At 45.8% G+C, this 72,089-nt stretch overlaps 2 protein-coding genes and 2 pseudogenes across 2 annotated transcripts; all 4 read right to left on the bottom strand.

Moving 5' to 3' along the window:
- Positions 1-24,182: 24,182 nt before the first annotated feature.
- Positions 24,183-25,050, bottom strand: LOC123416769 (citrate-binding protein-like). The gene is made up of 2 exons (XM_045106816.1): positions 24,708-25,050; positions 24,183-24,601 (listed from the first exon to the last, which is right to left on the bottom strand). Exons 1-2 carry the CDS (start codon positions 24,996-24,998, stop codon positions 24,218-24,220), a joined length of 675 nt encoding a protein of 224 aa, XP_044962751.1. The 5' UTR covers positions 24,999-25,050; the 3' UTR covers positions 24,183-24,217.
- A 9,676-nt stretch (positions 25,051-34,726) lies between these two features.
- LOC123416753 (root-specific lectin) lies at positions 34,727-35,710 on the bottom strand. Its single transcript, XM_045106815.1, has one exon. The coding sequence runs from the start codon at positions 35,658-35,660 to the stop codon at positions 35,022-35,024; it is 639 nt and encodes a 212-aa protein (XP_044962750.1). The 5' UTR covers positions 35,661-35,710; the 3' UTR covers positions 34,727-35,021.
- A 2,931-nt stretch (positions 35,711-38,641) lies between these two features.
- Positions 38,642-40,477, bottom strand: LOC123416737 (annotated as a pseudogene).
- A 1,976-nt stretch (positions 40,478-42,453) lies between these two features.
- LOC123401335 lies at positions 42,454-67,614 on the bottom strand (annotated as a pseudogene).
- Positions 67,615-72,089: the final 4,475 nt, after the last annotated feature.

Below are 72,089 nucleotides of genomic sequence, written 5' to 3'. Positions count from 1 at the left end.
TAACTGGATCACGTCATTGGGAGAATCACGTGATGGACTAGACCCAAACTAATAGACGTAGCATGTTGATCGTGTCATTTTGTTGCTACTGTTTTCTGCGTGTCAAGTATTTATTCCTATGACCATGAGATCATATAACTCACTGACACCGGAGGAATACTTTGTGTGTATCAAACGTCGCAACGTAACTGGGTGACTATAAAGATGCTCTACAGGTATCTCCGAAGGTGTTAGTTGAGTTAGTATGGATCAAGACTGGGATTTGTCACTCCGTGTGACGGAGAGGTATCTCGGGGCCCACTCGGTAATACAACATCACACACAAGCCTTGCAAGCAATGTAACTTAGTGTAAGTTGCGGGATCTTGTATTACGGAACGAGTAAATAGACTTGCCGGTAAACGAGATTGAAATAAGTATGCGGATACTGACGATCGAATCTCGGGCAAGTAACATACCGAAGGACAAAGGGAATGACATACGGGATTATACGAATCCTTGGCACTGAGGTTCAAACGATAAGATCTTCGTAGAATATGTAGGATCCAATATGGGCATCCAGGTCCCGCTATTGGATATTGACCGAGGAGTCTCTCGGGCCCGCAGGGTCTGCACACTTAAGGTTCGACGTTGTTTTATGCGTATTTGAGTTATATGGTTGGTTACCGAATGTTGTTCGGAGTCCCGGATGAGATCACGGACGTCACGAGGGTTTTCGGAATGGTCCAGAAACGAAGATTGATATATAGGATGACCTCATTTGATTACCGGAAGGTTTTCGGAGTTACCGGGAATGTACCGGGAATGACGAATGGGTTCCGGGAGTTCACCGGGGGGGCAACCCACCCCGGGGAAGCCCATAGGCTTTGGGGAGACACACCAGCCCTTAGTGGGCTGGTGGGACAGCCCCAAGGGGGCCTATGCGCCAAGAATAAAGAATCAAAGGAAAAGAAAAAAAAAGGAGGGAGGAAGTGGGAAGGGAGGGGGACTCCTCCCACCAAACCAAGTCCAACTCGGTTTGGGGGGGGAGTCCTCCCCCCTTGGCTCGGCCGACCCCTTGAGGGTCCCTTGGACCCCAAGGCAAGGTCCCCCTCCCTCTTCCTATATATATGGAGAAATTAGGGCTGATTTGAGACGACTTTCTCAAGGCTGCCCGACCACATACCTCCATAGTTTTTCCTCTAGATCGCGTTTCTGCGGAGCTCGGGCGGAGCCCTGCTGAGACAAGATCATCACCAACCTCCGGAGCGCCGTCACGCTGCCGGAGAACTCTTATAACTCTCCGTCTCTCTTTCTGGATCAAGAAGGCCGAGATCATCGTCAAGTTGTACGTGTGCTGAACGCGGAGGTGCCGTCCGTTCGGTACTAGATCGTGGGACTGATCGCGGGATTGTTCGCGGGGCGGATCGAGGGACGTGAGGACGTTCCACTACATCAACCGCGTTCTCTAACGCTTCTGCTGTACGATCTACAAGGGTACGTAGATCACTCATCCCCTCTCGTAGATGGACATCATCATGATAGGTCTTCGTGCGCGTAGGAAAATTTTTGTTTCCCATGCGACGTTCCCCGACAACAATGCATGCACGCACTGTTTGGATCAGACAGAAAGTATATATCTGGACAAATGTAGGAAGATGTGTACCCGTACAATCGTCGTTTTCTACCGCCCAAGCATCCCTTCAAGAAAAAAGGCAAGCACTTCAATGGCAAGGAAGAACACGGGGGGAAGCCTGTCATCCGTACTGGTGCTGAAGTATTTGATATGGTCAAAAATTTAAAAGTAATCTTTGGAAAGGGTCCCGGCAGCCAACCTGTTCCTAACGGCCCAGATAAGCGCGTACCCATGTGGAAGAAGAAATCTATATTTTGGGAGCTACCCTACTGGGAAGTCCATGAGGTTCGCTCGGCAATCAACGTGATGCACCTGACGAAGAATCTCTGTGTGAATATTTTAGGCTTCCTGGGCTTGTATGGGAAGTCAAAAGATACACCCGAAGCATGGGAGGACCAGGAACGTCATAAAGGAAGAGATGGCATGCATCCAGGGCAGTTTCAAGGGCGTGCCAGCTGCGCTCTTACTAAGGAAGAGAAGGAAATCTTCTTTGAAGTTCTTTTCAGTATCAAGGTCCCGACTGGCTTCTCGTCGAATATAAAGGGAATCGTAAATATGAAAGACAAAAAATTCCAAAACCTAAAGTCTCATGACTGCCACGTGCTTATGACGCAATTGCTTCCGGTTGCATTGAGGGGAATACTACCGGAAAATGTTCGCCTGGCAATTGTGAAGGTACGTGCATTCCTCAATGCAATTTCTCAGAAGGTAATCGATCGAGAAAGTCTATCAGGGTTACCGATTGATGTGGTCCAATGTCTGGTCAGCTTTGAGTTGTTTTTCCCGCCATCCTTCTTCAATATAATGACACACCTCCTAGTTCACCTAGTCGAAGAGATTAGAATTCTCGGTCCTGTGTTTCTACACAATATGTTCCCCTTCAAGAGGTTCATGGGAGTCTTAAAGAAATATGTTCGTAACCGTGCTAGGCCAGAAGAAAGCATCTCCAAGGGCTATGGAACAGAGTAGGTCATTGAGTTTTGTGTGGAATTTCTTCCTGACCTTAAGCCGATTGGTGTTCCTGAATCTCAGTATGAGGGTAGGCTGACAGGAAAAGGCACACTAGGAAGGAAAGCAAAAGTATGTATGGACGGGCATTCTTTCTCTCAAGCACACTACACAGTCCTACACAATTCCACGGTGGTGGCTCCGTATACCGTGAGACACAAGAATATTCTACGCTCCGAAAACCCGGGGAAGGTTGACTCTTGGATTAAAGGGGAACACGAGAAGACTTTCGGCAGTTGGTTGCAGACACATCTCATGAATGACGACACCGTTGGAGATCAGCTGTACTGTTTGGCCAGGCCACCATCTTCGACTATATGTACTTTCCAGGGGTATGAGATAAATGGGAATACATTTTACACGGTTGCCCAAGATAAAAAGAGCACCAACCAAAATAGTGGTGTCCGCTTTGATGCAATAGACGAGAGTGGGCACTGTTTGGAAACATATTACGGGTACATAGAGGAGATATGGGAACTTGACTATGGACCTACTTTTAAGATCCCTTTGTTTCGGTGCAAATGGGTGAAGCTGACAGGAGGCGGGGTAGTTGTAGACCAAAAGTACGGCATGACAACAGTGGATCTCAACAATCTTGCGTACATGGACGAACCATTTGTCCTAGCCAATGATGTCGCTCGGGTTTTCTATGTGAAGGACATGTCTACAAAAACGAGAAAAGAAATCAGCAAAAGAAGGTATCGTCCGATGAGCCAAAACGCCACATAGTTCTTTCAGGGAAAAGAAACATCGTGGGAGTAGATGACAAGACAGACATGTTAGTAGATTATAATAAGTTTCATGAAATTCCGCCCTTCAAAGTGAAAACTGACCCAAGCATCATACTGAATGATGAAGATTCTCCATGGCTACGACCCAGAAGAAAACAGAAATAATAGATAGGAATATTGGTGCAATAATGTAATAATGTATTAAACCTTTTATGTAATGCATGTATGGAATGTACTAAACCTTTTAGTTTTGAATTATTTATTCAATTTCAAACACTTTTCATTTTCATAGTTTTGTCAAATTCTCAAATATGCAAAAAGAATTTTAATAAACCTTTGTAAGAGATGAGTTCTCGTTCGAAACCCTCATACTTCGAGAGAGATTGTCCGTTTTGTACACGAAGTGCATCCAGTTTTTGTCGTAGCCCTCTCAACTTAATAACACATGATATGTGGGTGAAATTATGATAGCATGCCAACTTTCAACATTTTCAGAGTTCATTTGTAGTGCTTTTGAATTTTAGGGTCAACTAGCCCAAAAAAACAAAAGTAAATGCATGAAAAATACCAAATTAAGTCAGAAATTGTTGAAAATTTGTGATGTGCCTTTGAATGGTGCATTTTAAACACACAAAAATTATGGAGTTCAAATAAGTTCAAAAAATGAAATCCCTTTGTAACAGATGAGTTCTCGTTCGAAACCCTGATACTTCGAGAGAGATTATCTGTTTGGTACACGAAGTGCATCCAATTTGTGTCGTAACCCTCTCCACTTTTTAGCACATGCTATGTGGGTGAAATGATGATACCATGCCAACTTTCAACATTTTCAGAGTTCATTTGTAGTGCTTTTCAATTTTAGGGTCAACTAGCTCAAAAAAAATAAGTAAATGCACGAAAAATACCAAATGAAGTCAGAAATTGTTGAAATTTTGTGATGTGCCTTTGTATGGTGCATTTTGAACACACAAAAAGGATGGAGTTCAAATAAGTTCAAAAAAATGAAATCCCTTTGTAAGAGATGAGTCTCGTTCGAAACCCTCAAACTTCGAGAGAGATTGTCCGTTTTGTACACGAAGTGCATCCAGTTTTTGTCGTAGCCCTCTCAACTTTTTAACACATGCTATGTGGGTGAAATTGTTGGAATTATGCCCTAGAGGAAATAATAAATATAGTTATTATTATAATTCCTGTATCAAGATAATCGTTTATTATCCATGCTATAATTGTATTTAATGAAGACTTATATACATGTGTGGATACATAGACAAAACACTGTCCCTAGCAAGCCTCTAGTTGGCTAGCCAGTTGATCAAAGATAGTCAGGGTCTTCTGATTATGAACAAGGTGTTGTTGCTTGATAACTGGATCACGTCATTAGGAGAATCACGTGATGGACTAGACCCAAACTAATAGACGTAGCATATTGATCGTGTCATTTTGTTGCTACTCTTTTCTGCGTGTCAAGTATTTGTTCCTATGACCATGAGATCATATAACTCACTGACACCGGAGGAATGCTTTGTGTGTATCAAACGTCGCAACGTAACTGGGTGACTATAAAGATGCTCTACAGGTATCTCCGAAGGTGTTCGTTGAGTTAGTATGGATCGAGACTGGGATTTGTCACTCCGTGTGACGGAGAGGTATCTCGGGGCCCACTCGGTAATACAACATCACACACAAGCCTTGCAAGCAATGTGACTTAGTGTAAGTTGCGGGATCTTGTATTACGGAACGAGTAAAGAGACTTGCCGGTAAACGAGATTGAAATAGGTATGCGGATACTGACGATCGAATCTCGGGCAAGTAACATACCGAAGGACAAAGGGAATGACATACGGGATTATATGAATCCTTGGCACTGAGGTTCAAACGATAAGATCTTCGTAGAATATGTAGGATCCAATATGGGCATCTAGGTCCGCTATTGGATATTGACCGAGGAGTCTCTCGGGTCATGTCTACATAGTTCTCGAACCCGCAGGGTCTGCACACTTAAGGTTCGACGTTGTTTTATGCGTATTTGAATTATATGGTTGGTTACCGAATGTTGTTCGGAGTCCGTATGAGATCACGGACGTCACGAGGGTTTCCGGAATGGTCCGGAAACGAAGATTGATATATAGGATGACCTCATTTGATTACCGGAAGGTTTTCGGAGTTACCGGGAATGAAGAATGGGTTTCGGGTGTTCACCGGGGGGGGCAACCCACCCCGGGGAAGCCCATAGGCCTTGGGGGTGGCGCACCAGCCCTTAGTGGGCTGGTGGGACAGCCCAAGAAGGCCCTATGCGCCATAGGAAGAAAATCGAAGAGAAAAGGAAAAAAAGAGGAGGTGGGAAAAGGGGGAAGGACTCCTCCTTCCAAACCTAGTTGGATTCAGTTTGGAAGGGGAGGACTCCCCCCCTTGGCTCGGCCGACCCCCTTGAGGGTCCTTGGACCCCAAGGCAATACTCCATCTCTTCCCCCTATATATACGGAGGTTTGAGGGCTGATTTGAAAAAAACTTTGCCACGGCAGCCCGACCACATATCTCCACGATTTTTCCTCTAGATCGCGTTTCTGCGGAGCTCGGGCGGAGCCCTGCTGAGATTAGATCACAACCAACCTCCGGAGCGTCGTCACGCTGCCGGAGAACTCATCTAACTCTCCGTCTCTCTTGCTGGATCAAGAAGGCCGAGATCATCGTCGACCTGTACGTGTGCTGAACGCGGAGGTGCCGTCCGTTCGGCACTAGATCGTGGGACTGATCGCGGGGCGGTTTGCGGGGCGGATCGAGGGACGTGAGGATGTTCCACTACATCAACCGCTTTCACTAACGCTTCTGCTGTGCGGTCTACAAGGGTACGTAGATCGAATACACCCTCTCGTAGATGGACATCACCATGATAGGTCTTCGTGCGCGTTGGAATTTTTTTGTTTCCCATGCGACGTTCCCCAACAGTGGCATCATGAGCTAGGTTCATGCGTAGATGTCTTCTCGAGTAGAACACAAAAGTTTTTGTGGGCGGTGATGTGCGTTTTGCTGCCCTCCTTAGTCTTTCTTGATTCCGCGGTATTGTTGGATTGAAGCGGCTTGGACCGATATTACTCGTACGCTTACGAGAGACTGGTTTCATCGCTACGAGTAACCCCGTTGCTCAAATATTACTGGCAAGTGTCAGTTTCTCCAACTTTAGTTGAATCGGATTTGACCGAGGAGGTCCTTGTATAAGGTTAAATAGAAATTCATATATCTCCGTTGTGGTGTTTGCGTAAGTAAGATGCGATCCTACTAGATACCCATGGTCACCACGTAAAACATGCAACAACAAAATTAGAGGACGTCTAACTTGTTTTTGCAGGGTATGCTTGTGATGTGATATGGCCAATGATGTGATGTGATATATTGGATGTATGAGATGATCATGTTGTAATAGATAATATCGATTTGCACGTCGATGGTATGACAACCGGCAGGAGCCCTAGGGTTGTCTTTAAACTAATGTTTGTGCTTGCAGATGCGTTTATTATTTTGCTAGGATGTAGCTTTAGTAGTAATAGCATGAGTAGCACGACAACCCCGATGGCGACACGTTGATGGAGATCATGGTGTGGCGCCGGTGACAAGAAGATCGTGCCGGTGCTTTGGTGATGGAGATCAAGGAGCACGTGAAGATGGCCATATCATGTCACTTATGAATTGCATGTGATGTTAATCCTTTTATGCACCTTATTTTTCTTAGAACGACGGTAGCATTATAAGGTGATCTCTCACTAAAATTTCAAGACGAAATTGTGTTCTCCCCGACTGTGCACCGTTGCTACAGTTCGTCATTTCGTGACACCACGTGATGATCGGGTGTGATAGACTCAACGTTCACATACAACGGGTGCAAAACAGTTGCACACGCGGAACACTCGGGTTAAGCTTGACGAGCCTAGCATGTGCAGACATGGCCTCGGAACACATGAGACCGAAAGGTCGATCATGAATCATATAGATGATATGATTAGCATAGGGATGCTTACCACTGAAACTATACTCAACTCACGTGATGATCGGACTTGAGCTAGTGTAAGTGGATCATGAACCACTCAAATGACCAGAGAGATGTACTTTTTGAGTGGGAGTTTAGCGAGTAATTTTATTAAGTTAAACTCTAATTATCTTGAACATAGTCTAAGTCCACTTTGAATATATTTGTGTTGTAGATCATGGCTCACGCGACAGTCACCCTGAATTTTAATACGTTCCTAGAGAAAGCTAAGTTGAAAGATGATGGAAGCAACTTTGTAGACTGGGCTCGTAATCTTAAGCTAATCTTATAAGCTGGGAAGAAGGATTATGTCCTTAATGTTGCGCTAGGAGATGAACCACCCGCTACGGCTGACCAGGATGTTAAGAACGCTTGGTTAACACGTAAGGAGGACTACTCAGTAGTTCAATGTGTAGTCTTCTATGGCTTAGAACTGGGACTTCAACGTCGCTTTGAGCGTCATGGAGCATTTGAGATGTTCAAGGAGTTGAAGTTCATCTTTCAGAAGAACGCCCGGATCGAGAGGTATGAGACCTCCGATAAATTCTATGCTTGCAAGATGGAGGAGAACTCGTCTGTCAGTGAACATGTGGTCAAAATGTCTGGGTACTCAAACCGTCTAGCTGAGCTGGGGATTGAACTCCCGCAAGAGGCTATCACTGAAAGAATCCTTCAATCACTGCCGCCAAGCTATAAAGGCTTTGTGTTGAACTACAACATGCAAGGGATGAACAAGTCACCCGGCGAGTTGTTTGCGATGCTGAAAGTCGCAGAGTCTGAACTCCGTAAAGAGCATCAAGTGTTGATGGTGAATAAGACGACTAGTTTCAAGAGAAACGGCAAAGGCAAGAACGGTAATTCAAAGAAGAGCGGCAAGCCTGTTGCCAATCCGACGAAGAAACCCAAAGCTGGACCTAAGCCTGAAATAGAGTGTTACTATTGCAAGTGTATGGGTCACTGGAAGCGCAACTGCCCCAAGTATCTGGCTGATAAGAAGGCGGCCAAAGAAAAATCAGGTATATTTGATATACATGTTATTGATGTGTACTTAACCGGCTCTCGTAGTAGTGCTTGGGTATTCGATACCGGTTCTGTTGCTCATATTTGCAACTCAAAACAGGAACTGCGGAATAGACGAAGGCTGGCGAAAGATGAAGTGACGATGCGCGTAGGAAATGGTTCCAAGGTTGATGCAATCGCCGTCGGCACAGTTTCACTTCAGTTACCATCAGGATTAGTTATGAACTTGAATCATTGTTATTTAGTGCCTGCGTTGAGCATGAACATTATATATGGATCTTGTTTATTGCGAGACGGTTACTCTTTTAAGTCAGAGAATAATGGTTGTTCTATTTCTATGAGTAACATCTTTTATGGTCATGCACCCAATGTGTGAGGATTGTTCATATTGAATCTTGATAGTGATACACACATACATAACATTGAGACCAAAAGAGTTAGAGTTAACAATGATAGTGCCATATTTTTATGGCACTGCCGCTTAGGTCATATTGGTGTAAAGCGCATGAAGAAACTCCATGCCGATGGACTTTTGGAGTCACTTGACTTTGATTCACTTGACACGTGCGAACCATGCCTCATGGGCAAGATGACTAAAACTCCGTTCCCGGAACAATGGAGCGTGCAAGTGACTTGTTGGAAATCATACGTACCGATGTGTGCGGTCCGATGAGCGTAGAGGCACGCGGCGGATATCGTTATTTTCTCACCTTCACTGACGATTTGAGTAGATATGGTTATGTCTACTTAATGAAGCAAAAGTCTGAAACATTTGAAAAGTTCAAGCAATTTCAGAGTGAAGTTGAAAATCATCGTAACAAGAAGATCAAGTTCCTAAGGTCTGATCATGGGGGTGAATATCTGAGTTTCGAGTTTGGTGCTCACTTAAGACAATGTGGAATTGTTTCACAGTTGACACCGCCTGGAACACCACAGCGTAATGGTGTGTCCGAACGTCGTAATCGTACTTTATTAGAGATGGTGCGATCTATGATGTCTCTTACCGATCTGCCGTTATCGTTTTGGGGTTATGCATTAGAAACATCTGCATTCACTTTAAATAGGGCACCATCAAAATCCATTGAGACGACACCATACGAACTGTGGTATGGCAGAAGGCCAAAGTTGTCGTTTCTTAGTTTGGGGATGTGATGCTTATGTCAAAAAGCTTCAGCCTGAAAAGCTGGAACCCAAAGCAGAAAAGTGCATCTTCATAGGTTACCCAAAAGAGACAGTTGGGTACACCTTCTATCTCAAATCCGAGGGCAAAGTGTTTGTTGCTAAAAACGGAGCTTTTCTCGAGAAGGAGTTTCTCTCGAGAGAATTGAGTGGGAGGAAGATAGAACTTGATGAGGTTGTCGAATCTCTCATCCCTCTAGATGGTGGCGCAGGGCAAGGGGAAACCTCTGTCATTGCAACGCCGGTTGAGGAGGAAGTTAATGATGATGATCATGAAACTCCGGTTCAAGTTCCTGTCGAACCACACAGGTCGACGAGACCACGTGCTGCTCCGGAGTGGTACGGTAATCCCGTTTTATCAATCATGTTATTAGACAACAATGAACCTGCAAGTTATGAAGAAGCAATGGTGGGCCTAGATTCCAACAAATGGCTAGAAGCCATGAAGTCCGAGATAGGATCCATGTATGAGAACAAAGTATGGACTTTGGAAGTACATCCTGAGGGCCGCAAGGCTATTCAGAACAAATGGATCTTTAAGAGGAAGACGGACGCTGACGGCAATGTGACCGTTTATAAAGCTTGACTTGTGGCAAAGGGTTTTTCACAAGTTCAAGGAGTTGACTACGATGAGACATTCTCACCCGTAGCGAATATTAAGTCCGTCAGAATCATGTTAGCAATAGCTGCATTTTTCGATTATGAAATCTGGCAGATGTATGTCAAAACGGCGTTCCTTAATGGTTTCCTTAAGGAAGAGTTGTATATGATGCAACCCGAAGTTTTGTCGATCCTAAGAATGCTAACAAGGTGTGCAAGCTCCAGTGATCCATTTATGGACTAGTGCAAGCATCTCGGAGTTGGAACAAACGCTTTGATGAGGTGATCAAAGCATTTGGGTTTATACAAGTGGTTGGAGAATCTTGTATTTACAAGAAAGTGAGTGGGAGCTCTGTGGCATTTCTAATATTATATGTGGATGACATATTGCTGATTGGAAACAACGTAGAGTTTTTGGAGAGCATAAAGGATTACTTGAATAAAAGTTTCTCTATGAAGGACCTAGGAGAAGCTGCTTACATTCTAGGCATTAAGATCTAGAGGGATAGATCGAAACGCCTAATAGGACTTTCACAAAGCACATACCTTGATAAAGTTTTGAAGAGGTTCAAAATGGAACAGTCCAAGAAAGGATTCTTGCCAGTTTTACAAGGTACGAGATTGAGTAAGACTCAGTGCCCAGCAACTGATGAGGATAGAGAGCATATGAGCACCGTCCCCTATGTTTCAGCCATAGGTTCTATCATGTATGCAATGTTGTGCACTAGACCGGACGTTAGCTTGGCCATAAGTATGGCAGGCAGGTTCCAGAGTAATCCAGGAGTGGATCACTGGACGGCGGTCAAGAATATCCTGAAGTACCTGAAAAGGACTAAGGAGATGTTTCTCGTGTATGGAGGTGACGAAGAGCTCGCCGTAAAGGGTTACGTCGATGCAAGCTTTGACACAGATCCGGACGACTCTAAGTCGTAGACCAGATACGTATTTATTCTTAATGGGGGTGCGGTAAGCTGGTGCAGTTCCAAGCAAAGCGTCGTAGCAGATTCTACATGTGAAGCGGAGTACATGGCTGCCTCGGAGGCGGCTAAGGAGGGTGTGTGGATGAAGCAGTTCATGACGGATCTTGGAGTAGTGCCAAGCGCACTGAATCCAATAACCTTGTTCTGTGACAACATGGGTTCCATTGCCCTAGCAAAGGAACCACGGTTTCACAAGAAGTCCAGACACATCAAACGACGCTTCAACCTCATCCGCGACTACGTCGAAGGGGAGGACATAAATATATGCAAAGTGCACACGGATCTGAATGTAGCAGACCCGCTCACTAAACCTCTTCCACGGGCAAAGCATGATCAACACCAGAACTGTATGGGTGTTAGATTTATTACAACGTAATTCGCATGATGATGTGAGGGCTAGATTATTGACTCTAGTGCAAGTGGGAGACTGTTGGAATTATGCCCTAGAGGCAATAATAAATATAGTTATTATTATAATTCCTGTATCAAGATAATCGTTTATTATCCATGCTATAATTGTATTTAATGAAGACTTATATACATGTGTGGATACATAGACAAACCACTGTCCCTAGCAAGCCTCTAGTTGGCTAGCCAGTTGATCAAAGATAGTCAGGGTCTTCTGATTATGAACAAGGTGTTGTTGCTTGATAACTGGATCACGTCATTAGGAGAATCACGTGATGGACTAGACCCAAACTAATAGACGTAGCATGTTGATCGTGTCATTTTGTTGCTACTGTTTTCTGCGTGTCAAGTATTTGTTCCTATGACCATGAGATCATATAACTCACTGACACCGGAGGAATGCTTTGTGTGTATCAAACGTCGCAACGTAACTGGGTGACTATAAAGATGCTCTACAGGTATCTCCGAAGGTGTTCGTTGAGTTAGTATGGATCGAGACTGGGATTTGTCACACCGTGTGACGGAGAGGTATCTCGGGGCCCACTCGGTAATACAACATCACACACAAGCCTTGCAAGCAATGTGACTTAGTGTAAGTTGCGGGATCTTGTATTACGGAACGAGTAAAGAGACTTGCCGGTAAACGAGATTGAAATAGGTATGCGGATACTGATGATCGAATCTCGGGCAAGCAACATACCGAAGGACAAAGGGAATGACATACGGGATTATATGAATCCTTGGCACTGAAGTTCAAACGATAAGATCTTCGTAGAATATGTAGGATCCAATATGGGCATCTAGGTCCCGCTATTGGATATTGACCGAGGAGTCTCTCGGGTCATGTCGACATAGTTCTCGAACCCGCAGGGTCATATGGTTGGTTACCGAATGTTGTTCGGAGTCCCGGATGAGATGACGGACGTCACGAGGGTTTCCGGAATGGTCCGGAAACGAAGATTGATATATAGGATGACCTCATTTGATTATCAGAAGGTTTTCGGAGTTGCCGGGAATGTACCGGGAATGACGAATGGGTTTTGGGTGTTCACCGGGGGGGCAACCCACCCCGGGGAAGCCCATAGGCCTTGGGGGTGGCGCACCAGCCCTTAGTGGGCTGGTGGGACAGCCCAAGAAGGCCCTATGCGCCATAGGAAGAAAATCAAAGAGAAAAGGAAAAAAAAGAGGAGGTGGGAAAAGGGGGAAGGACTCCTCCTTCCAAACCTAGTTGGATTCGGTTTGGAAGGGGAGGACTCCTCCCCTTGGCTCGGCCGACCCCCTTGAGGGTCCTTGGACCCCAAGGCAAGGCTCCCCCTCTTCCCCCTATATATACGGAGCTTTTAGGGCTGATTTGAAAAAAACTTTGCCACGGCAACCCGACCACATATCTCCACGATTTTTCCTCTAGATCGCGTTTCTGCGGAGCTCGGGTGGAGCCCTGCTGAGATTAGATCACCACCAACCTCCGGAGCGCCGTCACGCTGCCGGAGAACTCATCTACCTCTCCGTCTCTCTTGCTGGATCAAGAAGGCCGAGATCATCGTCGAGTTGTACGTGTGCTGAACGCGGAGGTGCCGTCCGTTCGGCACTAGATCGTGGGACTGATCGCGGGACGGTTCGCGGGGCGGATCGAGGGACGTGAGGACGTTCCACTACATCAACCGCGTTCACTAACGCTTCTGCTGTGCGGTCTACAAGGGTATGTAGATCGAATACCCCCTCTCGTAGATGGACATCACCATGATAGGTCTTCGTGCGCGTAGGAAAATTTTTGTTTCCCATGCGACGTTCCCCAACAGAAATGATGATAGCATGAAAACTTTCAACATTTTCAGAGTTCATTTGTAGTGCTTTTCAAATTTAGGGTCAACTAGCTCAAAAAAATCAGTAAATGCACGAAATATACCAAATGAAGTCAGAAATTGTTGAAATTTTGTGATGTGCCTTTGAATGGTGCATTTTAAACAGACAAAAAGTATGGAGTTCAAATAAGTTCAAAAAAATGAAATCCCGTTGTAAGAGATGAGTTCTCGTTCGAAACCCTAATACTTCGAGAGAGATTGTTCGTTTTGTACACGAAGTGCATCCAGTTTTTGTCGTAGCCCTCTCAACTTTTTAACACATGCTATGTGGGTGACATGATAATAGCATGCCAACTTTCAACATTTTCAGAGTTCATTTGTAGTGCTTTTCAATTTCAGGGTCAACTAGCTCAAAAAAAGTAAATGCACGAAGAATACCAAATGAAGTCAGAAATTGTTGAAATTTTGTGATGTGCCTTTGAATGGTGCATTTTGAACACACAAAAAGTATGGAGTTCAAATAAGTCCAAAAAAATGAAATCCCTTTGTAAGAGATGAGTTCTCGTTCGAAACGCTGATACTTCGAGAGAGATTGTCCGTTTTGTACACGAAGTGCATCTAGTTTTTGTCGTAGCCCTCTCAACTTTTTAACACAGGCTATGTGGGTGAAATGATGATAACATGCCAAATTTCAACATTTTCAGAGTTCATTTGTAGTGCTTCTCAATTTTAGGGTCAAGTAGCTCAAAAAAAATAAGTTAATAGTTTGGATAGTCAAAATAATTACTTTCGAAAATAGAAAATAGTTTTGCATTATTTATTCAATTTCAAACACTTTTCATTATCATAGTTTTGTCAAATTCTCAAATATGCAAAAAGAATTTTAATAAACATAGTTTTTAATTGAAAATAACAAAATAGATAATAGTTTGGATAGTCAAAATAATTACTTTTGAAAATAGAAAATAGTTTTGCATTATTTATTCAATTTCAAACACTTTTCATTATCATAGTTTTGTCAAATTCTCAAATATGCAAAAAGAATTTTTAATAAACATAGTTTTTAATTGAAAATAACAAAATAGATAATAGTTTGGATAGTCAAAATAATTACTTTTGAAAATAGAAAATAGTTTTGCATTATTTATTCAATTTCAAACACTTTTCATTATCATAGTTTTGTCAAATTCTCAAATATGCAAAAAGAATTTTTAATAAACATAGTTTTTAATTGAAAATAACAAAATAGATAATAGTTTGGATAGTCAAAATTATTAATTATGAAAATAGAAAATAGTTTTGCATTATTTATTCAATTTCAAACACTTTTCATTATCATAGTTTTGTCAAATTCTCAATATGCAAAAAGAATTTTTAATAAACATAGTTTTTAATTGAAAATAACAAAATAGATAATAGTTTGGATAGTCAAAATTATTAATTATGAAAATATAAAATAGTTTTTCATTATTTATTCAATTTCAAACACTTTTCATTATCATAGTTTTGTCAAATTCTCAAATATGCAAAAAGAATTTTTAATAAACATAGTTTTTAATTGAAAATAACAAAATAGATAATAGTTTGGATAGTCAAAATTATTAATTATGAAAATAGAAAATAGTTTTGCATTATTTATTCAATTTCAAACACTTTTCGTTATCATAGTTTTGTGAAATTCTCAAATATGCAAAAAGAATTTTTAATAAACATAGCTTTTAATTGAAAATAACAAAAATAGATAATAGTTTGGATAGTCAAAATTACTAATTATGAAAATAGAAAAAAAAATTGAAACTGTATGAGAATTTATAGAGAAAATTCAATCTAAATTCAAAGTGAACTCACTTTGAATTCAGGTTGAATTTTCTCCATAATTTCAAATATAGTTTCAATTTTCAGTGAGTTTAGGCCCGTAAGCCTGCTTTAGAGAGGAGCTCGATGGAGAAGGTGCGACGGGGCTTATAAACAAGTGTTAGTCCCCCTCGCTGGGCGAGGTGGGACTAAACTTATCGTGCAGCCGAGGAGGGGCTTTAGTCGCGGGTGGAGCCACGCCCCGGGACTAAAGCCCCTCGCCTGCCGCCTGCCAAGGAGGGGCTTTAGTCCCGGTGCGTGGCTCCACCCGGGGCTAAAGCCCCCTGCTTCCCGCCTTCTGGTCTGCCCGAAAAAGGGCCTTTAGTCCCGGGTCGTGGCTCCACCCGGGACTAAAGGGTGTCTTTACTCCCGGTTCGAGCCCCGAACCGGGACTAAAGATCCTACTATATATACAGCCCGGACGAAAATCCAAATCCAAACGCCATTTCGTTCTCTTCTTCCTCTCGCTCGCCTCTCCTGCCCGGCGCGGCAACGGACGAACTCCTCGATGCCGCCAGGCTGCCCGCCGTCGCCGTCGCCCTGCCGTCCTCCTCGCCGGCGCCGGACCTCCTCGCGCGCCCTTGTCCCTGTCGTCGACGCCCTGTCGTCCTGCTCGCCGGCGCCCTCCCACTCCGGTAAGCCCCCCACCCCCTCCTCCCCATGCCGAACACGTACGAAGGACGAGCCGCCGGCGCCCGCCGGCGGGGACGCCACCGCCACCGTCGTGCCGGTGAGGAGGAGAAGAAAAGAAGAAAAAGGAGAAGAAAAGAAGAAAAAGGAGAAGAAAGGAAGAAAAAGGAGAAGAAAGGAAGATAAAGGAGAAGAAAGGAAGAAAAAGGGAAGAAAAGAAGGAAAAGATTTTTTTTGTCATTTAATTCCTATTGTTATTAGGTTTGTGCTAGATTATTAGGGTTAGTAATATTTAGAATTAGGAAAAAGGAAAATAAGAAGAGGAGGAGAAGAAAAGAAGAAAAAGGAGAATAAGAAGAGGAGGAGAGGAGAAGAAGAGGAAAAATAGAAGAAGAGGAGAAGTAGAAGAAGAGAAAAAATTAGAAGAGGAGGAGAGGAGAAGTAGAAGAAGAGAAGAGGAGAAGTAGAAGAAGAGAAGAGGAGAAGTAGTAGAAGAAGAGGAGAAGTAGAAGTAGAAGAAGAAGTAGAAGAAGAGGAGAAATAGAAGAAGAGGAAAAATTAGTTTAGGGTTACAAGAAAAAGAAATATTGTATAGTGTATATGCTTAAGTGTTAATAGTGTTTCTTAGATTATTGCTTAATTTTGCTATTGTATATGCTTAAGTGTTAATAGTTTAATTTTGCTATTGTATATGCTTAAGTGTTAATAGTTTATTTTTAGCAAGAAAATTAATAGAACTAGTTTATTTTTTTTTAGTTCATTTTACGATGCCTATCCCGCATCCTCGTCGTCGACTCGGTGGAGGACACCTTCTTGATCAGAGGGGCCCTGTCCGGGACTAGGCTTCGCCCGGCTGGTATTGGGAGGTGCTACCTTCTGGGGGGGCGTAGGCTGGTGAGGAGCCAGCCCGTCGTTGACCCGATCCTTGTTTGGTGGCGGTCGCATGGGCCAGTGAGGGTGCCGAGGCTTCTGGACACCGCGGAGGTGGTACGTCACCGTGTCAGCGAGGAGGATGAGCACGTCCGTCGCTACATGGTTGCGTTGGAGGGCAGGTTCGAGCATACCTAGCAGGTTCTTCGGGGATCTCACTGGAGCTATGATCCTGTGATGGTTCCTTCTCTTTGGGTATCCACCGCCCGCGCCGATACCCGTCGGGCGTTACGGTTCTAGATGTATCAGTGATGCTATATGTATGATAGTATTCGAGGAGTATTAGTGATAATATTCGACGATGTACGGACAAAAGAGATGATGTATTTGCTTATAATTGAATGCATGCTAATTTGAATACTACTTTATTTTACGATTTGGTTTTGCTTATTGAATGCTCAAATTGGAAAAGTACTCCTACTTTGAATACTATGCAGAAATCTAGGAGTCCCGGGTGGAGCCACGACCCGAGACAAAAGTTGTTTTGGAACGGAGTTCCTGAGAGAATAATTCTTTTTTGGTACAAAGGTTAAGAGAATCCGTTTTTTTCAGAACTATGGATCCACTATGAATCTCGATCACCGCCGTCGCCCGCACAGGATACTAAGCGGAAGCGTGCCACCGAGAACGCTCCGCCGACAATTTCTAAGCGACGGAGCCCCCCAAAGCGCAAACGGTCGCCCCTCCGAAAGGTACCTCATGCTAATCTTCCTATCAGACCTTATGATCGTACCCCCGAGGAAAACGCCAGGATAGCAAAGGAACATCATGATGCGCAGATGAAAAAGAAGGAACCCGGGCCCTGCCCGGAATACACCGAGAAGCAAATAGCATATGCAAAATACTTCACGACCCTTCCATCACAGTATGACTTACACCATAAGCCTGATGACTATACACGCACATTGCAGAAGGAAGTGAAAAAGAGCAGATCACGTGCAAGTGCAAGTGGGAGCAAATCAAGTTCAACTACAAGCAAGAAAAAATCAGACGTTCCTCAGCTTGGACAACAGGCCAAACAGTCGATCCCACCCCTCAAGGTGTTAACCGAGAATGTTCCCCCTCCGGTGCAGGGGCAAGATTTTGAATTAGCAAAGAAGTGGGCGGCTGAATGGGGTGTCTCGGTTGAAGATGTTCTCGCTTCCCAAGACGACAGGTTACCCAAGGTTGTGGTAGCCCTTAAGCCACAGTTTGTCATGGGAGAGCCTTTGGTCAGCAAAGATGATCTCCCAACAAATACGCGTTACTTGCATACATGGTACTTAAGTGAATCAAAGAATGGGAGAACGATGATCGTGGTGAGTGTCCCACGGGGGTACTACGGCCGCCCCGAAGAAATCCATATCGACTTTGATGAACTCTTCCAGATGTACAATGGCGACGCCCTCGACAAATCGCTTATGAGTTGCTATTGTCTGTAAGTTTTTCAATTCGTTGTCTACATATAACTTGTTTAGTTATTTCAATTCATTGTCTATATATAACTTGTACTCTATTATGCAGAATGAAGATTCTGGATTGTAAAAGTAAGAACATCCTAAATATTGGGTTTATTGACCCAGATAAAATACATATAGCGACGCTAACTGATAAACCCAAGGAGACGGAGGAAAACCTTCTAAGGTTTCTAACAGATCAAAATTTCTGTGACCACATAATGTTTCCATACAACTTCAGGTGAGGGTCTTTACTCTGTTGTGTCCATTCACTTATAAGTGTAATTGATAAGTTACTGACACACGCATATATATATATATATATATATATATATATATATATATATATATATATATACATATATATATATATATGTACATGTGCAGCTTCCATTGGATTCTGTTGGACATTCAAATTGATAAGGGAAGAGTTGATGCCTTCGACCCATTATCGAGACCCTTGGAACAGTTCCAAAGCCTGCAGGACATGCTCCAAGGGTAATTTCAATCATTCTTGCGCTCTATCGGTCTCTTTCGATGATTTTCTGATATATCAATTAATGAAAAACTTAGCAAATCATTATCCTTGTCGGGCAGGGTTTGGAAGCGGTTCAAGTGCGTGACTCCCGGTAACTTTCCTGAGAAGCTGACCTTTAGAGCGGCTCAGGTAAGTAGTAGTATGATATACTTCTATTTTCAATACATTTATGATGCTAGATTATTATTTTGATTATATATATTCTATTCTCGTAAAGTGCGACCAGCAGCCACGGGGAACACATCTATGCGGATACTATGTTTGCGAGACCATTCACACGTTTACCTCTCAGCACAAGGATCACAGATTCGACGTAAGCAATGAACATTCACACCTCTATTTTTACCCGTCATTCTTTGTTATCATGCTTGATATTCATATTCATATCCTCTTCTTATATAGTACACGGCCATGAGGACGAAGGTCCTACCAGAGCAACGCGCGATTGCTGTTGCAGAGGAGCTTGCGACCTTTCTGAGGACGGAAGCTATAGATGACAAAGGACGATTTAGTGTAGCTAGGGGCCATTACTGATGTTCGTCCATGTAATCGAATAGACGGGCTCTAGTCCCGATAATTCAGATCTCCATATAATTGTATATATATGCTCACTTGTAAGATAAGTTAATCTTATATATATATATATGCATAATTATTTCTATTTAAATTATATGAAAACTAATTCCCGAACACCAAACGAGGCATCACGTTAATCTCCCGAACACCTAAACCCTAAAACCCAAAAATAATTTCATTAGAAAAAACCCAAAAATAAGCAAAATCTGAAAACTCTTTAGTCCCGTTCCATGTAACGAACTGGGACTAAAGGTCCTGCCCCTGGGGCGCTACGAGACGCCCACGTGGAACACCTTTAGTCCCGGCTTGTAACAGGGCCGGGACTAAAGGTTAGGAATTTAGTCCCGCCCCTTTAGTCCCGGTTTGTGAACCGGGACTAAAGCCCCTTACGGGCCGGGGCTAAAGGCCCCGTCCCCACTAGTGGGTGTTGGCATTATTTTCTCTTTCTTTTCTTTTTGGGCGTGGATGTGTTGTTTTGGCCCAGCAGTGATTTCATGTTGTATGATGTGGTTGCTATATATATATAGCGGGGTGAAAGCCTATTTCGAGAAGAAATGACAAGGCTTGGGATGGTCTTGGAGAGGCTGACAAGATCGAGGTGTTCCGGCGAGGGGTTCATTGTCGCACAGCTCCGTCCATTGTGCGACCATGGAAGGGTCCTCTTCCAAAGGTACGTCTCACAGTCCTTACTCTTGCTGACTTCATCGAAACATGGTAAATAGTGCAACATCGCGGGAAGAATGGGCGGTTGTTGTCAATTGTGGCCGCCGCTATCGTCGACTGATCCGGGGAAGAAGATCGAGGCGGCCAGACGTTGCCGATTGGAAGTGTTGCTAGGCTCAGATGGGCCAAGGGGGGCCATATGCGATCCGAATACAACTTAGTATGTGGCTCAGGTTGTATCGGATTAAACCAGACCCTCTGAACCCGTCGGTACACAGCCAGACTTGATTCTCCATTGATCGAACAAGAAAAACTACTCATGTGTCGTGCATGAGATCACAGAGGATGTACCTAGGGTTTGGCAGCGGCCGTGCTCCGAGTTCACTTGATATATGTTATGACATCAACTTGCGGATTTCGGTGACCTTGGGGATCTATGCATAGGGGTTGATTGCACGTTTTCATAGTATATTCTCCGATAGATATCTTGGGGTTTTCCTTGAAGTTCTTTGTGTTGGATTGAATATGATAGATCCGAAATTGTTTGATACATGTCACATAATTTATACATAGATACTTAAGGTGACAATGAAGTATCTGTTGGAATTATGCCCTAGAGGCAATAATAAACATAGTTATTATTATAATTCCTGTATCAAGATAATCGTTTATTATCCATGCTATAATTGTATTGAATGAAGACTCATTTACATCTGTGGATACATAGACAAAACACCGTCCCTAGCAAGCCTCTAGTTGGCTAGCCAGTTGATCAAAGATAGTCAGTGTCTTCTGATTATGAACAAGGTGTTGTTGCTTGATAACTGGATCACGTCATTAGGAGAATCACGTGATGGACTAGACCCAAACTAATAGACACAGCATGTTGATCTTGTCATTTTGTTGCTACTGTTTTCTGCGTGTCAAGTATTTATTCCTATGACCATGAGATCATATAACTCACTGACACCGGAGGAATGCTTTGTGTCTATCAAACGTCGCAACGTAACTGGGTGACTATAAAGATGCTCTACAGGTATCTTCAAAGGTGTTAGTTGAGTTAGTATGGATCAAGACTGGGATTTGTCACTCCGTGTGACGGAGAGGTATCTCGGGGCCCACTCAGTAATACAACATCACACACAAGCCTTGCAAGCAATGTAACTTAGTGTAAGTTGCGGGATCTTGTATTACGGAACGAGTAAAGAGACTTGCCGGTAAACGAGATTGAAATAGGTATACGGATACTGACGATCGAATCTCGGGCAAGTAACATACCGAAGGACAAAGGGAATGACATACGGGATTATATGAATCCTTGGCACTGAGGTTCAAACGATAAGATCTTCGTAGAATATGTAGGATCCAATATGGGCATCCAGGTCCCGCTATTGGATATTGACCGAGGAGTCTCTCGGGTCATGTCTACATAGTTCTCGAACCCGTAGGGTCTGCACACTTAAGGTTCGACGTTGTTTTATGCGTATTTGAGTTATATGGTTGGTTACCGAATGTTGTTCGGAGTCCCGGATGAGATCACGGACGTCACGAGGGTTTCCGGAATAGTCCGGAAACGAAGATTGATATATAGGATGACCTCATTTGATTACCGGAAGGTTTTCGGAGTTACCGGGAATGTACCGGGAATGACGAATGGGTTCCGGGAGTTCACCGGGGGTGGCAACCCACCCCGGGGAAGCCCATAGGCCTTGAGGGTGGCACACCAGCCCTTAGTGGGCTGGTGGGACAGCCCAAAAGGGCCCTATGCGCCAAGAAGAAAAAATCAAGAGAAAAGAAAAAAAAAGGAGGAGGTGGGAAGGAAGGGAAGGACTCCCTCCCACCAAACCAAGTCCAACTCGGTTTGGGGGGGGGGAGTCCTCCCCCCTTGGACTCGGCCGACCCCCTTGGGGCTCCTTGAGCCCCAAGGCAAGGTCCCCTCCCTCCCACCTATATATACGGAGGTATTGGGGCTGATTTGAGACGACTTTTCCACGGCAGCCCGACCACATACCTCCACGGTTTTTCCTCTAGATCGCGTTTCTGCGGAGCTCGGGCGGAGCCCTGCTGAGACAAGGTCATCACCAACCTCCGGAGCGCCGTCACGCTGCCGGAGAACTCTTCTACCTCTCCGTCTCTCTTGCTGGATCAAGAAGGCCGAGATCATCGTCGAGCTGTACGTGTGCTGAACGCGGAGGTGTCGTCCGTTCGGTACTAGATCGTGGGACTGATCGCGGGATTGTTCGCGGGGCGGATCGAGGGACGTGAGGACGTTCCACTACATCAACCGCGTTCTCTAACGCTTCTGCTGTACGGTCTACAAGGGTACGTAGATCACTCATCCCCTCTCGTAGATGGACATCACCATGATAGGTCTTCGTGCGCGTAGGAAAATTTTTGTTTCCCATGCGACGTTCCCCAACAGTATCTAGGTGACATTAGGGTTTATTGATATGTATCATGGGTGCTATTCTACTACTGAGAATGAAGGAATGTGGGTACAAATCTTGAGGAACAAGTACCTACAGTCTGAGACACTAGCCCAGATTTCTGTCAGACTGAATGACTCATCTTTTTGGAAGGGGTTAATGAAGGTGAAGGTAGCCTTCTTCCGGTGAAAATTTTGGTTGGCAATGGTACAACGACAAGATTTTGGGAGGACACATGGCTTGGGGATACGCCTATAGATTTACAATATCCTACACTATATAATATTATGCAGCGTAAGGAGGACTATGTTGCCGTAGTATTACAGTCGGTACCTCTTAATATCAAATTCAGGAGATCTCTAGTGGGAGAACGCTGGAATTCCTGGCTGGACTTGGTGAGACAATTAATGGATGTTCAGTTATCTGACCAGTCAGATAATATTCACTGGAAGCTAACCACGAATGTTTCTTTTTCGGTGAAGTCGATGTACATGGATCTAATTAACTCTAGCCCTATTTCGAGATCATTGCATATTTAAAAGATTAAAATGTCACTTAGCATTAAAAAAATCATGTGGTTTGTACACAAATGAGTAGTACTTATCAGAGATAATTTGATTAAAAGAAGATGGGTAGGCAGTTCTATATGTTGCTATTGTGATCAATATAAAACTACAAGACACCTTTTTCTTGATTGTCCACTAGCAAAAAAATTATGGCGCGATGTTCATATTGCCTTTAATATTGACCCACCAATGAGCATTAATAGGCTATTTGGGACGTGGCTCAGTGAAGTAGACGTAACTATAGCAAACCATATCTGGATTGGAATAAGTGCATTTTGAGCAATATGAAACACTAGAAATGATATGATTTTTAATGGCAAGAATTTCAATAATTGTTTGCAGGTTATCTACAAAGTCACGCCTTTGATCTGTATGTGGTCATTATTCACTCATGCGGACTTCAGAAAGCTCATGACTATTGGATGTAACCGGTGGGAGACGGTAGCATGGGCTATCTTCGTCCGATTTGGATGACGAGCTAATAATAGGCTAGGTGTATAGGCATTGTAGACTACTCTTGGTTTTATCTATTTTCGCGCGAACGGGAACATTTGGTTCTTAGGTGTATATACATCCTATATGCAAAAAAATATAGTAATTTAACAAAAAGTAAAAAATTCTAAAAAAATTTGACCTTCTATTGTACTTGTAAGAAAAATTCCACAAAAAAATTTAAATGTTGACTTCTTTTTAAAAAAGACTATTTTTTGGTCAAAATAGTGTGAATAGTGACTTATAATAGCAAATAAATTTTATTTTTTTGCCCAGAAGTCAATGTCAATTTTTTTCGTGAACTTTTTTATACTGGTGCAAAACAAAGTCAACTTTAATCAAAAATATTTTTAAACTATTTTAACGTTTTATTTAATTATTAAAAAAAATCTCCACATAAGGTGCATATACAACCAGGAACCAAAGTGTATTTTTCTTTTCACGCTTGCTTTTATGCTCATTTTATGAGCTTACTGTGGATCTATGACTTCATTCTTAAACTTATTTAATAATATAGTTGCATGCATCCATCGATGCATAGGACGACGGCTCAGTTCCTTCTTTTCTAAAAACACATAAACATATAATATATTTATATATATTCCCAGCCTCATATGTACTAGTACAAATTATATAAGTTCATACATAAACAATACGCAGTCACTCTGATAACGCGAGAACAAACATATATATACCATACAAGAAAAATATGTAATCTTGGCCATAAAAAGTGAATCGATATGTCAGTCTTTCTTGAGGATTCTAACCCCCTTCCAGCGAGACTCCATGCGTCTGGAGGCATGGTTCTGCGCATACACACCAAACTTGAAGTAATGCGAGTCCCCGCCACGTCCATGGACGTGCAGCTTCTGCTTGCCGTCGATGTACACGGTCAGCGTCGACGCCCTGACGTCGTGGACCACGTTAAGCCGGAACCACCTGTCATAGACGTCGTCCTCGACGAGCTGCCGGTCGTAGTACCGCAGCGCGCCGTCGTAGACGTGCAGCATGAGGGTGGTGGCCGTCTCGCCGGCGCCGAACACCTGCATGATGGACACCCCGTTCGTGCCCGAGGGAACGTAGCCATGGCCCTCAAACTGCCACACGCCGGAGCTGTAGTCGTATCCCTGCAGGTAGAAGAAGGGAACAGCAAAAACATTTCGTCAATAAGATCCACCGATCGTACCCAAAATACATAACGAGTAGTAGTAGTAGTAGTAATAATAGACATACTTCCATCCTGATCTCAGTTCTTGGGCTGGTATGGCTCTGGCGGGCATGGGGTTTGTCAGAGGAGAGCACCCACAGCTTCCGCACGGTGCCGTCGAAACTGTACCGGGCGCCGCTTGCCTCGTCGAACGGCCGCTGCAGCGCGAAGTTGCTCTCGTCGAGGCTCACCGCCGTGAACCCGTTCGTCGGGTCAGCGGTTTTGGGTGCCCGAGCACTCCTCGCCGCAATGAATGACGACGACGCCATGAAGATGAGCAGAGACACACTAATCCAAGAGAGACCACGAGGAGCCATGCGTGTATACGCGCGTTGTTCTCCACGTACGTGTACGTAGATAGATGGCTTGTGATGAACTGCAACTAGACGAGCTCTCTGCGGCATATATGTAGTGTTCTTGGCTTTCCTGCAATGTTAGATAATACTCTTGATGCTTACACTGAGAGAACTTGTTGGACTAAGTGATCATTAATTAATTAGTGCAAGTAAATATAGTTCTTGGAGTATCCTTGATGCCTACACTGAGAGGACTTGGCGGACTAAGTGATCACTAATTAATTAGTGTACCGTATAAGGTCCATTTTAATGCGCTATGATGTACTCCTACAAGGCTACAAGGTAAGATTGATGGCTCTGCTGCTTTGCTATTTTGAAGGAGCTGTTTTCTCTATGTTGTGACGGTCTTACACTTTGTTGGGTGCTCCGTTGTGTGCTTGTTTCCGAGCCTTGGAATTACATCCCCGGTTGAATCTGATCGCCAATGCCTTGGAGTTACATCCCCGATTGAATCTGATCGCCAACGCTATCCTGAAAAAATAAAAGGCAAACTTAATCAAGCTTTCTGCGGTTTATATAGTTTTTTGGGAGTTTTCTAACATACCCTCACTTTGGAGAAACTGCAAGCTTAAATAAATAAATCTTCAGCTGTTGTTTTTTTGGGCTGACGGAACCTGAAATTTTAGAAGCTTTGGCTTGTAGAGAGGCTTCGGTTTTGGGGCATGATCTTCACCTGGGAAAGCTTCAAGTAGCAACTGACTGTCTGAGAGTCGTCAAGGAGATCAGGTCCGATAGAACTTTGGTGGTCATTGCATGATTATTAGAGAGATTAGATCTTTATTTCTTATTTTTTGGCTTGTACTTTTAGCCATGAGCAGCGTAGCAGGAGCAATGGTGAGGCTGATAGATTGGCTAAGATGGCATCTTCTCTTGATCTTTTTTTTTTTGGCAGGGCATCTTCTTTTGATCTGGGACGCCATGTGTGGCTGGTGGAGCCTCCACAACATTTATGTATTCCCTCGAACATTGAGATGTAATAAAGCTGTGCAGTTTTTTCTCAAAAAAAAAGGTATAATTTGTGAAATGTCTATATTACCCATTGTACTCCTAGATTTTTATTAGGAGGGGTGTACGGAAGCAGGGCTCATGTTTGTTCTCGCCTTATCAGAGTGAGTGACTGCGTATTGTTTATGTATGGACTTAAATGTGTGTGTATGTTATTTGTTTGTGGTAGAGCATATTTATCCTTTCATGACCCAATGATATATTAGATGTGAACATGATATTCGTATAGAACGCCTACATAATTAGCATGTGCATAGATTTTTTTTCTAGAGGTTGAACCTAAGGCCTATGTATCATTGTGATGCACACAACTATTTATTTATTATAAATAGAGTACAAAACAGATACAATCACGACCGAATCATTCCAAGATATGAAACAAACACTTGTGACTAAGTCGAAATTTTCCGTGGCAACGCCTAAGGAAGGGACAGACGTCCTCGTCGCCCCGTCCGAACGGAGACGACCTTTTATCCCAATTGTCGAGACCAACCAATTAAGACCAGAACAGGAGCAAGTAGACAAAATCTTCAACAAGGTAAAGACGCAAGTTAGTCGCTGTTGAGCCCGACTAATAGAAGTCAGGACAAGAGTTCGCTTCGAACATGGATTGGTGTTCCAAATCAACATCTTGAAGATGGGTCTTTTGATAGTTGCATCCGTCGGTACTCAACTTCAGGCCGTCCTAGCATATTGGTCGGATAGCCTCCCACCTGACAACACCGCCACAACTGACACGGGACGACTATCTCGGTGTGGAATTGACCCCTCCCACTTCACACCAACGTGATTCACATTGATATGTCATAAGCTTCTAGTATTTTGGAAACATGTACTGTTGTCTATTATTGGTGTGACTGATAAAACAGATCGTTGATTTGGATAATTTGTGAATTGTTGAACCAAGTGATAGATGAGTAGAACTATGGCTCATTGTTATTTGATACAGGGTACATGGCTATATATAATGGTACAAACCGACTTAGACTACGTATTACAAACCAACTTAGACTAGGAAACTTGTGATCCAAGGAATAGTCTAACATCCCCCCGCAGTATCAACGAGAGGCTCGACGACGTTGAGAGTGAAACAGATGCCCTAAAATGGCGTAGTAGCAAGTCCTTTGGTGAAGATGTCAGCAAATTGAGCCGTAGTAGGAACATGAAGCACCCAAACTTGTCCAAGAGTCACCTTCTCACGAACAAAGTGAATATCAATCTCAATGTGTTTGGTTCATCGATACTGAACAGGATTCCCACACATGTAAACAGCTGAAATATTATCACAATATACAATAGTAGCCTGCTCAATCGTTCGATGCAGTTCTGAGAGCAACTCACGAAGCCAAATAGTATCAGCAACAGCATGTGCCATAGCACGGTACTTAGCTTCAGCGGACGAGCGGGAGACCGTAACATGTCTTTTCAAGGACCAAGAAATCAAATTGTTACAGAGAAAAACACAAAATCCGGATGTGGGTCGTCGAGTGTCTGGACAACCAGCCCAATCCGCATCAGAGTATGCGATGAGAGAATGAGGAGTGGACTTATTGATGTGAAGACCATGATTAAGAGTACCTTTCAAATACCTAAGAACATGTTTGACATGATTATAATGCGAAAGTTGTGGATCATGCATATAGACATTCTTGTTGAACAGCAAAGGAAATTTCAGGACGGGTGATAGTGAGATATTGGAGAGTCCCGGTTAAACTACAATACAGAGTAGGATCATGGAAAGGTTCACCTTCAGCTGATAGTTTGAAACTGGTATCGACAGGAGTGCGAGATGACTAATAGTCAAGCATACCAGCACGATTAAGAAGATCAAGAGTATACTGACGTTGGTAAAGAAAAAGGCCAGAAGAATCATGAAGAACAGTAGTGCCCATAAAGTGATGAAGATACCAAGATCAGTCATAGAGATTTGAGAACGAAGAAGGGTAATAATGTGATATAAAAAGGTTTGAGAAGATGTTGTGAGAATGATATCATCTACATAGAGAAGGAGGTAGGCAGTTTGGGAATTGTGGTGGTACACAAAGAGAGAAGTGTCAGAAAGTGAAGAAGTGAAACCCGTTGTTTGTATGAAAGAAGAGAAACATTGAAACCAGGCTCATGGAGCTTGTTTGAGACCATAAAGAGATTTTTGAAGAAGACATACATGATTGGATAGGAAGGATTTTCAAAACTGAGAGGTTATTGACAATAGACGATCTCTTGAAGAGAACCATGGAGGAAAGCATTTTTTACATCTAGTTGATGGATGGGCCATGCGGAGGAGACAACAATGCTAAGAACAATATGAATAGTGTTGAGCTTGACAACAGGAGAGAATGTTTCATCATAATCAATGCCATATTTGTTGAGAGTGACCACGAGAGACCCAATGGGCTTTATAGCATGAGAGGCTCCCATCAGAGTGGAATTTTTGGCGAAAGACCCATTTGCGAGAAACGATATTTGTATTGGAAGGACAAGGAACTAACTGCAAAGTATTGTTTTGAATTAAAGCATCATATTCTTCTTGCATGGCAGCAGTCCAGTTTGGATCAAGAAGAGCAGTTTGGTAAGTTCTGGGGATGGAAGAGAGAGATGTGGTAGCATGCAGGTTGAGGCGACCTTTTGGCTGACGAAAACCTGATTTGGCACGAGTACGCATGTCATGAACATTGACAAGGGCGACTGTAGGAGCATCATGAGCTGGTAGGATGGAAACGGGGGTGTCTGGCATAGCAGAAGATGCGGATGGGGAAGAAGGAGTCGACGGTGGGTTGGGAACAATTTGTGGTGATGGTGGTGTGGTCGCGGGAGGCTTCTGGTCATGGTTGGGTTCGGCGCTCGAAGTAGCCGGGCGGCATTGACGGGGGTGGGATGAGTGGAGCCATATCCTAAACCCTAGGATCGATAACTGATACCATGATAGATGAATAGAACTATTGATTATTGATTATTTGGTACAAGGTACATGGCTATATATAATAGTACAAACCGACTTAGACTAGGTATTACAGACCGACTTCGACTAGAAAACTTGTGATCCAAGGAATAATCTAACACCAAGGGCTAGATTGGAATAAATCCGAGAATTTACTTGTGTATAAAAGATGGTCGATATGCGGTGAACGAGAAATCCAGGCGCGAAAGCCTCCTTTGCATTGGACTTGTTGGTTACAATTGTTCATTTTGCTCATGAGTAATCTTGTGTCCCAAGCTTGTGGAGAGACATGAAGTTTCGCTTGGACAGAGCAAGTAAAATATCTTGAGTATATATACTTCAGTTCTGTCTTGATGATTCTCGGAAGTGATGGCACGTATTAGTTGCTGTTGTTTCATTGTTCTACTAGTTGACGCATGGATGCTCAATAGATTCAGAAAATTACATCTTGTTTCCTTTTTCTTTTTTAGAAACAATTGCACCTTGTGTTTCTAAGTGCATGATCGGCAGAATTATTCGATTGATGTGGCTCCCGGCCTTTATACGTCCGTATATAAAAGATAAATAAACTAGAATCATATAAGGAAAATAATCCATGACCTGTATATATCAGTGTAAACATCCAGGAAACAGGAGCTACCCGTGATTTGCATGGTCCCTTTTCTAATCAATGAATGCTGTTTCGGATGCAAAACAACAAGTGGGGTTGTTGCGCAGTTGGCTAGTGCGTAGGTCTCATAGCTATATCCTGAGATCGACAGTTCTAACCTCTCTCTCCCACAAAAAAACTGACCTTGTCATGATGAATCGCTCTTTGACAACTTGGGTCGTCATATTTCCACCTGATTCTTTAGGTGTGATCAGAGCAAGCCTGAACCTGGCCACTTTTTTGTTACTCTTCGTTTTTCCGCTTTTTCTTTATTAATGACGGCGCAAATTTAACGATCTGCTACACTTGCTTATTTCAAAATCATCTCATCTTGTTTCCGACAGGTCGTTGGCTTACCTCGTCTTGTTTCTAACAGTGACAGGTAGTTGGTTTACTGACTCTAAGCTTGTGCGGCATACATACTTGCCAATTTGTGAAGCTCCACTGTGAACTTGGCGCTCTCTCTCTCTCTCTCTCTCTCTCTCTCTGTGTAAAGACACTGAACACCTTTGGGGTTCCGTCATGATGCCAGTACCTGTAGTGCAGTCAGTTCTTTCTAAACCAACTAAAAAGGTATTCTAATTGGTTTCATACTTATTTTCGTGCTCCTTATTTCTTTCCGGGCTGTTCATTTCGGAAAATGAGTGTGTTTTTGCTGTCGGCTTTCCTGAAACGTTTTATCAGTAGTGAAAGAATTACATATTGAGAAAGTATGTTTTTTATAAACTAATCCATGTGTATACTTATGGTTTTCATCCTAAACATAAAATATCTAAACATTTGATGAAATATCTAACCATAGTTATGCAAGTCATGACTTTTACACTCAGCGATGGGAGAAATATTGTGAGACTCATGGTAGTATATTGCAGTAAAATAAGCACTCCAACATTACAACAGCGATGCATGCATTGCATCCTAACAACAGAACTTTTAAAAAAAAATTAGGCAAAAAAATTGCCTCATTCATTAATTAAGAAGGAGTTAGAAGAAGCTTTTAGCAATGTTACATGCCCCCCCCCCCCCCAACACACACACACACACGGGCGCGAAGGGGAGCCACCCCAAGCATGGGCCACTACTCTCCCAGCAAAATTACACCCAAACATTGCGTGTCAATTATCCACAACCTCGCCTCTTGCTTGGACCCTGACCGAGAAGCGACACTTGAAGAAGAGGTGTTCAATGGACGCATGCGCTCTCCTACAGAGCGGGCAGAGCCCGCAATTTGAGCCAACCGGACGGAGCTCCATATCCTATCTTGAATGGCGAGCCAGGCAAAAAAATAACTCTCAGGGGCGGCTAGGCTTTCCGTACAGGCTAGGCTTTCCGTACAGGATTCCGTATAGGGTCAAGAAATGCACCCTATAAGCTGAAGACATGGAGTAGGTCTAATCCTCCATGTGCTTCCAATTGATCTCATCCCTGATCGCCTCACAAAGGTGAATCCCGCGAAGGGCAATCCACAATGTGATGAACTGGCGCAGGTGTTGTGTTAACAATAGTATACCCTATATTGCCACATAGTATTTTTCACTGTAATTATTCCATGCATGTATTACGTCAATATTTTGTTGCTGCAGTAACTTGCATGTCACATTGCAAACCAGAGAATTGTTAAGCACTAGAACTACTAAAAGTAAGTGAAGGGAAACCGCACATAGCAATGAAACTGCTACAAATTATTTCTTATTGCAGTGCTCTCTCAAAAGCGTGGAATTGGACCCGGGGAGCAATGGCATTAATTCAATGTGATACTTACTACTTCTCATGAAAAATCCTAGTGACAATAGTGGTCTAACTCCTAATAGTAACAATATAATATATTTTTTGAGTTGAGGGATTTCCAGGCATCAGCTAAGAGGAGTAATTTAGGAAGTAGAGGTGCCCTTAATTTCACGCGCGCGCGCACACACACACACAAATTCAATGTGATGCTTACTAGTTCCCCTAAAAAGTGGGAGAAAATAATTGAATGGATCCAAAAAGGGAACCTAACATTGATAGAGATGGACACTAATGGGTAGCCGTTCTCTTTTTTTGAGTGTGGGGTAGCTTTTTTCAAAGAGGACAATGCTAGCAAATAAAGTGAAGACGGGGTATGCCGTCTTCGCCATGATGCCAAAACACGGCACACGAGTATAAGATTGGGCATTGCAGGCGGTTTTCGTGCATGGGCGGACCCCAGTTCCTCATTCCACATCAAAGCCCGTGTCATTGATACTCTACCCGTCGTAGGTGTTTTTGGGAACCGCCTACACTGATAATCCACTGCAGGCGGTTTATGTTAAGAATCGCCTCCAATTGTCAAAGCAGCGCATGCGGTTTCTTATCACTAACTGCCTCGAATGCTCAAAGCATTGTCATAAATTTCCTCAATTAGGAAAGCAACCATGGTACTAGAACTCACAGAAACATGAAACTAAATCATACATACTAAAATTTATATAAAACAACATTATTGTTCAAATTGGCAGCATCACACGCAAAGAAAACAAAATTAAAAAATAGTTTAACATATGACAACATCTCAGACAAGTGCCATACATATACAACACAACATCCTAAGCCTCCAGTGTAACACCTGAAGCACTGATACCTCTACTAGTAGCTCCAGCAGCTCTAGGCCCTCCATCATCATCATCATCACAAAAACTACCACCTTCGTCATGTTCATCGGCGGAGTTACCATAATAATGGTCCTTGTGAGTCCATAGAATACTGGATTCTTGGGCCTTGGGTCGGAAACTTTGGTGGTCATCCTTAGTGTTACATCTATTTTTCCCTCGGTGACGGGGGGCTTGCTTCAGGTTGCCACCATGAAAATGTTCTGCCACCTTGAAGTCCCAATGATTTAGAAGATGATTGATAGCACATGCAACAGAAAAGGCAGGTGATAAAAGGGTGTTGTGGAAAGTGAACATGACCACATTGCACCATAATCCATTCCCCAACTCGATCTTTGTTGCATAAGTTGTAAGAACTATTTTGGGAGCACGATCATACAACTACAAAAGCAAATAAATAGCAGTTTCAAAATAAGTTGTACCTAAAAATGAAATAGCATATATATATATATATTTATTTATTTATTGCGCTGCAATGTGAAAATTGACACGCCAACAACTCTAAATTAGTTAAATGTACATAATACTATTAATAAAAAACAATTTTGTTGTTTTACTGTCTCCGCTAAGTTAGATAAATACCCACATCGGTTTTTGTATGTTTACCTTAAGAACCATCAAATAAATGGCCACATCAGTACAAAATTAGCATTGCCAACTATCTATTACCATGAAATGCTATCACTTAGCATCAAATATTTCTAAAAATACTACCAGTAATTAAAAAAATTACCAATTACCAACTATCATACTAGATAATAATTTTACCACTCTGCCTTCATCCTTAAGGCACTTGCTTCGAGAAGTTCCGTCACCAATCAACCCTATAGGCATTTTTTCCCTGATAGTACATATGCATGAAGTTGAAGATATAATTTAAAACTGGATAACTATAAATGATTAAATCACTCCTTATACCAATACTACTATATAGTGTACCAGTTTTGAACTCCCTTTGTGCGGAATATAGCAGAGTTTGTAGTGAGTAATGCATTATTTGAGTCACCTTGTGATTAGAGTATAGCATGTATTGATATCTGAGATTAAGAACTTCTGATCGGGTATATTTTCTCCAAGAATAAAACTGACTACGAGATAACTATTTTGTACCAAAGCTTTTTTAGATTGCATAGGAACCGTCCACTTTAGTGATGATTACTGAAATTAGGATAACGGTCCCAAAAGTCTTACATACAAACCAAACAGAATGGTTGAAATTTGTACATGTTATGTAGGTACCCACGTACTAGTAGCACAGAAAATTAATATATTTATTACTTTAGCCTTGTGAGTGTCGGCAACGAGGATGTTGTTGGGATCCAATGTTGCGCAATGAGAATCACAAAGATTTGATGGACACATTTATTCAAATAAAAAAGCACCAATAAGCAAATGCACAATGTAGCCTTAATCAAATGTCAAAAAATCCCACCTCTCACGGTTCTTTGAAGAAGGAACATTGAGAGAAAGAGAGAAAAGTGAAAAACAAGAGGAAAAGAAAAGGGCGGAAAATGAGAGAAGAGGGGAGGAGAACACGAGAGGAGAAGAGAGGGAAATGAAGCTCAGGTTGTGGAAGGAGTGGAAAGAGTGCGATATGTTTCTCCCCATGCCCTCTAACTCATCGGCTTCCTAATTTGGTTCCCCACCCTCGACCCCTCCGCTTCCCACTGTAGCCCCTCACCGCGTCGTTTGAAAATGGGGATGTGTTCGAGATACTCTAACCTTGGTCATTTGGGACAAGGTGGAGGCACGAGTCGCGGCGACGCACCATGACAACCACACGGGGTCGCATGCTACACCACGACCACATGCTAGTGAAGGAGAGACTTGGTGGCGCGAGATGTAACATCTTGCAGTATGAAGGCTATGGGTCGAGGAAAGAGGGCGGAGCTGAGTACGTACATGCTAAGTACTTCCAAGAGAAGAGGTTCCAAATTTACAACCGCCTCGAACAATTATTACAGGCGGTTCCAAATTTCCAATCGTCTCAACACCTGAAATAACAGTCATCGCTGGATTATTACAGACGGCTTTGCCACGTAGGGACATAACAACTTCCATGGCCCGTTGCTAATACTTATTTTGTACTAATGACATGTAATCAGTTCTTCCTTAACTAGCTAGAAAGGTATTCTATTCGGTTCCATAGTTATTTCTGAGTCTGTTATTTCTCTGCAACATGTTCATTTAGGAAAATCTTCACACGGGAGTGCATTTTCAGTGTCATTTTTTATGAAACTGGTTGTGGTGAGGGGTCAAGTTATAAGTTCTTCATAGCGAAAGAAGTAAATATTGGAACATAGATAAATTCATATGTATACTTATAGTTTTCAAGTATACAACCTAAACATAAAAAATAGACATTTGTAGAGATACCAGTAGTCCAAGTTTCAAAATATAACTTTGTCTTCGTGCAAGACTACGGTTGATCGACTAGGGAGCAACAGTATGAGACTCATGGCAATATATATATTGCAACGAAATCATGGAGTACTCCAACATTACAACGGGGATGCATGCATCCTGACAACTGTACGTACGTAACAAGAAAGAACTAAATTTGTGGCAACAATAGTACACCCTATATTGCCACACAGTACTTCTCACTGCAATATGTCCATGCATGTAGCAACCTGCACGTCATATTGCAAGGCTGGAGAATTATTAAGGACTAGTGCTAAAAGTAAGTGAAGGGAGACCGTACGTGGCAACGAAACTGCCACGGATTATTCGTCGTTGCAATAATACTGCCATTAGCAAGATCATCATTCTGCGACAAGAGTGGAGTTGGCGGCGATGGCCTCGGCGAAGACACCGTCGCAGCCGCCGCTCTGGCAACCTGCGCCGCAGTAGCCCGGGCCGATGCCACAGGATCCCCACTTGCTGCAGCAGTAGTTGTTGGTGCAAACTTTGCCGCCGGCGGCCTTGCCGCACGGCTTGTCGGTGCTGCAAGCACCGCCCTGGCAGCCCTCACCGCAGAACTCGGAGCCGAGGCCGCAGTAACCCCACTGGCTGCAGCAGAGGTTGTTGGGGCAAAGCTTGCCGCCGGCCTGGCTGCCGCACTTGATGTCGGCGCGGCAGGGGCCGCCCTGGCAGCCGGCGCCGCAGTACTCGGCGCCGAAGCCGCAGTAACCCCACTGGCTGCAGCAGTGGTTGTTAGGGCATGTCTTGCCGCCGGCCTGAGTGCCGCAGCGCTTGCTGGTGTAGCAGGCGCCGTTCTGGCAGCCCTTGCCGCAGTAGTCGCCGCCCATGCCGCAGTACCCGTACTGGCTGCAGCAGAGGTTGTTGGGGCACTCCATGTTGCTGCCCTGCTCGCCGCACCTCTGGGCGTGCGCCGTCGCCGCCGCGAAGGCGAGGACGGCGGCCGCGCCGAGCGCGAGGGCCCTGGTGCTCATCATCTTCATCCTTCTTGTTTTCTTGGTGCTGGTTGTGCACTCGTGTGTGTGTGTGTGTGTGTGTGGAGCAAGCAGGCGCTGATCCCCGCTTTATATAGGGGTTCCGGTTACAGTCACAGTTCGATGTGGCAGCTCGTCATGGACTGGGCGCAGACACGTGTTCACTCATCGTCAACGAAATTAAGCTGATCGAGGAGAGTGCTAATGCGTGCAATGTGATGCCAGATCCGTTTTTGATGGATGCGGCAGTACGGTACTGTCAGTGATTTGTACTCCTGCATGCTTACTGGCTGTTTAAATTTGTGCTTGCATGAGACATGCATGGAGCGGGAGCTAGTATTAGAGTAGACTTATTGCGACGTTCGGTGGCAGATATACCGGCCGGCGGGAGAGAGCGGCAGCGGCACGATCACCACACGAGTGGCCGGAGATCTTGCGTTTATTTATTAAGAAGCACGTGGAGGGTTGCGAGCTGTGGGGTGGGACACAGGTGCGCGTACAAGAGTGAGTGCCTTTTGTTTTCAAAACGGTTGTGCGTTGTTTTTCTTAGGCCCGGCACACTTGTCGCAGCCCATAGTGGATACATTTTGTTTCCAACCAATGGTGAGTTTTTTTTTTTTTTGCTTTTTTAGAAATCTCTCTTTGAGGAATTTGAATTCGTTTTTTTTAATAATGAGGGTTCGTATTCATCTTAAATCGTTCAACACATAACCAGTCATGCCCATTCAACGCTACGCAATGTCACCCGCAAAAGGAAAAGAAAAAACTGTACGCAATGTCGGAACTGTGAGTATCTCAGATGGTTAGGTTCCTTGTTGTGAAACCAGCCAACCAAGGTTTTTAAGTCCTAAATCGTGGCACTGGCGCATGGTTAGTGTTGATCGACCTCGTCGTTGTCCTCATCTTTTCTTGTGAACGGCCATGCCATCTGATCGATGAGAACGTTGTGTTTTGCATCCACTGTGCGATTGAGAGCACGTACAAGTACAATGGAAATGGTAGTGGCATCTCTCGCATCGGATATCGTGTTTTCTTTGCGATGAGAAGCTAGCTATAGGTTCTTTTAGCACATCCAACAACAACAAAAGAATAATCACTCCGTTCGGAATTAAACGACGCTGAAATGAATGTACGTAGTAGATGATAAAAGAGGTCAAATATACCCCTCCAAAGAAGAACACTGTATTAGCAAAGCCGATCATCCAGATGTTCTACTGAATTATCCGGAACAACGGCCGCTGCCTATTAAGGTGGTCATGGACCAACAGGCCAAGCAACATCTCCTCATCGTCGGATGAGGAATCGTCGGAGTCGCACACGAAAAAGAACTCGCCGGCATAGTCCATTTGTATCTTGAGGCAAACTATCGAACAACTTACGGGCGTTGACGACGAAGTTGACCGGCGACGACAGATTGGGGTCGGGGAAGCTGCGGTGGCCCGGCGGCGTTGCGGCCGACGGCGTGGGTAGGCGGTGGGGAGGTACGGGAGGATGCGTCGGAACTGGGTCGCGACGACGACGGGGCTGGGGGCGAGGCGAGGGCTAGCTGTCAGCGTTGTCGGTAGGGATGAAGAACGATCAATGTACCAACGACTAGCGGGCCAGGGAATGGAGAAAGCGCACGTCGTTCGCGTTCGTTCTGTGTCCGTGTTAATTCAAATCAGGCTCAAAATTAGGCCAAAAATGGGTCGACAAACGGATAAAAAATAAACGCGCGTCCGTTTGTGTCAACGCATTGGGTCGTTTTTTCTATCCGCACGGATTTAAACAAACGGCGACGGATGAAATGGACCATCCCATTAAAGTTGGTCTGAACGGCCATGCCATCTGGTCGATGAGAACGTTGTGCTTTGCATCCACCATGCGATTGAGAGCACGTACAAGTACAATGAAAATGGCAGTGGCATCTCTCGCATCGGATGTTCCTGTTTTTTTTTCGATGAGAAGCTAGCTATCGGTTCTTTTAGCACATCCAACAACAATAACAAAAACTACTCCCTCTGTTTGGAATTAACTGACGCTGAAATGAATGTACGTAGTAGCTAATAAAAGAGGTCAAATATAACCCCCCCCCACACACACACACAAAGAAGAAGAACATTGTATTAAAGCGGAGCATCCACATGTTCTACTGGAGTACCCGTTGAATGGCAGGAGTATTGTGGAATTCAAAGGTGTAGTTGATGGAGAACACTATGATCAATCTGACGAGCCATGCATCAAATATGAAATAGAAAAAAATAATCAACCTGTATCAAAGATCAAACAGCTCAACAGTAAACCGAGACTTGGTTAAGTCACAGTCGATTAAATTTTAGCAAACCCATAGAAAAAGAGAGCAAGACCAAGAATGTACGCATATATGTAAGATGCTCTCATAGCAACGAACTAACATATACCACCAACAGGAAATCACAAAACCCACTCAAAAAAAACCATTAACAGTCACCCGAGGGGCCAATCCAGCATACAAGCAATGGGGGCAGCTGCCCCACTCAATTTTCTTTGTCTTTGTAATATGCCAAGCTAAATAGTGATTCACCCTCACTTAGGGTGTGTTTGGTTTGAGGAACCAACTGTCATGAAATGTAATGGTTCCATTTCAGAGGAACGGGTCGGTTCCGTTCCTGTGTTCGGTTTGTGCAAAATAATAGAACAGGTCGGTTCCGTTCCAGTGTTTTGGTTTGGAAGAATGGAATGACCAAAAATCAAAATTTCGGCAGCATTTCGTTTGTATTTTGAAAAAACAACAACATAACAATATATGTATTGACAAGAACACAATTTTTAGCAATAATATCATCATCTAGCAAGTAATTTGGCACATCCAAAAGCAATCATCCATTACATGTCTTTGTTCAATACAATCCAAAGCAAAGTGCACTAGCCATACATGTTGTTCACATACCAAATATCCAAAAGCAACCAAATAACAGCGCATCCATACATGTCAAGTTCACATACTTGAGAACCATACAACCATGTCGAATTTAGAAGTTTTTCTTCACATACCTACTCACCCAAACAGATTTGCTGGTTTGGGAAAGTGTCATGAAGGCTTTTGCGATCTTCGAATTGTCAACAAGATGAGCATAGTAGTAGGCTAGTTGTTCTTCATCAAAAGCTTCCAACTTGCAGACCTAGCTCATCCCAAAGTTCATCAGGTATAGCATCATCATCCCCGGACTTCACAAGAGCATCAACCACAAGTTTGAACCCATAGTTGAGAGTGGTAACAAGTGGATCTTCAAGAACTTTCACTACCTTCGCCTTCTTTTTTGGTGGTCCTTTGGGGTGTTTGGACTCGCCAACATTGGGTGATGTGTTCACCTCACCATTGTCTTCATCGTCCGCATCAATAGAAAGTTGATCGTTCCCAGACCTAGCATTTATCCCAGTAGCCACGGTTGTCCCAAAAATGGTCTCCATGGCATGATAGTGTTCAATTGAGGTATTTAGGAAAGGGGCATCAGCTTTGTGTGTCTACAAAAAACGTGCAACTAATTAGCATAGTGTAGGCAGAAAATAGCATGATATGTGCCATAGGATTAGAAGCTTACCATGCAATGACCTGCATAGTGTTCTTCACTAAGCCTAATTGTGCAAGTATCTTCACCCCATAGAGCTCCACTTAAATTTTTCAAGCTGACTACCCTTCCCCAAATCTTCTTCGCTAAGCCTAATTATGAAGAACACAACAAGCTATAACAATGTCAACTTGCACCGGGAAAGAGAAGAAATGCTTGGCATCATCTAAAATTTTGAAACGCCTCTTGAGAGATCCAAAAGACCTCTCTACCGTCACCCGTAGAGATGAATGCCTAAGGTTGAACAACTCCATCTCATTTTGGACTGGCTTGTTGCCCCACTCATTTAAATGGTACCGCACACCACGAAAAGGTGGTAAGAACCCAGGCTTTGCTCCATAACGAGCATCAACTAGGTAGAACTTTCCTAAAAAAATGAAATAGTAATTGGTGACAATGGTTCTTGTAATGCAATAACAAATGGACAATTTTCTTACGCAACTTCTTACCAGGCGGTACTTGTAAGCCTCTCTCACGCGTTAATGCATCAGCTAAAACAGTAACATCATGTGCTGACCCTTCCCAACCAGCCAACACATATGTGAAGCGTAGATCAAAATCTACTGCTGCCATCACATTTTGAGTGGTGAAGGCCTTCCTACCCCGAAAAGCATGCTCCACATCTTTGGTAACACCTGCTCGCACATGTGTACCATCGATAGCTCCAATATAATCCTATATAATAAAAAGTATTAAATGGCATATCATATATCCTAGATAGCTAACGAATAGTTTCTGAATTTACCTTAAAATATGGGTCAAATCGATGATTTCTTGCAATTTTTGTGGGGGTCTCCAGTGATGGTGGCCTTATATAATCATTACGAAGCTCGCCTATGGCATGAAGAGCCTTTCTAAAATATATGCTTGTTGTGCCATATGATCTACAAAAGTTGGCTGAAATAATCCTATTCCAAAGGTTATGCCCAATTGTATGCAAAAACATCGCTAATTGTTGCTCCACGCTAAGATGTGGGCTATCTTCTAGCAACTTGCGATGCCTAAGTATGTCACACAAGTGAAAGAATGGAGCTCTTTCAAACTTAACATATTTTCACACAACACATCACTTTGCCAAAAAAATTGGTTCAGATAATCAAATCTGTTTCGATCTCTTTCAAGCATTGGGCCATATGTAACACGTGGCCTTCTCTTCCTTACTAAATCTCGAACAATAACTGCTATTGCAACTAGTGTGACACAAATAGCAGCTCCCCTAACCATCCTTTTTCTTTTGTTCATCTTCTTCGCCATCTACAATAAATTACACATCACCACATATTGCAAAGATGCAATGGACAGCAGCAATTTTACACAAATATGTATTGAAGAACAACAAGAGAGTACTGCTCAGGAGAGGAGGAGAAGTCGGTCGTCGTACCTTCAGGAGAGGAGGAGGAGCCGGTCTTCTATCCTGCAAATCAAGAAAAATGAGATGCATCAGATCCGATCTACAGAAGATGAGAACGAGGGAGGGAGGAAGAGGGTCGGCGGTGCAGTAGGGAGGGAGGTAGCCGGCCGGCGGTGCAGCAGCGAGGGAGGGAAAGGAACGACAGCGCAGCATGGCGGAGCAGCACTTCGAGGTTGACGGCGGCGCGACAGAGGGAGGGAGGGAGGAAGAGGGCCGGCGGCGCAGGGAATGCAGGAAGGAAGAGGGTCGACGGCGCAGGGAAGAAGGGAGGAAGATGCCGGCGGCGGAGGGAAGGGAGGGAGAGGCAGGCGGCGCACCCTGTGCTGCTGTGCAGGATGAGAGGAAGGAGGAGCCGCTCGATGGAGGAGAATGGTTCCGCGTGATCCCGTGAATTTGGTGGTATTGGCACCTTCCGGATCTGGATGGAATATTCCCAAAAGTGGAATGAGTGGGTTCTGTTCTGTTAATTCAAATCAGGCTCAAAATTAGGCCAAAAATGGGTCGACAAACGGATAAAAAATAAACGCGCGTCCGTTTGTGTCAACGCATTGGGTCGTTTTTTCTATCCGCACGGATTTAAACAAACGGCGACGGATGAAATGGACCATCCCATTGAAGTTGGTCTGAACGGCCATGCCATCTGGTCGATGAGAACGTTGTGCTTTGCATCCACCATGCGATTGAGAGCACGTACAAGTACAATGAAAATGGGAGTGGCATCTCTCGCATCGGATGTTCCTGTTTTTTTTTCGATGAGAAGCTAGCTATCGGTTCTTTTAGCACATCCAACAACAATAACAAAAACTACTCCCTCTGTTTGGAATTAACTGACGATGAAATGAATGTACGTAGTAGCTGATAAAAGAGGTCAAATATACCCCCCCCCCCACACACACACAGAAAGAAGAAGAACATTGTATTAAAGCGGAGCATCCACATGTTCTACTGGAGTACCCGTTGAATGGCAGGAGTATTGTGGAATTCAAAGGTGTAGTTGATGGAGAACACTATGATCAATCTGACGAGCCATGCATCGAATATGAAATAGAAAAAAATAATCAACCTGTATCAAAGATCAAACAGCTCAACAGTAAACCGAGACTTGGTTAAGTCACAGTCGATTAAATTTTAGCAAACCCATAGAAAAAGAGAGCAAGACCAAGAATGTACGCATATATGTAAGATGCTCTCATAGCAACGAACTAACATATACCACCAACAGGAAATCACAAAACCCACTCAAAAAAAACCATTAACAGTCACCCGACGGGCCAATCCAGCATACAAGCAATGGGGGCAGCTGCCCCACTCAATTTTCTTTGTCTTTGTAATATGCCAAGCTAAATAGTGATTCACCCTCACTTAGGGTGTGTTTGGTTTGAGGAACCAACTGTCATGAAATGTAATGGTTCCATTTCAGAGGAACGGGTCGGTTCCGTTCCTGTGTTCGGTTTGTGCAAAATAATAGAACAGGTCGGTTCCGTTCCAGTGTTTTGGTTTGGAAGAATGGAATGACCAAAAATCAAAATTTCGGCAGCATTTCGTTTGTATTTTGAAAAAACAACAACATAACAATATATGTATTGACAAGAACACAATTTTTAGCAATAATATCATCATCTAGCAAGTAATTTGGCACATCCAAAAGCAATCAGCCATTACATGTCTTTGTTCAATACAATCCAAAGCAAAGTGCACTAGCCATACATGTTGTTCACATACCAAATATCCAAAAGCAACCAAATAACAGCGCATCCATACATGTCAAGTTCACATACTTGAGAACCATACAACCATGTCGAATTTAGAAGTTTTTCTTCACATACCTACTCACCCAAACAGATTTGCTGGTTTGGGAAAGTGTCATGAAGGCTTTTGCGATCTTCGAATTGTCAACAAGATGAGCATAGTAGTAGGCTAGTTGTTCTTCATCAAAAGCTTCCAACTTGCAGACCTAGCTCATCCCAAAGTTCATCAGGTATAGCATCATCATCCCCGGACTTCACAAGAGCATCAACCACAAGTTTGAACCCATAGTTGAGAGTGGTAACAAGTGGATCTTCAAGAACTTTCACTACCTTCGCCTTCTTTTTTGGTGGTCCTTTGGGGTGTTTGGACTCGCCAACATTGGGTGATGTGTTCACCTCACCATTGTCTTCATCGTCCGCATCAATAGAAAGTTGATCGTTCCCAGACCTAGCATTTATCCCAGTAGCCACGGTTGTCCCAAAAATGGTCTCCATGGCATGATAGTGTTCAATTGAGGTATTTAGGAAAGGGGCATCAGCTTTGTGTGTCTACAAAAAACGTGCAACTAATTAGCATAGTGTAGGCAGAAAATAGCATGATATGTGCCATAGGATTAGAAGCTTACCATGCAATGACCTGCATAGTGTTCTTCACTAAGCCTAATTGTGCAAGTATCTTCACCCCATAGAGCTCCACTTAAATTTTTCAAGCTGACTACCCTTCCCCAAATCTTCTTCGCTAAGCCTAATTATGAAGAACACAACAAGCTATAACAATGTCAACTTGCACCGGGAAAGAGAAGAAATGCTTGGCATCATCTAAAATTTTGAAACGCCTCTTGAGAGATCCAAAAGACCTCTCTACCGTCACCCGTAGAGATGAATGCCTAAGGTTGAACAACTCCATCTCATTTTGGACTGGCTTGTTGCCCCACTCATTTAAATGGTACCGCACACCACGAAAAGGTGGTAAGAACCCAGGCTTTGCTCCATAACGAGCATCAACTAGGTAGAACTTTCCTAAAAAAATGAAATAGTAATTGGTGACAATGGTTCTTGTAATGCAATAACAAATGGACAATTTTCTTACGCAACTTCTTACCAGGCGGTACTTGTAAGCCTCTCTCACGCGTTAATGCATCAGCTAAAACAGTAACATCATGTGCTGACCCTTCCCAACCAGCCAACACATATGTGAAGCGTAGATCAAAATCTACTGCTGCCATCACATTTTGAGTGGTGAAGGCCTTCCTACCCCGAAAAGCATGCTCCACATCTTTGGTAACACCTGCTCGCACATGTGTACCATCGATAGCTCCAATATAATCCTATATAATAAAAAGTATTAAATGGCATATCATATATCCTAGATAGCTAACGAATAGTTTCTGAATTTACCTTAAAATATGGGTCAAATCGATGATTTCTTGCAATTTTTGTGGGGGTCTCCAGTGATGGTGGCCTTATATAATCATTACGAAGCTCGCCTATGGCATGAAGAGCCTTTCTAAAATATATGCTTGTTGTGCCATATGATCTACAAAAGTTGGCTGAAATAATCCTATTCCAAAGGTTATGCCCAATTGTATGCAAAAACATCGCTAATTGTTGCTCCACGCTAAGATGTGGGCTATCTTCTAGCAACTTGCGATGCCTAAGTATGTCACACAAGTGAAAGAATGGAGCTCTTTCAAACTTAACATATTTTCACACAACACATCACTTTGCCAAAAAAATTGGTTCAGATAATCAAATCTGTTTCGATCTCTTTCATGCATTGGGCCATATGTAACACGTGGCCTTCTCTTCCTTACTAAATCTCGAACAATAACTGCTATTGCAACTAGTGTGACACAAATAGCAGCTCCCCTAACCATCCTTTTTCTTTTGTTCATCTTCTTCGCCATCTACAATAAATTACACATCACCACATATTGCAAAGATGCAATGGACAGCAGCAATTTTACACAAATATGTATTGAAGAACAACAAGAGAGTACTGCTCAGGAGAGGAGGAGAAGTCGGTCGTCGTACCTTCAGGAGAGGAGGAGGAGCCGGTCTTCTATCCTGCAAATCAAGAAAAATGAGATGCATCAGATCCGATCTACAGAAGATGAGAACGAGGGAGGGAGGAAGAGGGTCGGCGGTGCAGTAGGAAGGGAGGTAGCCGGCCGGCGGTGCAGCAGCGAGGGAGGGAAAGGAACGACAGCGCAGCACGGCGGAGCAGCACTTCGAGGTTGACGGCGGCGCGACAGAGGGAGGGAGGGAGGAAGAGGGCCGGCGGCGCAGGGAATGCAGGGAGGAAGAGGGCCGACGGCGCAGGGAAGAAGGGAGGAAGATGCCGGCGGTGCAGGGAAGGGAGGGAGAGGCAGGCGGCGCACCCTGTGCTGCTGTGCAGGATGAGAGGAAGGAGGAGCCGGTCGATGGAGGAGAATGGTTCCGCGTGATCCCGTGAATTTGGTGGTATTGGCACATTCCGGATCTGGATGGAATATTCCCAAAAGTGGAATGAGTGGGTTCTGTTCTGGTTGCTAAACCAAACGCTGGAACGAGGCATAGGAACGGGTTCGACCCGTGACATTCCAGTCCATGACATCAACCAAACACATGTTGGGGAACGTCGCATGGGAAACAAAAATTTTCCTACGCGCACGAAGACCTATCATGGTGATGTCCATCTACGAGAGGGGATGAGTGATCTACGTACCCTTGTAGATCGTACAGCAGAAGCGTTAGTGAACGCGGTTGATGTAGTGGAACGTCCTCACGTCCCTCGATCCGCCCCGCGAATAATCCCGCGATCAGTCCCACGATCTAGTACCGAACGGACGGCACCTCCGCGTTCAGCACACTTACAGCTCGACGATGATCTCGGCCTTCTTGATCCAGCAAGAGAGACAAAGAGGTAGAAGAGTTCTCCGGCAGCGTGACGGTGCTCCGGAGGTTGGTGATGACCTTGTCTCAGCAGGGCTCCGCCCGAGCTCCGCAGAAACGCGATCTAGAGGAAAAACCGTGGAGGTATGTGGTCGGGCTGCCGTGGAAAAGTCGTCTCAAATCAGCCCCAATACCTCCGTATTTATAGGTGGGAGGGAGGGGACCTTGCCTTGGGGCTCAAGGAGCCCCAAGGGGGTCGGCCGAGTCCAAGGGGGGAAGGCTCCCCCCCCAAACCGAGTTGGACTTGGTTTGGTGGGTGGGAGTCCTTCCCTTCCTTCCCACCTCCCTTTTTTTTCTTTCTCTTTGATTTTCCTTTGTATGGCGCATAGGGCCCTTTTGGGCTGTCCCACCAGCCCACTAAGGGCTGGTGCGCCACCCTTATGGCCTATGGGCTTCCCCGGGATGGGTTGCCCCCCCCCCCCCGGTGAACTCCCGGAACCCATTCGTCATTCCCGGTAACTCCGAAAACCTTCCGGTAATCAAATGAGGTCATCCTATATATCAATCTTCGTTTCCGGACCATTTTGGAAACCCTCGTGACGTCCGTGATCTCATCCGGGACTCCGAACAACATTCGGTAACCAACCATATAACTCAAATACGCATAAAACAACGTCGAACCTTAAGTGTGCAGACCCTGCGGGTTCAAGAACCATGTAGACATGACCCGAGAGACTCCTCGGTCAATATCCAATAGCGGGACCTGGATGCCCATATTGGATCCTTCATATTCTACGAAGATCTTATCGTTTGAACCTCAGTGCCAAGGATTCATATAATCCCGTATATCATTCCCTTTGTCCTTCGGTATGTTACTTGCCCGAGATTCGATCGTCAGTATCCGCATACCTATTTCAATCTCGTTTACCGGCAAGTCTCTTTACTCGTTCCGTAATACAAGATCCCGCAACTTACACTAAGTCACATTGCTTGCAAGGCTTGTGTGTGATGTTGTATTACCGAGTGGGCCCCGAGATACCTCTCCGTCACACAGAGTGACAAATCCCAGTCTTGATCCATACTAACTCAACTAACACCTTCGGAGATACATGTAGAGCATCTTTATAGTCACCCAGTTACGTTGCGACGTTTGATACACACAAAGCATTCCTCTGGTGTCAGTGAGTTATATGATCTCATGGTCATAGGAATAAATACTTGACACGCAGAAAACAGTAGCAATAAAATGACACGATCAACATGCTACGTCTATTAGTTTGGGTCTAGTCCATCACGTGATTCTCCTAATGACGTGATCCAGTTATCAAGCAACAACACCTTGTTCATAATCAGAAGACACTGACTATCTTTGATCAACTGGCTAGCCAACTAGAGGCTTGCTAGGGATGGTGTTTTGTCTATGTATCCACACATGTAAATGAGTCTTCATTCAATACAATTATAGCATGGATAATAAACGATTATCTTGATACAAGAATTATAATAATAACTATATTTATTATTGCCTCTAGGGCATAATTCCAACAGTCTCCCACTTGCACTAGAGTCAATAATCCAGCCCTCACATCATCATGTGAATTACATTGTAATAAATCTAACACCCATACAGTTCTGGTGTTGATCATGTTTTGGCCGTGGAAGAGGTTTAGTCAACGGTCTGCTACGTTCAGATCCGTGTGCACTTTGCATATATTTACGTCCTCTCCCTCGACGTAGTCGCGGATGAGGTTGAAGCGTCGTTTGATGTGTCTGGTTTTCTTGTGAAACCGCGGTTCCTTTGCTAAGGCAATGGCACCCGTGTTGTCACAGAACAAGGTTATTGGATTCAGTGCGCTTGGCACCACTCCAAGATCCGTCATGAATTGCTTCATCCAGACACCCTCCTTAGCCGCCTCCGAGGCAGCCATGTACTCTGCTTCACATGTAGAATCTGCTACGACGCTTTGCTTGGAACTGCACCAGCTTACCGCACCCCCATTAAGAATAAATACGTATCCGGTTTGCGACTTAGAGTCGTCCGGATCTGTGTCAAAGCTTGCATCGACGTAACCTTTTACGGCGAGCTCTTCGTCACCTCCATACACGAGAAACATCTCCTTAGTCCTTTTCAGGTACTTCAGGATATTCTTGACCGCTGTCCAATGATCCACTCCTGGATTACTCTAGAACCTACCTGCCATACTTATGGCCAGGCTAACATCCGGTCTAGTGCACAGCATTGCATACATGATAGAACCTATAGCTGAAGCATAGGGGACGGAGCGCATATGCTCTCTATCTTCATCAGTTGCTGGGCACTGAGTCTTACTCAATCTCGTACCTTGTAAAACTGGCAAGAACCCTTTCTTGGACTGTTCCATTTTGAACCTCTTCAAAACTTTATCAAGGTATGTGCTTTGTGAAAGTCCTATCAGGCGTTTTGATCTATCCCTATAGATCTTAATGCCTAGAATGTAAGCAGCTTCTCCTAGGTCCTTCATAGAGAAACTCTTATTCAAGTAATCCTTTATGCTCTCCAAAAACTCCACGTTGTTACCAATCAGCAATATGTCATCCACATATAATATTAGAAACGCCACAGAGCTCCCACTCACTTTCTTGTAAATACAAGATTCTCCAACCACTTGTATAAACCCAAATGCTTTGATCACCTCATCAAAACGTTTGTTCCAACTCCGAGATGCTTGCACCAGTCCATAAATGGATCGCTGGAGCTTGCACACCTTGTTAGCATTCTTAGGATCGACAAAACCTTCGGGTTGTATCATATACAACTCTTCCTTAAGGAAACCGTTAAGGAACGCCGTTTTGACATCCATCTGCCAGATTTCATAATCGAAAAATGCAGCTATTGCCAACATGATTCTGACGGACTTAAGCATCGCTACGGGTGAGAATGTCTCATCGTAGTCAACTCCTTGAACTTGTGAAAAACCCTTTGCCACAAGTCGAGCTTTATAAACGGTCACATTGCCGTCAGCGTCCGTCTTCCTCTTAAAGATCCATTTTTTCTAAATAGCCTTGCGGCCCTCAGGTAGTACCTCCAAAGTCCACACTTTGTTCTCATACATGGATCCTATCTCGGACTTCATGGCTTCTAGCCATTTGTTGGAATCTGGGCCCACCATTGCTTCTTCATAATTTGCAGGTTCATTGTTGTCTAACAACATGATTGATAAGACGGGATTACCGTACCACTCTGGAGCAGCACGTGGTCTCGTCGACCTGCGTGGTTCAACAGAAACTTGAAGCGGAGTTTCATGATCATCATCATTAACTTCCTCCTCAACCGGCGTCGCAACGACAGAGGTTTCCCCTTGCCCTGCGCCACCATCCAGAGGGATGAGAGGTTCGACAACCTCATCAAGTTCTATCTTCCTCCCACTCAATTCTCTCGAGAGAAACTCCTTCTCGAGAAAAGCTCCGTTTTTAGCAACAAACACTTTGCCCTCGGATTTGAGATAGAAGGTGTACCCAACTGTCTCTTTTGGGTAACCTATGAAGACGCACCTTTCCGCTTTGGGTTCCAGCTTTTCAGGCTGAAGCTTTTTGACATAAGCATCACATCCCCAAACTTTAAGAAATGACAACTTTGGCTTTTTGCCATACCACAGTTCGTATGGTGTCGTCTCAACGGATTTTGATGGTGCCCTATTTAAAGTGAATGCAGCTGTTTCTAATGCATAACCCCAAAATGATAACGGCAAATCGGTAAGAGACATCATAGATCGCACCATCTCTAGTAGAGTACGATTACGACGTTCGGACACACCATTACGCTGTGGTGTTCCAGGCGGTGTTAACTGTGAAACAATTCCACATTGTCTTAAGTGAGTACCAAACTCGAAACTCAGATATTCACCCCCACGATCAGACCGTAGGAACTTGATCTTCTTGTTACGATGATTTTCCACTTCACTCTGAAATTGCTTGAACTTTTCAAATGTTTCAGACTTGTGCTTCATAAAATAGACATAATCATATCTACTCAAATCGTCAGTGAAGGTGAGAAAATAACGATATCCGCCGTGTGCCTCCACGCTCATCGGACCACACACATCGGTATGTATGATTTCCAACAAGTCACTTGCACGCTCCATTGTTCCGGAGAATGGAGTCTTAGTCATCTTGCCCATGAGGCATGGTTCGCACGTGTCAAGTGAATCAAAGTCAAGTGACTCCAAAAGTCCATCAGCATGGAGTTTCTTCATGCGCTTTACACCAATATGACCTAAGCGGCAGTGCCACAAAAATATGGCGTTATCATTGTTAACTCTAACTCTTTTGGTCTCAATGTTATGTATATGCGTATCGCTATCAAGATTCAGTATGAACAATCCTCTCACATTAGGTGCATGACCATAAAAGATGTTACTCATAGAAATAGAACAACCATTATTCTCTGACTTAAAAGAGTAACCGTCTCGCAATAAACAAGATCCAGATATAATGTTCATGCTCAACGCAGGCACTAAATAACAATGATTTAAGTTCATCACTAATTCTGATGGTAACTGAAGTGAAACTGTGCCGACGGCGATTGCATCAACCTTGGAACCATTTCCTACGCGCATCATCACTTCATCTTTCGCCAGCCTTCGTCTATTCTGTAGTTCCTGTTTCGAGTTGCAAATATGAGCAACAGAACCGGTATCGAATACCCAGGCACTACTACGAGAGCCGGTTAAGTACACATCAATAACATGTATATCAAATATACCTGATTTTTCTTTGGTCGCCTTCTTATCTGCCAGATACTTGGGGCAATTGCGCTTCCAGTGACCCATACCCTTGCAATAGTAACACTCCGTTTCAGGCTTAGGTCCAGCTTTGGGTTTCTTCGGCGGATTGGCAACAAGCTTGCCGCTCTTTTTCGAATTACCCTTTTTGCCTTTGCCGTTTCTCTTGAAACTAGTGGTCTTATTCACCATCAACACTTGATGCTCTTTACGGAGTTCCGACTCTGCGACTTTCAGCATCGCAAACAACTCGCCGGGAGACTTGTTCATCCCTTGCATGTTGTAGTTCAACACAAAGCTTTTATAGCTTGGCGGCAGTGATTGAAGGATTCTGTCAGTGATAGCCTCTTGCGGGAGTTCAATCCCCAGCTCAGCTAGACGGTTTGAGTACCCAGACATTTTGAGCACATGTTCACTGACAGACGAGTTTTCCTCCATCTTGCAAGCATAGTCGGGGAGACACAATTTCGTCTTGAAATTTTAGTGAGAGATCACCTCATAATGCTACCGTCGTTCTAAGCAAAATAAGGTGCATAAAAGCATTAACATCACATGCAATTCATAAGTGACATGATATGGCCATCATCACGTGCTTCTTGATCTCCATCACCAAAGCACCGGCACGATCTTCTTGTCACCGGCGCCACACCATGATCTCCATCAACGTGTTGCCATCGGGGTTGTCGTGCTACTCATGCTATTACTACTAAAGCTACATCCTAGCAAAATAGTAAACGCATCTGCAAGCACAAACGTTAGTATAAAGACAACCCTATGGCTCCTGCCGGTTGCCGTACCATCGACGTGCAAGTCGATATTTTCTATTACAACATGATCATCTCATACATCCAATATTTCACATCACATCGTTGGCCATATCACATCACAAGCATACCCTGCAAAAACAAGTTAGACGTCCTCTAATTTTGTTGTTGCATGTTTTACGTGGTGACCATGGGTATCTAGTAGGATCGCATCTTACTTACGCAAACACCACAACGGAGATATATGAGTTGCTATTTAACCTCATCCAAGGACCTCCTCGGTCAAATCCGATTCAACTAAAGTTGGAGAAACCGACACTTGCCAGTCATCTTTGAGCAACAGGGTTACTCGTAGCGATGAAACCAGTCTCTCGTAAGCGTACGAGTAATGTCGGTCCAAGCCGCTTCAATCCAACAATACCGCGGAATCAAGAAAAGACTAAGGAGGGCAGCAAAGCGCACATCACCGCCCATAAAAACTTTTGTGTTCTACTCGAGAAGACATCTACGCATGAACCTAGCTCATGATGCCACTGTTGGGGAACATCGCATGGGAAACAAAAATTTTCCTACGCGCACGAAGACCTATCATGGTGATGTCCATCTACGAGAGGGGATGAGTGATCTACGTAACCTTGTAGATCATACAGCAGAAGCGTTAGTGAACGCGGTTGATATAGTGGAACGTCCTCACGTCCCTCGATCCGCCCCGCGAACAATCCCGCGATCAGTCCCACGATCTAGTACCGAACGGACGGCACCTCCGCGTTCAGCACACGTACAAATCGACGATGATCTCGGCCTTCTTGATCCAGCAAGAGCGACGGAGAGGTAGAAGAGTTCTCCGGCAGCGGGAGGGTGCTCCGGAGGTTGGTGATGACCTTGTCTCAGCAGGGCTCCGCCCGAGCTCCGCAGAAACGCGATCTAGAGGAAAAACCGTGGAGGTATGTGGTCGGGCTGCCGTGGAAAAGTCGTCTCAAATCAGCCCCAATACCTCCGTATATATAGGTGGGAGGGAGGGGACCTTGCCTTGCGGCTCAAGGAGCCCCAAGGGGGTCGGCCGAGTCCAAGGGGGGAAGGCTCCCCCCCCCAACCGAGTTGGACTTGGTTTGGTGGGTGGGAGTCCTTCCCTTCCTTCCCACCTCCCTTTTTTTTCTTTCTCTTTGATTTTCCTTTGTATGGCGCATAGGGCCCTTTTGGGCTGTCCCACCAGCCCACTAAGGGCTGGTGCGCCACCCTTATGGCCTATGGGCTTCCCCGGGGTGGGTTCCCCCCCCCCCCCCTGGTGAACTCCCGGAACCCATTCGTCATTCCCGGTACATTCCCGGTAACTCCGAAAACCTTCCGGTAATCAAATGAGGTCATCCTATATATCAATCTTCGTTTCCGGACCATTCTGGAAACCCTCGTGACGTCCGTGATCTCATCCGGGACTCCGAACAACATTCGGTAACCAACCATATAACTCAAATACGCATAAAACAACGTCGAACCTTAAGTGTGCAGACCCTGCGGGTTCGATAACCATGTAGACATGACCCGAGAGACTCCTTGTTCAATATCCAATGGCGGGACCTGGATGCCCATATTGGATCCCACATATTCTACGAAGATCTTATCGTTTGAAACTCAGTGCCAAGGATTCATACAATCCCGTATATCATTCCCTTTGTCCTTCGGTATGTTACTTGCCCCAGATTCGATCGTCAGTATTCGCATACCTATTTCAATCTCGTTTATCGGCAAGTCTCTTTACTCGTTCCGTAATACAAGATCCCGCAACTTACACTAAGTCACATTGCTTGCAAGGCTTGTGTGTGATGTTGTATTACCGAGTGGGCCCCGGGATACCTCTCTGTCACACGGAGTGACAAATCCCAGTCTTGATCCATACTAACTCAACTAACACCTTCGGAGATACCTGTAGAGCATCTTTATAGTCACCCAGTTACGTTGCGACATTTGATACACACAAAGCATTCCTCTGGTGTCAGTGAGTTATATGATCTCATGGTCATAGGAATAAATACTTGACACGCAGAAAACAGTAGCAATAGAATGACACGATCAACATGCTACGTCTATTAGTTTGGGTCTAGTCCATCACGTGATTCTCCTAATGACGTGATCCAGTTATCAAGCAACAACACCTTGTTCATAATCAGAAGACACTGACTATCTTTGATCAACTGGCTAGCCAACTAGAGGCTTGCTAGGGATGGTGTTTTGTCTATGTATCCACACATGTAAATGAGTCTTCATTCAATACAATTATAGCATGGATAATAAACGATTATCTTGATACAGGAATTATAATAATAACTATATTTATTATTGCCTCTAGGGCATAATTCCAACAACACACCCTTAGCAAATACATTTTTTCTCATTTATCACTGCATTGCCCCCTCTAAAATTCGATCTTGGGTTTGCCCGTGAGTCATCCTATAATTTTCCCATCGTTAAGCACATAACTGAAAATATATTGTCATTTCCCGAACACTAAAATGGTATATGAGTGATTTAGTGATTGCTTCAATAGGTATACAAATGTTGAAACAGTCCATGTACTCCTTAGGATGATCTTAAGAAGCTATCCTAACTATGACATAAGAAAACTATCCTAATAGTCAATACTAGTCATCAACACGTGCATCTGCATGGGCTAACATTTTTTGTATATGTTTCATATTGTTAGTTGGGAATAACTACTATGATGATTTAACAATGTTAACTCTTATCTACAGATCACTAATCTTTATGATCCGCCGGCAAATAAATTGTGATAGTGAGGGCCATGTTTACAAAAAACTCCCGACAATTCATATCATCTACTTCAAAGGTGTCCTCTCCGACGCCGAGAAGAATGATGCCTGAATGTACGAAATTGTGGCAGCTATGACCTTAGAGCATCTATAACTGGACCTCTCATACCCGTCTCACTAACCGGCCACAAAGTTTTGACCCAGACGGGCGTCTCAAACCGGTCTCAAACGCCCGGGCTAACCAACACCCCTCATATCCAGCCCAAATATGAGGCGGATATGGAGGCGTGCTGGCATGTTCATCCACGCCCGCTGTCGTGGGTATAAGCCTGACAGTAGATGTGTAGGGTACGAATGAGATGGGCAGAGTCCTAGCTACGGCGAGGTTGTATGAGTTCAGGCCCCTCTACGGTGGAGGTAATAGCCCTACGTCTCAGTGCTCTTGGAGCTGGTTACCGAGTGTAATATGGAGTACAATGTTTTTCTAACCCTTTTACCAGTGGGGGAGGGCGGCTTATATAGAGTGCGCTGCCCTCCACAACGGTTCTGATTCAAGGGTGGAGTAGTGGCGATTGAATGCATGCGTTACAGGTAACGTATGCTGTAAATGCTAGTTAATGCACCCGGAAACGTACGGCAGTTTCCCTCCAGGGAGGTTACGACGAACCGAGTGTATCCAGTCGGTAGGTCTGGTGTCCTCCGAGTCTTAGTCTCTGACTGGATAATTCTGGGCCTGTTACCGACTGGATGATGGGGGCACCTTAATACAGTCGGGCATGCTTAAGGTCCCGTCCCTTGCGTGGGGTAGTCCTTGGGTAGGACCTGTAGGACAGGCCTATGACCCTACCCTAGGACTATGACCCCATCATTAGTCCCCGAATGGATTGGGGTTGAAACGTCAAAGCAGTGCTCGATGCTCAGATCCGACTGGATTAGGTTCGGCTTAGGCGTTGCTTGCCTCTATCCATTCTATCTCTCTTGGCCGACGATCCGAGTGAATGTGCTCTGCAAAACGGACTATCGGGAACCGAGTGCCTTCGCGGCATCTTTTGACACGACCGGTCAACTGACAGCGGCGGATTTTCCGGGATCTCAAATTTCAGGTTCCGCGCGCTTAGCGAGGGCGACGTCAGCGCGCTCGAGTAGCGCCTAACTCCTCGATCCTCGCGCCTTCAACTCTTCCGCCGATATCGCCGTGGCTGGTTGGGCGGATAAGATTTTGGGCCCGCTCGCCAGCGACCCAGTCGGTGCTCTTTTTAACTCCGACCGACGAGACCTTTCGGTTACGCTCGCCGAATCCTCTGCTCTCGCTTGTTCCGCCTTCCTCGCCACCTCTTGCGCTCATACACCTTTGTCTTCCCATCCTTCTCGGAAGTTCGCCATCGCCGCCATGACCAAGGGCCAGACCAGCAAGATGGAGGCAAGGAAGAAGAAGGGCAAGGCGGCGGCTGCTCAGCGGCGGCAGCGGCCATTGCCAGCGGGATGGATCCAGGGGGACTTTCTCCCCTCCACAGTGACGCAGGGGGACCTGTTGGAGCTGGTTGAGCACGGCCAGCTCGTGCATAAATCTTGGAGGTTGCCAGCGGACGACGAGATTGAGCCGGCGCCGCGGGAGGGGGAGCGCGTCTTGCTTTCACCGAGGTTTCTCTCTGCCCCCTCACCCTTTCTTCAAGGGCATCATGAATCATTTTGGTGCTCAACTCCATCACTTCCCTCCAAATGCTATCGCCCACCTTTCTGCTTTCATTGTTCTGTGCGAATGCTTTATCGGTTGCCCCCCTCATTGGGGTTTGTTCAAACATATCTTCTCCGCCCGCTCTCAAACCATTAAACGTCTCAGTCAGTCGGATGACAAGACGCATCTCCTCCAGCTCTGCGGGGGTTTAGGGTTTTAGAAAAAGAGTCGGAGTAGCTACCCTGCTCTCCAGCTGAACGAGTCGGTTAGGAACTGGCAGTCGACGTGGTTCTACTGCCAGGACATAGCCTGTCCGAACGCGTCGACTGGGCTACCTCCATTTAGTCTGGATCGCCCTGCTCCACTCAAACAACTCGCCCTCTCGAAAGCCGAGAGGAATGACATCCAGCCTTTGGTTGAGGCACTCGCGGATGTTGTCCGGAGGGGGTCACCGGTGTTGACCTGTTGGAAGTCTTCATCGGTCGACGGATCCAGCCTCTTCAAGCTCGCCACCATGCTATGTGGCTCTACACGGGGCCCGAGGACTCCACTCGGACCGTCGCGGTGGGCATACTCGAGGAGAAGGTGACCTCGATAGTGCTCCAAATCACGGGACCTTGCGAGAACCCTAAAGGAGCTCGCCGAGTGGTGCCTTACAGCGCGGACAACCCGCCACCGAATCAGGTGAGTAGCATTAACCGAATATATCGAACTGTTTTGATTTCAGTCGTTCACTTATATCCTTGTGTGATGCTTAATGTTTCTGACTGAATCTCATGTAGGAATGGACCAACTGGTCCTCCCCTGTCTCGAACGAGGATCCGGAGGAGGAGGAGGAAGAAGGTAGCCAGGAGGGGAGCGTGGATAGCGCTGAATATGTCTCCGACGGCAGGGAGTCGGAGGAGGAGGACAGCGAGGAGGAGGAAGAAGACGAAGAGTGTGACTCTCCACCTCCACCGCCGGAACAGCGGAGTAAGCGTCGACACGAGCCCGTCGTCCCTTCGGCTCCCCCCGCGTTGTCGAGTGCTCTACCTACTGCTCCGGCGGCCCCGAGTGCTCGAGGCACGAAGAGGTCCAGGGACGTCTCCGCCGAACCTGCAGGCCAATCTCCCAGGGCACCCAAACCGAGTGGGCCTAAACCTCGGAGGGCTCTGCCGCGCATGAGGGTTGCCATCCCCGTCACATCCACGTAAGCGAATCTAACTCTCGGCTTTTTATGTTATCCGAGTGAACTCCCGCTTTACAAGTCGAATGGGCTTCACTCGACAGGGTCGCCACTTCCACAACCTCTCCGGTCCGCCAAGGGGATGACCCCGTGGACACAGACAACGTCGTCTCGTCCCAGCCGGGTATGTTGTAGGAGTCAGGTGTTTCATTCATGTTGACTGTACTATCTTTTTCTTTTTCTGAATCATCATGCTATTCGGCTTATCAGGGGTGATTCACCCGGACGAAGACGGGCAGGGGAGAGCTGACCCAGCCGCGGAGCCTGTTGTGGAGCCTATCCTTGAGGCTGCTCCTCCTGCTGCTGCCCCTACCGCCGACGCTCCACCGACTGAAATGCCTCCACCGACCGAACCAGTGCCGGTGGGTGACGAACTGACTGGGGCGAACCTTGGGATGCCCCAGGATCTTCCCACGGTTCCCGGTTCGTCGAATGTTGAGTTCAGCATTCGGTGTGTCCCAGAGGAGCAGGTGGGAGCGGTCAAGGGAGCCATGATCCAAGCGGAGCTGATGACCGGGGAGGCCAAAAAGGCTTATGACTCCATTGCGGCTTTGTACCAGCGGAGCTTGGAGCTGCGCGACGACATCCGAGTAAGTAGTCTAGTAAGTACTTACTTTTCTTTTGTAACCCACTGGGTGTTGTCGTAGTATGTTGTTTGAAATGGGTTCACTCCGAGTGAACCCAGTGGGTGTAGTCCCCGAGACTTCTGTCGAGTGCTTGCACTGACAGTTGTCTTTATAATTTTGGTCTTTATTTTTGTCATGTCCGTAGACAAGATTTCTGAGTGCAAGTACTTACTGCAGTCGGAGTACTCTTGCTGTAAGAGCTCCCTAGAGTAAACTGTCCACAGGTGGAGTAGCTTTAGCCTCGGGGGCATAGGTGAAAATGTGCACCTCAGTAGGGCAGACCTGCTTGAGGTGCATGCCAGTGGGGTCACTCTTAGTGAACCCACTGGGTGTAGTCCTCGAGACCGCTGTCGACTGCTTGCATCGGCAGGGGTCTGAAGAACATAGTTTGTATTGAGAATGTTGCTGATACCCCTTTGTTTCGTTTTGTAGAAAACGTGTGAGATGGGGAGCGCTTATGAAGCCTTGAGGGCTGAGAAGAACCACTATGCTGGTGAACTAGAAGCCGCAACGCTCGCCATGACTGGCATGAAGAACGCGCTGGAAGTTCGAGAGAAATCCTTGGAGGAAGCGCTGGAGGCAAACAGGGCGTTGGTGGCGGAGGTGGAGAGGCTGAAAAAACAAAGGACCGAAGCGTACGATCAAATGACTGCTTGGAACAAATGATGGACAGCTCAGGAGAAGTATGTGAACGACTGGGCTGTCCAGATGATGAGTCGTCTGGCTGGTAAGTCTGATGATTTTTCGAGTGGTTGTATCTTGTGACGAACACTCGGTTTGTAATTTCTATTTGCTCGTTTGTTGCAGATTTTTGTGGTGACGCCGAAGCTGAAGCAGCGGCCGTGGAACGATCCATTAAGGACAATGTACCACTCAGCGAGGACGCCAACCGTAATCTACTCCATGCTTATATCCGCGTAGGCAAAGTGGGTCCGTTCATCAACCGACTGAGAGAAATCTTCGGTCGCATTGAGAAGGAGCTTTGGCCGGAGGAGGAGTCGCGGGAGAAGATGGAGACTCTGTTGGGGCGACTGGGGGAGATTCCGGCCCGAGTGCAATCTTGGAAGAAATCGGCAGCACGTTGCGGTGCTGATGTGGCGCTATCCTTGGTCCGAGTCCATTGCAAAGAAGTGCGGGAAGATAAGCTGAAAGCCTTGAAAGTTGCCAACACGAAGAAGCTTCAATTCGAAGACTTCATGGAGACATTCTTGGAGACTGCGACCCGCATTGCTGATGGAATCGACCTGGATACTTTTGTGGAACCCTCCAGTCCTGACGCGGGCCCAGTTGAGTCATGATCGAACTTTATCCTCGGTATGCCGAGTGTTTACCTGTACGATATTCTGGCCACTTCTGTTGGCAGTCATACTTTTGGATCGGTGCGGGTAAGCTTGATCCGCACCGAGTCTGTTATCGTGTCTAGACTGTTGGAGTGACAACGAAAACACTTATTATTTTGCTTGAATGCTGTTTGGAGTTGAACACTAAATGTGTACTCGTAAAATATTAGGACTTAGGTGATACGTGATCGCAGCTAAGTCCCCGAGTGTGACGCAAAGTGCACACTCGGAGGTAGTTAATACTTAGGCGACGCAGGGTCGTAGCTAAGTCCCCGAGTGTGACGCAAAGTGCACACTCGAAGGAAGGTAATACTTAGGCAATGCTTGATCGCAGCTAAGTCTCCGAGTGTGTCGCAAAGTGCACACTCGGAGAAAGTTCGGAGGAAGTTAATACTTAGGCGATGCGGGATCGCAGCTAAGTCCCCGAGTGTGACGCAAAGTGCACACTCGGAGGAAGTTAATACTTAGGCGATGCGGGATTGCAGCTAAGTCCCTGAGTGTGACGCAAAGTGCACACTCGGAGGAAGTTAATACTTAGGCAATGCGGGATCGCAGCTAAGTCCCCGAGTGTGACGCAAAGTGCACACTCGGAGGAAATTAATACTTAGGCGATGCGGGATCGCAGCTAAGTCCCCGAGTGTGATGCAAAGTGCACACTCAGAGGAAATTAATACTTAGGCGATGCGGGATCGCAGCTAAGTCCCCGAGTGTGACGCAAAGTGCACACTCGGAGGAAGTTAATACTTAGGCGATGCGGGATCGCAGCTAAGTCCCCGAGTGTGACGCAAAGTGCACACTCGGAGGAAGTTAATACTTAGGCGATGCGGGATCGCAGCTAAGTCCCCGAGTGTGACGCAAAGTGCACACTCGGAGGAAGTTAATACTTAGGCGATGCGGGATCGCAGCTAAGTCCCTGAGTGTGACGCAAAGTGCACACCCGGAGGAAGTTAATACTTAGGCGATGCGGGATCGCAGCTAAGTCCCCGAGTGTGACGCAAAGTGCACACTCGGAGGAAGTTAATACTTAGGCGATGCGGGATCGCAGCTAAGTCCCCGAGTGTGACGCAAAGTGCACACTGGGAGGAAGTTAATACTTAGGCGATGCGGGATCGCAGCTAAGTCCCCGAGTGTGACGCAAAGTGCACACTCGGAGGAAGTTAATACTTAGGCGATGCGGGATTGCAGCTAAGTCCCCGAGTGTGAGGCGAAGTGCACACTCGAAGGAAGTGAATACTTAGGCGATGCGGGATCGCAGCTAAGTCCCCGAGTGTGACGCCAAGTGCACACTCAGAGGAAATTAATAATTAGGCGATGCGGGATCGCAGCTAAGTCCCCGAGTGTGACGCAAAGTGCACACTCGGAGGAAATTAATACTTAGGCGATGCGGGATCGCAGCTAAGTCCCCGAGTGTGACGCAAAGTGCACACTCGTAGGAAGTTAATACTTAGGCGATGCGGGATCGCAGCTAAGTCCCCGAGTGTGACGCAAAGTGCACACTCGGAGGAAGTTAATACTTAGGCGATGCGGGATCGCAGCTAAGTCCCTGAGTGTGACGCAAAGTGCACACTCGGAGGAAGTTAATACTTAGGCGATGCGGGATCGCAGCTAAGTCCCCGAGTGTGATGCAAAGTGCACACTCGGAGGAACTTAATACTTGGGCGATGCGGGATCGCAGCTAAGTCCCCGAGTGTGACGCAAAGTGCACACTCGGAGGAAGTTAATACTTAGGCGATGCGGGATCGCAGCTAAGTCCCCGAGTGTGACGCAAAGTGCACACTCGGAGGAAGTTAATACTTAGGCGATGCGGGATCGCAGCTAAGTCCCCGAGTGTGACGCGAAGTGCACACTCGGAGGAAGTGAATACTTAGGCGATGCGGGATCGCAGCTAAGTCCCCGAGTGTGACGCAAAGTGCACACTCGGAGGAAGTTAATACTTAGGCGATGCGGGATCGCAGCTAAGTTTTTTTTTTGTGACCATAGTCTGCAACCACGGAAGAACTCTGAATCTGTAAAAGAAACTGAATCTGTTGTATATTATTTCTCCAAAACTTGTTCGTCACACTGCTTCAGTCGGCGATCATGTATAAAAACGCTTGAGGAGGTCTCCGTTCCACGCGCGGGGTTTGTCGGTCTCCTTCTGAATGTTGTAGAGTCTGTATGCTCCGTTGTTCAGCACCTTTGAAATGATGAAAGGACCTTCCCAGGCCGGAGCCAACTTGTGTGGTCTCTGCTGATCCACTCGGAGCACCAAATCGCCAGCCTGGAACGTGCGGCTTCTGACATGTCGTGCATGAAAACGTCGCAGATCTTGCTGATAAATTGTTGAGCAAGTAAGTGCCATTTCGCGCTCCTCCTCTAGAAGATCGACTCCATCTTGCCTTGCTTGTTCTGCTTCAGCTTCGGAGAAGAGTTCGACTCGCGGGGCATTGTGAAGCAGGTCACTCGGAAGGACCGCTTCTGCTCCATAGACGAGGAAGAACGGTGATCGCCCCGTTGATCTGTTCGGAGTGGTGCAGAGACCCCAAAGTACTGAAGGTAACTCGGTTACCCACGCACGAGCAGCATGTCCTATCTCTCGCAAGAGTCGAGGCTTCAAACCTTGAAGGATAAGTCCATTTGCATGCTCAGCTTGTCCGTTGGATTGTGGATGTGCTACGGAAGCAAAATCCACTCGGATACCTTGACTCGCGCAGAAACCTTTGAATCTGTCTGAGTCGAAGTTTGTCCCATTGTCCGTGATTATGTTGTGAGGCACTCCAATCTGGAGATGATGTCTCTGACAAACTTCACGGCTATGGAGGCGTCGAGTTTCTTGATGGGCTTAGCTTCTATCCACTTTGTAAACTTGTCGACTGCCACCAACAGATGTGTGTAACCTCCTTGGCCTGTCTTGAATGGACCGACTGTGTTTAATCCCCAAACTGCAAACGGCCACACAAGCAGGATTGTCTTAAGTGCAGATGTTGGCTTGTGGGACTGGTTGGAGTAGAACTGACAGCCTTCGCATCGATCGACCATAGCTTTGGCCATTTTGTTAGCCTGCAGCCAGAAGAATCCAGCCCTGAACGCCTTGGCGACGATTGCTCTTGAAGAAGCATGATGGCCGCAGGTTCCCGAGTGGATATCCTCTAGGATCAACTGCCCTTCCTCTGGGGAAATGCAACGTTGGAGAACGCCTGAAACACTCTCCTTATACAATTGACCGTCAATGACGGTAAACGCCTTCGACCTGCGGACTATTTGTCGGGCTTGGACTTCGTCTTCTGGAAGCTCTTGCCTTAGGATATATGCCATAATCGGCGCAGTCCACTCGGGGATAATTACCAGAATCTCTGTGACCAGATCAACCATAGCAGGCACATCGACTTCAGTCGGGTCTGTTGTGCTCTTGGGTTGCACTGGCTCTTCCGTGAAGGGATCTTCTTTGACTGAAGGAAGATGAAGGTGCTCGAGGCAGACATCACTCGGGACGGGTCTCCGAGTGGATCCGAGCTTAGCCAATTCGTCCGCCGCTTGGTTCTTCAGCCTTGGAACATGATGAAGTTCTAGACCTTCAAACTTCTTCTCCAGCTTCCTGACTGCATTGCAGTAGGTTGTCATAGTGGGGTTCCTTACGTCCCACTCTTTCATAACTTGGTTGACCACCAAGTCTGAATTGCCGTAGACCATCAGGCGACGGACGCCGAGTGAGATGGCCATGCGCAATCCGTAGAGAAGAGCTTCATACTCTGCCTCATTGTTAGAGGAATCAAAGTGAATCTGAAGCACATACTTGAGCTTGTCACCCCTTGGTGATACGATCACAACGCCAGCACCGGATCCATTCAACATCTTAGACCCATCGAAGAACATTGTCCAATGAGCCGAGTAGATGTGAGTCGGTTGCTGTTGTTCTACCCATTCTGCTATAAAGTCAGCCAGGGCTTGAGACTTAATAGCTTTCTTGGCCTCGAACTTGATGTCACAGTACAACATCTCCATCGCCCACTTCGCCACTCGGCCTGACGCGTCTCGATTGTGGAGAATTTCCGACAAAGGAGAATCAGAAACGACAGATACCGAGTGGTCTTGGAAATAATGGGCAACCTTCTTCGCAGTCAAATAGATCCCATAGATAAGCTTTTGATAATGGGGATACCTCTGCTTGGAAGGTGTCAGGACTTCGGAGACGTAGTACACTGGCCCTGAACTTTGTATGCTTTGCCTTCTTCTTCTCGCTCGACTGTAAGAACAGTACTGACGACTTGATTTGTAGCCGCGATATACAGAAGAAGGGGCTCTTTACTGAGCGGAGCAGTAAGAACCGGCTGGGTGGAGAGTAGGACTTTGAGGTCGTCGAGCGCAATTTGGGCTTCGTCTGTCCACTCGAAGGTATCTGATTTCTTCATGAGTCGGTACAGAGGAAGTGCTTTTTCGCCGAGTCGATTGATGAACCTGCTCAAAGCTGCTAAGCAACCTGTGAGTCGTTGAACATCGTGTATTCTGACCGGCCTCTCCATTCGGACGATGGTCCCGATCTTTTCGGGGTTAACATCGATCCCTCGTTCGGAAACGAAGAAACCAAGTAACTTTCCGCTGGGAACACCGAATGAACACTTGGCAGGATTTAGCTTGATATCGTACCTACGAAGGTTGGTGAATGTTTCTGCCAAGTCAGTCAGTAGGTCGGAACCTTTGCGAGACTTGACTACGATATCATCCATGTATGCCTCCACATTGCGACCGATCTGGTCGAGGAGACATTTTTGGATCATGCGCATAAAGCTAGCTCCTGCATTCTTCAGACCGAAAGGCATGGTGATGTAGCAGAAGCACCCAAACGGGGTGATGAAAGCTGTTTTCAACTCGTCGGGACCATACAGACGGATCTGATGATAACCCGAGTAAGCATCAAGAAATGATAAACGCTCGCACCCCGCAGTCGAATCGACAATTTGATCTATGCGGGGGAGCGGAAAATGGTCTTTCGGGCAGACCTTATTGAGGTGCTTGAAGTCAATGCACATTCGGAGTGACTTGTCCTTCTTGGGTACCATGACTACATTGGCGAGCCACTCGGAGTGGTGAACCTCGCGAATGAAACTTGCAGCTAGCAGCTTAGCCACCTCTTCTCCGATTGCCTTCCTTTTGTGCGCGGCGGACCGACGCAGGCGCTCTCGGACGGGCCGAGCAGCGGGATCCACATGCAGTCGGTGCTCAGCCAACTCCCTAGGTACACCCGGCATGTCAGATGGCTTCCATGCGAAGATGTCCCAGTTCTCACGGAGGAATTGGGTGAGCTCGGCTTCCTATTTGGGATCCAAGGTGGTGGAGATGTTCGTCGGGGCGGCAGACTCGTCCGTCGGGTGGATGCTAACCTTCTTAGTCTCCCCTGCCGACTGGAACGCGGACTCAGAAGCTGGCTTCTTCGAGCGCATTAAGTCAGCGGGGTCGACTGTCTTCTTGTACTCTTCGAGCTCGAGTACAGCCATCTGATGGTCGGAGATCCTCGACCCCTCCTGCAGACACTCCTCGGCTCGCTGGCGGTTGCCGGTGATGGTGATAACGCCTTTTGGACCGGGCATTTTCAACTTCAAGTACACATAGCACGGTCGTGCCATGAAACTCACATATGCCGGGCGGCCCAGAATTGCATGGTAAGCGCTCTGGAAGTCCACCACCTCGAATATGAGCTTCTCCTTGCGAAAGTTCTTGTCGGAGCCGAAGATGACCTCCAACGCGATCTGGCCGAGTGACTTGGCCTTCCGCCCTGGGACGACTCCGTGGAACTGCATATTGCTCTCGCTGAGTCTGGACATCGGAATGCCCATCCCCTTGAGAGTGTCAGCATACATAATATTCAACCCGCTGCCGCCGTCCATTAGGACTTTGCGCAGTCGGACCCCTTCCACCACCGGGTCGACGACTAGAGCCTGCCTTCCTGGAGTGGGGACATGTGTTGGATGATCCGACTGATCGAAGGTAATCGCAGTCTGAGACCATTTGAGAAACTTAGGGGCAGTCGGAACGGCCATGTTGACTTCTCTGTTTACTAGCTTCAGTCCACTCTTGCTTTCGACGTCAGCGAAGATCATGAGGGTTGCATGGACTTGGGGGAACGGATCCTCCTTGTCCTCCTCATCCTGTTCAGGATTCTGCTCACTCGGCTGCCCTTCGCTGAAACCCTGGATCCGGAGGCGGCACTGTCGAGTGGTGTGCTTTGCGTATATGGGGTTACCTTCCTCATCCATCTTCGTATGGATTGGACAAGGCTGGTCCAGTATGGGATTGTTGAAAGGCTTTTTCTTGGGGGTGAACTGCGCTTTCCCTTTGCCCTTGAATTTGGCGCTGGTTACAGCTGCAGCTTCTGCTTGCGGTGTGGGAGGAACCTTCGGTTTCTGCTTCCGAGTGTTACCTCCGTCGGTATCGCCGACTGTCTTGTGTTTACCGCTCCGGATGCGGTCCTCTTCTTCGCCATTTGCGTAGCGAGTTGCTATCTCCATCATCTTGCTCATGGAGATGTCGCCGGTTCGACCAAACTTCAAGTACAACTCCCTGTACCGCACGCCTGCCTTGAAGGCGCAGACTGCTTGATGCTCGGTGACGTTCTCCACCGTGTGGTAAAGAGTCGTCCATCGCTGGATGAAGTCGCGCAAGGGTTCATTCGGCTATTGGACACAGTGCTGAAGCTCCACAAGACCTGCAGGGCGCTTGCACGTTCCTTCGAAGGTTCTGATGAACACTCGGGCTAGATCTGCCCAACTGTAAATGCTTGAGGGGGCCAACTGGTTCAGCCAGGCTCGGGCCGAGCCGTCCAGCATCCGAGGGAGGTGCTTCATAGCGACATGGTCGTCTCCTCCTCCGATCTGGACCGCCACTCGGTGGTCGTCTAGCCATGTTTCGGGCTTGGACTCTCCTGAGAATTTACCGATTCCCGCAGCCAATCGGAAATTGGGCGGGATATCAGCCGAGCGGATGGCTCGACTAAAACACTCGGGGCCAGATACGATGGCCTTGCTTCCACTTGGACGGTCCATATCACGGCCATCGCGGTGGGCTCGACCCCTGTCAACTCTTCGCTGGGCGATTCGGCCCCTTGCGTCGGGTCTTGGGTCGTAGGTGTCGCCGACTGAATGCCGATCATCATGATGCCGGGACCCGTAGGGCCCACCCCGCGGAGGGGTGCGTGAGCGACGGCGATACTGATGAGATCCAGGGCTGTGAACCGATCTATGCCTGTTTGCATGGACGGAACTATTGTGGATCCGATTGTGTGACTGGGAGACTGCAGAATTCTGCTGTTGCGCCGTGCGCAACAGGGCTCGGATTTGTTCGATTCCCCTTCCTGCCTCTGAATCAGTCGGCTGGAGGGAATCGGCAATCTGGGCAGCCGCGGCCAGGTTGAGGAGAGGTGTGCGGAACACCTCCACGTTGCTCCGCCGAGTGTGTCGGCTGGCAGAACGACGAGGCGGACGACGCGCACCGGATGCTTCGCCAACTTCACCTCGGTCGGCTTGACGAGGATCTTCATGGGAGTTGGCCATATGTACTTCTGCTGCAGGCCCACGACCCACGTACTCGGTAGGAAGCTCAGTCGGAACCGAGTCCGAGCACTGGGAGTGTGGGGCGACAACAACATACTCCAGGACTGCCACCTGAGAGGAGGCGAACTGGCGCGCTCGGGCATGCTGCACCCAACGTTGTAGACGCGGACTGCGAGATCGCCTGCTGCGGCGCGTGACGAAGGTGCAAGCCGGCAACGGAGCCGATTGTTGGAGAAGAAGAACGCCGCGAGCGCCGGCACGAAAGTGCGTGGCCCCGTGACGGGGAAGCACCTTGACGTCAAGGGGTGCCTCCCGAAGCCACGCCGAATCGTCGACGACAAAGGAGAGAGCATCGAAGAGGATCTGGTGACCCATGCTCGAAACTCCGCCGGACGACATGATGAAAGGAAGTAGTCGCAAACTCGCCGGAAGTCGCTTAGACGCCTGCCCCACGGTGGGCGCCAACTGTCGTGGGTATAAGCCTGACAGTAGATGTGTAGGGTACGAATGAGATGGGCAGAGTCCTAGCTACGGCGAGGTTGTATGAGTTCAGGCCCCTCTACGGTGGAGGTAATAGCCCTACGTCTCAGTGCTCTTGGAGCTGGTTACCGAGTGTAATATGGAGTACAATGTTTTTCTAACCCTTTTACCAGTGGGGGAGGGCGGCTTATATAGAGTGCGCTGCCCTCCACAACGGTTCTGATTCAAGGGTGGAGTAGTGGCGATTGAATGCATGCGTTACAGGTAACTTATGCTGTAAATGCTAGTTAATGCACCCGGAAACGTACGACATTTTCCCTCCAGGGAGGTTACGACGAACCGAGTGTATCCAGTCGGTAGGTATGGTGTCCTCCGAGTCTTAGTCTCTGACTGGATAATTCTGGGCCTGTTACCGACCGGATGATGGGGGCACCTTAATACAGTCGGGCATGCTTAAGGTCCCGTCCCTTGCGTGGGGTAGTCCTTAGGTAGGACCTGTAGGACAGGCCTATGACCCTACCCTAGGACTATGACCCCATCACCCGCCACGTTAACCTGGCGATGGGGTCTCGCGCAGACACGTCCATCGAATGTAGAGGTCCGACGGACGCCTCGTCCGTCGCTGTGGTGTGAACGTCTCGTGACAACACTCTAGCTCGCTACCCAAGGCAAAATCTGGCTATTTAAGCCGTCTGCCTTCCCGCAGCCCTAGCACATCCACCTCCTCCTTGTATGCACCGTCACCTGATCCTGTTCATCTCCTCTCCCACGCTCTTTGGCAATGCCATGGAGCCCCACTGCCGCCACTTTCTAACGTTGGAGCGGCGTCGGCTGCAGCTCCTTGAGCAGGTCCGGGCAAGGCACAAAGCCCGGACCGCCGTGGGGATACCTCCGGGTGTAGAGGATCCAAAGGAGGAGGAGGAGCCAGAGATTAAGGAGGAGGAGGAGAAGCCGGAGACGGAGGAAGACGAGGAGTATGCTGGTGACGCGAACCTGCGCGAGGAGCAGCATGCCATCCTCAACTCCATCCGCTGAGAGTCGGCTGCGGAGGCCAGACGTCGTCGACGGCAGGAGATGGAGGCGGCGCAGGCATAGATGATCACCGACCAGGATGAGCTTGAGGAGGAGGACGAGGAGCCGGAGCTCTCCCACGCGCCCGATGCCGACGTAATGGACATCTCCCATGACGAAAACTAGGGTAACTAGACAATTCCCCGAGCATTGTTGCGGGGACTGTTGGCAATATGTTTATATGCTACTTGCTTACGTGTAATGTGAATATTATTAATTAACAATATGAGCATGAAAATACAAATATATGATATTTATTATACTTTATTAGTTTAGAGTGGGGCGTTTTGGAGGACGAGCTCCATGAAGCTCGTTTTTTGAAAAATTGAAAAATCATATTTTTAAGATTAAAAAAATTATGAAAAAATCATACACCTTCGTATGGATGTGTTTTACATGTGTATAAAATCTGACAATGAAACACATTATGGTGCGAGCTACACAAAAAAAGACAAATTCCTCCATTTTTTTGGTGAACAGTGAATGTACTGTTCTCCCTTTCAAAAAAACATGACTTTGTCTTTTTTGTGTAGCTCTAGCCGCAATGTATTTCATCGGCAGATTTCACACACATGTATTATACATCCGTATGAACGTGGGTGATTTTTTTCAGTTTTTTAAAAACTTAAAAATATGATTTTTGAATTAAAAAAAAAACGATCTCCATGGAGCTCATCCTCCAAATAGCGTTTCCGGTTAGTTTATTGCTACAAAATAGTTTGGAAACATAAGTAGTATAATGTGAGTTTTGAAATTCCTTGAAGTTCTCCACACGGGTGTCTTCTTCACCGAGGAAAAATTAGACATGAGTAGTGAGGATGACTCTTTCCCCGCCGTTGTTGCAACAACTTTGTTAAAATTTATATAAGAAGATGCTAAATCTAATAAAAAATAATAAAAGAAAGTGTCTAAAAATAGAATAAAAACTTTTGAATTACAGTAAATTAATGTTATTTCAAACAAAAATATGAAGAATGACTAACATGAATATATGATGTGGCAGCATTACATGCATATACTAATGAAAAATAATTATAATTTATAAGTTAAATGCATGACTCGTTTATGTGGCAAATTTTGCATGCCTTAGTGGATGAGAAAACTTAAATACATTACACAGTGGGGTGTTAAGATGGACACTCTACATGTTAAGATAATTGTGACCAATTTTTTAAAAATGTAAGATGTAAGATACGTAGTGCGTAAGATTTTTTATATTTTACACGTTTTGTATGGATCTAAGGGATCTAATATGAAAAATTCAGATGTAAACAAACAGATTTAAGAATTGATCGGTTAATTAGTACCCGTAAACGCACCCAAACGTGTCCGCAAACATATGATGAACCAGATTTACAAACCGCGACGGTAGATGCTCCTGCATCTCAACGGGGATAAGTCCTCGAGGATGGTTTTCTGACTGCCAACGATATCGAGCGACGTCCTCCCGACGGATGGTTCTGATTACATTTATGTTCCACGTGGCAGCCCTTGCCGTGCACTGCGCGCAGGCTCGTGTTCCACGCATTGTCAACGAAATCAATCTGATCGAGAAGATTACGATTACGTACGTGTTAATGCGTGCGTTGTGATGGCAGATCCCTTTTTTATGGAGTACGTACGTACGTACGTACTTGTATGTGCAGTTTAGTGCTTGCATGAGACATGCACGCATGGAGCGCGAGCTATTAGACTACTCGGGACCAGTACACCAGTGCATGTGATTACGTGTAACGTGTCGATCCACGTCGTCGTCCTCATCCACGGAAGCAGCACCCCAGCGGACACGTCGCGTGCATTTGTATGTGGCATCTGACCCGATCCTTGCGGACTCTGAGAAACGTTGTGCTCCGCGTCCATGCATTTTATGTGATCGAGATCTTTTATTTTATCCTTTTCTTTTCACGAGAGCACCCACTATGATGTTAGATGTGGTTTTGATAATCGCGTGCGCGTGACATGCATGCATGGGTATGGAGAGCAGTGCATGCACTCACATGGAATTGGCAGTGGCATCTCGCGTCGGATATCCTCCTCTCTTTTTTGCAATACAACTGTACAAGAAACTCCCTCGCAAAAAAAAAATATATATATATACGAGAAGCTAGCTATGTTCTTATATTTTAGCTCATCCATCAATAAAAGAGATGACCAAAAGCAGAAGAAAACTCAGTTTTGTTACGAATGTTGCAGTCGCAACAAGACCTTGTTTGAAACCATTCAAATTATATAATTCAGTTTTTATAATCTATTATGTCTTCAAACATGATAAATCATTGTGTAGATTATAAAAATTAGATGGACAGATTATTAAAAACTCATAATTTACTATGCCCCAGCTAAAATCAAATTATGAATTGCTAATGACCGATTATCATTGTAAAGTTGGAGATGATTAAATTTCTGTCACCGTCATCCTTCTTTTTTTTTTAAAAAGACAGACAGGTCATTATGCAATGTAAAACCTAAATTACAGTTTATATAATCTGACACCTAAATTATTTATAAAAACCAGATTATATAATTTATTTTTGTAATCTAGATTACCATAATTTATTGTGGTTTGGACATGGTCTAGTGGACATGTTCGGAGGACGGACCTGCCTTTAATCATCCGATCCATGTTGATTTACCTTGCCCAATTAATTTTTTTGGTTGAGAGATGCTGTGAGATTGCGCAGGTCCTATTTGCGGTAGTCTCCCTCTGGCACAGGCAATTTTAAGTTTAAGCCTTGTGCTTGGGAGTGTTAGGCGCGGCGCGTTAAAAAAAATTCCAACGCATGCAGCGACCGCTTTTGTGCGCGAATAGTCAGTTGTTTTATTGAACGCTGAAAATCAGGCGCCGTAAAATCAAACACGCCACGTCATCAACGTAGAAACAACACATACAAGATGATCGGCAAAGTTCACACAGACAAGATTAAGCCACAAACAAGTTCATGACAAACAAGTTCACATGAACTATAGAAAAGTCGGCGGCTAACTACTCCTCGTCGTCCTCCTCTGACTCGGTGGTGTCCTCCGACTCCGACGTCGTAATGAATGTGTCATTCCACCGTTCATCGTCGTCGTCCCAGGTCGATGCTTCTTTGAGCTCGATGTTAAAGAGTGCGGACTCCTTCCGCTTATGTCTGTCCTCGCGATAGACGGCTCGCTCCGCCCTCCTTTGCATGTAGAATTCGCGCTCGTTGACGACGTCCTCCGGAAAGCGTTAGCGCCACACCGTCATGGCCTCCTCGTCCATCTCAGCGATGTCGAGGCGGCGCTTCGCCTCCGGTTCTCGCGACTGTCCTCGTCGATGACAACCGGGGAGGGAGGGAGGTGCGAGCTCCTGCGCCCACCCCGCATCGCCACCTTAGGAAAGTTTATCTCCCTACGAGGACGCCGGAGGCGCCACACCGCCGCATCGTACGCGGACGGCATGTTCGGCGGTGTCGAACGTGCCGAGGGTGAGGCGCGTCTCACCGGAGCGGATCTCGATGTAGAAGACGTTGTAGGGGCGCGCGCGGACGCCGCGGTAGCCCGAACTTCCCGATGGCGTGGTAACATGGTGGTGCGGCGGCGGCTAGGTGAGAAAGAAGAAGCGCGGCGAGGAAGAGCGACAGAGAGGACGCGTGGCGAGGCAGAGCGATGGAGAGAGCGATGGAAAGGGCGTGTGGCGAGGCAGAACGGTGGAGAGAGCGCTGAAGAGGACGCGTGGAGTGGCGCTGAATTTATAGCGCACGAGTCGACACGTACCAAAACCGTCGCGCATGCACCGGCTTTTTCCCGCATGCGTCCAGTTTATTTTTCTATCACTTTTTTTCGCGTCTGATGGAGCGCGCGCGTTTTATTTAACGCGTGAAGATGCTCTTAGAGTTGCCTTTCAGCTACCTCTGCCCAAAGTTGTTCAGAGTTTTCCTTCCACATACAGTTTCTATATCTTCAGCAACGGGTGCAAAACTAGGATATCAAGTCAGATCATAACCGTCGATGGCTCGATGCTATGAATGGGGCATGGCATACTCTACTTCTACAGTTTATACAGGCTTCTCAAGATCATTCTGAGACCCCCAGCTGCATCTGCGTTGCTGCCGAAATCTTGTGTTATAAAAAAAAAGTGCAAGCATAAGGTTTTCTTATGGACAGGTTATACATTTCAAGGCTGCCTCTTGCCTGCTACATTACCCTAATCCGCTTGCAGTTTGAGCTGCCAGCGTCTCTCAACCCTTTGCGTGTCACCGCATACGGTGTCGAAGCTGCCGGAGGCGAAGGGGACTTGTCCAGGTATATATGTGCACCGTTCGTTCCCTCTCCGGTGCAGAATCAGGCACGAATGGGACCTGCAGCTGTCACCTGCATAATAGCATTGCATTGTGTTCATTTCACAGAATGGGTCCATGGGTCAGCAACGGATTTGTACAGAAATTACAAGTCCCACCACAACTTTACTGTCCGGTTCATGGAATATTCAGAGAAAGACTTTGCAGAACCATGGAGATTTCCCAGTCACTCGTGTATTACCATTGCTTTACTATCGGCAATTCTACCTGGAAAATAAATTTTGCCAACAAACGCCCAACCCCTTCGGAGAAGGCTGTCGACCTGCA

The sequence above is a fragment of the Hordeum vulgare genome, chromosome 1H, assembly GCF_904849725.1.
Source record: "Hordeum vulgare subsp. vulgare chromosome 1H, MorexV3_pseudomolecules_assembly, whole genome shotgun sequence".
In the NCBI taxonomy this organism is placed as follows: Eukaryota; Viridiplantae; Streptophyta; class Magnoliopsida; order Poales; family Poaceae; genus Hordeum; species Hordeum vulgare.
The sequence above is the reverse complement of the archived record's forward strand: the minus strand, read 5'-3'. Positions and strand labels throughout refer to the sequence as shown.

What these genes read in the sequence shown, in the direction of transcription:
- LOC123416753 (XM_045106815.1), bottom strand. Translation starts at nt 35,660, where the DNA reads ATGAAGATGATGAGCACCAGGGCCCTCGCGCTCGGCGCGGCCGCCGTC.
- LOC123416769 (XM_045106816.1), bottom strand. Translation starts at nt 24,998, where the DNA reads ATGGCTCCTCGTGGTCTCTCTTGGATTAGTGTGTCTCTGCTCATCTTC. An exon ending in GAACTGAGATCAGGATGGAA is followed by an intron (nt 24,602 to 24,707) that starts GTATGTCTATTA and finishes TTCTACCTGCAG; the next exon opens with GGATACGACTACAGCTCCGG.